The 72,089-nt window shown below is 44.9% G+C and overlaps 1 protein-coding gene across 1 annotated transcript; it reads left to right on the forward strand.

Annotated features, from left to right (window-relative positions):
- Window positions 1-28,204: 28,204 nt before the first annotated feature.
- LOC148508239 (receptor-transporting protein 3-like) lies at window positions 28,205-33,820 on the forward strand. The gene is made up of 2 exons (XM_088444697.1): window positions 28,205-28,344; window positions 33,211-33,820. The coding sequence occupies exons 1-2, from the start codon at window positions 28,205-28,207 to the stop codon at window positions 33,818-33,820; spliced, it is 750 nt and encodes a 249-aa protein (XP_088300823.1).
- Window positions 33,821-72,089: the final 38,269 nt, after the last annotated feature.

The raw sequence follows: 72,089 nt of genomic DNA on the forward strand, positions 1-72,089 counted from the left end.
GAGGAAGTAGGAACATCACTACTTTTACTAAACAATTGACCCTCCAACAGTCCCTAGCGATGAGGATGAAGTACGACAGCAGTCATCCTGAAGCAAAATGTATAACTGAGGCCTTGACTGCTATGTTGGTGTTAGACGTGCGTCCGGTATCCGACATTAGTGCAGTGGGATTTAGACAATTGATGGAGGTAGTGTGTCCTCGGTTCCAAATCCCGTCTAGATTCCACCTGCATCCTCAAAGCAGCAGCGACAAGCGTGCGTCTGTCTGTTAAAGGGTGGTGACACCCTCAAAGTGTGCTACACAAACAATTAAAATATTGTTCTTTTTTTTTCTGTCTTTGTGAAATGTGTGGGCTGTAGCCGCACCTGCATCCTTAAAGCAGCAGCGACAAGCGTGCGTCTGTCTGTTAAAGGGTGGTGACACCCTCAAAGTGTGCTACACAAACAATTAAAATATTGTTCTTTTTTTTTCTGTCTTTGTGAATTGTGTGGGCTGTAGCCGCACTTGCATCCTCAAAGCAGCAGCGACAAGCGTGCGTCTGTCTGTTAAAGGGTGTTGTAACTCTCAAAGTGCTCCAAAAAATCAAAAAAATTTTTTTAATGTGTTTGTGACTTGTGTGCGATGTAGCCACACTTGCATCCTCAAAGCAGCAGCGACAAGCGTGCATCTGTCTGTTAAAGGGTGGTGACACCCTCAAAGTGTGCTACACAAACAATAAAAATATTCTTCTTCTTTTTTCTGTCTTTGTGAATTGTGTGGGCTGTAGCCGCACCTGCATCCTTAAAGCAGCAGCGACAAGCGTGCGTCTGTCTGTTAAAGGGTGGTGTAACTCACGAAGTGCTCCAAAAAATAAAAAACTATTTTTTTAATGTGTTTGTGACTTGTGTGCGATGTAGCCGCACTTGCATCCTCAAAGCAGCAGCGACAAGCGTGCGTCTGTCTGTTAAAGGGTGGTGACACCCTCAAAGTGTGCTACACAAACAATAAAAATATTCTTCTTTTTTCTGTCTTTGTGAATTGTGTGGGCTGTAGCCGCACCTGCATCCTTAAAGCAGCAGCGACAAGCGTGCGTCTGTCTGTTAAAGGGTGGTGACACCCTCAAAGTGTGCTACACAAACAATTAAAATATTGTTCTTTTTTCTGTCTTTGTGAATTGTGTGGGCTGTAGCCGCACCTGCATCCTTAAAGCAGCTGCGACAAGCGTGCGTCTGTCTGTTAAAGGGTGGTGACACCCTCAAAGTGTTCTACACAAACAATTAAAATATTGTTCTTTTTTTTCGGTCTTTGTGAAATGTGTGGGCTGTAGCCGCACCTGCATCCTTAAAGCAGCAGCGACAAGCGTGCGTCTGTCTGTTAAAGGGTGGTGTAACTCTCAAAGTGCTCCAAAAAATAAAAAACTATTTTTTTTATGTGTTTGTGACTTGTGTGCGATGTAGCCGCACTTGCATCCTCAAAGCAGCAGCGACAAGCGTGCGTCTGTCTGTTAAAGGGTGGTGACACCCTCAAAGTGTGCTACACAAACAATAAAAATATTCTTCTTTTTTCTGTCTTTGTGAATTGTGTGGGCTGTAGCCGCACCTGCATCCTTAAAGCAGCAGCGACAAGCGTGCGTCTGTCTGTTAAAGGGTGGTGACACCCTCAAAGTGTGCTACACAAAGAATAAAAATATTCTTCTTCTTTTTTCTGTCTTTGTGAATTGTGTGGGCTGTAGCCGCACTTGCATCCTCAAAGCAGCAGCGACAAGCGTGCGTCTGTCTGTTAGAGGGTGGTGTAACCCTCAAAGTGTGCTCCACAAACAATAAAAATATTCTTTTTTTTTTTCTGTCTTTGTGAAATGTGTGGGCTGTAGCCGCACTTGAATCCTCAAAGCAGCAGCGACAAGCGTGCGTCTGTCTGTTAAAGGATTACATCGGTGACAGCATCCAAGTAGGCATGTCAGACAGTCCGTACCTGTACTGGCAGGAAAAAGAAGCAATTTGGAGGTCCCTGTCCAAACTGGCTCTATTTTACCTGAGTTGCCCCCCCTCCAGTGTGTACTCCGAAAGAGTGTTTAGTGCAGCCGGGAACCTTGTTAGCGAAAGGCGTAGGAGGTTGCTTCCACAAAATGTGGAGAAGATGATGTTCATAAAATGAATGATCAACTCTTCCAGGGAGACCAGCCTCCAGAACGTACAGAGGGACCTGTGGTTCCAGCAGGGACGAATTAATACTCTGTGAGGATGAGGATGTACATAACATTGAAGAGGGTGAGGAATCTGTGGATGAGGAGGATGAGGACGACTTCTTTCCTCCGTAGAGCCAGTTTGTGCAGGGACAGATTAATTGCCAGCTTGTTTTGTGGGGGCCCAAACGAACCAATCATTTCAGCCACAGTTGTGTGGCAGACCCTGGCGCTGAAATGATTGGTTTGTTAAAGTGTGCATGTCCTGTTTATACAACATAAGGGTGGGTGGGAGGGCCCAAGGACAATTCCATCTTGCACCTCTTTTTTTTCTTTGCATTATGTACAGTTTGGGGCCTAGTTTTTCAATGCCATCCTGTCTGCCACTGCAGTTTCACGCCTAGATGGGTCACGTGTTTGTGCCGCCCACTCGTGTCGCTTAGCATAGTCATCCAGCTACCTCGGTGCAACCTTTTGGACATAAAAACACTATTGTGAGGTGTGATGTATTCAGAATAGACTGGAAATGAGTGGAAATTAAGGTTATTGAGGTTAATAATAGCATAGGAGCAGAAAAACCTACAAATTCTGTGATTTTAGCTGTTTTTATGCTTTTTTTCAAAAAAATACAGATCCAAAACACAAAACCCAGAACCCAAAACACGGAAGGGTGGTTTTGGCAAAACCAATCCAGATCCAAAACACGAAGAAAGATCCAGATCCAAAACCAAAACACAAAACACGAAAAGTGGCCGGTGCACACCCCTAATATATATATATACATGCATACATAAACAACTTTTATTGATGGGGGCCCCCACACGTTTTTGTTGCCCAGGGGCCCCCACAGTCCTTATTCCGGCCCTGCTTCTAGGTACACTTGTACACAGTTTTGAAGGAACTTGGCAGGGAGGTTGTTCCAAACATCTTGGAGAACTAACCACAGATCTTCTGTGGATGTAGGCTTGCTCAAACCCTTCTGTCTCTTCATGTAACCCCAGACAGACTCGATGAGATCAGGACTCTGTGGGGGCCATATCATCACTTCAAGGACTCCTTGTTCTTATATACGCTGAAGATAGCTCTTAATAACATTGGCTGTATGTTTGGGGTTATTGTCCTGCTGCAGAATAAATTCGGAGCCAATCAGACACCTCCCTGATGGTATTGAATGATGGATAAGTACAGTACCTGGCTGTATTTCTCAGCAATAAGGACACCATTACCATCCAGTGGAAGGTCCAGAACAGGCTCCCTGGGTCAAAGTTCTGCCCAGCGTACACCAATGTGATATCCGACCAGGACCTCAACACCATAGTATGTCTTCTAGGATCCAATGTTACCATGATACCACTCTGTGAAGTTTTCATCCAAATCCATCCAGTGGACGGCTCAGGAAAGACTCCCTAGGTCAAAGTTCTGCCCAATGTACACCAATGGGAGGTTCGACTGGGACCCTAACCCCCTTAAAACCTGGCCATGATCCAACTGGACCACCTTGCATTGGTTTCACCCCTGTGAAGTTTTCATCCAAATCCATCCAGTGGAAGGCCCAGAACAGGCTCCCTGGGTTCTGCCCAACGTACAGTCTGACTGGGACCTAATCTTCAAGTTATTATGTTAGGCATCCCAGACTAATTGCCAGGTATCCCAGACCAATTGCCACCCATCTGTGAAGTTTTCATCCAAATCCATCCAGTGGAAGGCCCAGAACAGGCTCCCTGGGTCAAGTTCTGCCCAGCATACACCAATGGGAGGTCTGACCCGGACCTCAACCCCCCTAAAACCTGAACAGGATTCAACTGGACCACTTTTTATGGTTTCATCCCAATCGGTGCAGGGGTTATCCGAATGCACAACTGGACAGACAAACAAACAGACCAGTGAATTTTATATATATATATATATATATATATATATGTATATATATATATATATATATACATACATACATACATACGTATATATCGACGATATATTGGTATTGTGGTCGGGCACCGAAGTGGAGTTCATCAATGTCATGTCCAAGATTAATACTATGCATCAATACATCACCTTCACTTATGAGCAAAGTCACAGTAACGTGCATTTCTTGGATCTAAACATTCGGTGGACTGGAACGGATTTTGACACTTTCATTTATCATAAACCTACTGACAGCAACACTTTACTGCATGCACAGAGCCATCATCCAACGTCACTCAAAAAGAGTCTACCATACTCCCAATTTTTACGTGCACTTAGGATCACCAGTGATCCCTCACAAGCCGAACAAGAAATCGATTGCATGATATCTAAATTTGCACAACGTGGATACAGACACAAGGATCTGGCTATGGCTAAAGCCAGAGCAATAACAGCACATGGAGTTACAAGTGAAACCGACAAGTCAAGAAGCAATAAAAGGGACACAATGTTATTTGTTAACCAACACAATGCAGCCAGCAAATTTATCAATTCTACAGCCAAACGCCTCTGGCCCATAATCAACACAGACAATTCCATTAAGTCATTAAAAAACTCAAAGATCATGCTGGGCTACAAACGTGGTAAAAATCTAAAGGATTGGCTGGTACACAATGACATAAATTTTGGTTCCATCAACACTGAACAGCACTTTTTATCCAGGAGACCGGGTTGTTACCGCTGTACTGGTTGTACGACATGCAGTTTTATGGAAACTGGCCCTGACATTGTACATCCACATTCGGGGAAACGTTTCCCAATTAAGCATATATTAACATGTACATCTAAATATGTGGTATACATGATCCGATGTCCCTGTGGACTAATGTACATTGGGAAAACCACTTGTACTGCCAGGATTCGCATGGCTCAACACCGCACTGCAATTCGTCAAGCATTGGAGGGAAAAGAAATTGACCAACCCGTAGCACGCCATTTCAAGAATCTTCGACATTCACTATCCACCTTAGTGTATAAATTAATTGATCATGTCCCCATCAACAAGCGGGGTGGCGATAGGGAGAAGAAATTGTTACAACTTGAAACTTTCTGGATACATAAAATGAATACTATATCACCACTTGGTCTCAATGAACAACTTTCTTTTTCTTGCTTCCTTTAAGGGACATGTTAGATCGCGTGCTGTTGCCACACAGCGCAGCAATATACTTACAGGGTACTGTTTACCCACATCCTTTTTTTTCACTAGGGTTCTTGAACAGTATGCATTGCTGTATCATCCTGGTATTGTTGTCCTCATTACTATGTTGTGATCCACATTTGTTTTGGATCCATCTACTGTGTATTGTTACATTGTTGTCTCGGTTGTCGGCATACGCAGGCCTATCATACTTGGATACGTTTTCTCCTTTGCTACTGCCATACTACACTGGATACGCCTTATACCGTCTGATCTTTGAAGCTAAGCAGTGTAGGCCAGCCCAGTACTTGAGTGGGAGACCACCTAGGAAGACCTGGTGCTGTATCATGGAATTATCCTAACTGAGTCTTGTTCCTTCGTGTTTGTCGGCTTTTCTTGTCCACAGTTTCTATGTATCTACACGGTTGATGGATCTCAACAGTTTGTTGGACATGTCTATTTGAGCATCATGGAGGGATTTTTGATCAATTTCACCTCTGATTACAACCTAGTTATAGATCCGTTAAAGGTCTAATTGGCTATTCTGCTGTGATTACTGTCACTCCGTATCTCATTGTCATGTGTCACAACTTGTTCGCTATAGCTAGAACCACTCTTCACCATGCATTTTGGTTTGCCATGACCAGTAATAGTTATACAGTGTTTCATCAATTTATTCTATTCATCTGATTGGTTCATTGTCTCTACTTGCTTACATGATTCATTATTCATGAATATAGCTAGTACCCCCTTTTTTACTTTGTGTCGTGGACATCTAGAATTGTTATGGCCATGCAGTGGTTAATATATCTGTCGCACTTTAGGAGCTCACTGTCTACATATATGTATATATCTTGATTGAGGGCCGAAGGTTTAGTACCTTGAGATGTTGTCCATGATCGCGCCCATATGTATGATTACTATATATCTTGTCACACAATGTCATATGTATTCAGTTCATGTATTTATTGTACCTTGCTATGCTGTGGGGTATTCTTGGTCTAGTTATACACATGTATCACTTTGCCACTCTGTTTATTGTTTATTGTTGGTTTCTCACATGTATGCCGCCCATTGCACTGTTTTACTGCCTGTTTTTATTGGGCTGTGTAACATCGCTGCAACATGTCAGCATGAGCCGCATGCTCTCTCTCCAACCAGCGTTTAAGCGGTGGGGAGTGCAGCATGCCGTGGCTGTATATCTATGTTTGTATTGTTTCAGTGGGTTGCCCTGGTTACTCACCATGGCAACCACGCTCAGTGCGGCTACGTCAGTGTGTCAGCGCTTTGTCCCGCCCTGATGACGTCATCATCGGCGTGGTCAGCGCTACACAGGATCACTATGGGATGTCACTTGGTATAAAGGTATGCACTGTATCTTTTGTTCTCAGTTCTTGATAAAAGTCGCCAGACTGAAACGTTGAACTTTGACCTGCTGTGTCGTGAGTCTTCTTTATCAAAGTCCTGTGAGTGCCGCTGTTATTTTGTATACATGTTTGGTATTTTTTCCATTGGATGGCACCCGGGCAATTATTGAAGTTTTTGTGGAGTGCCGGCCAGTTTTGTACTATATATATATATATATATATACATACATACATACATACATACATACATGTGTGTGTATATATATATATATATATATATACAGTATATATATATATATACAGTATATATATATATATATATATATATATATATATATGTACGGAGAGCTGGCACTCCACTGCTTCATGCTAAATTTTGTGTCCAGTGCCCTCCATTTTACCTCCCAGGCAAGGGGGAAAAAACTAATATAATTGCATAATAATAATTGAAGAAAATGCTGTGAGCATTGAAATGTCGATTCTTATCTTCTGCGGTCTTTGTGTGTTTATTTACCAGTTGTCCTGAGTGCCGCCTGACGCAATTATATATATATATATATATATATATTAGGGGTGAGCGGGTTCGGATTTCTGAAATCCGAACCCCCCCGAGCCCCCCCGATCCGAGTCCGATCCGAGTCGGGCTCGACTTTTCCCGCCTGACTCGGATCTGAAATCGAGGCAAAACGTCATCATCCCGCCTTCCGAGTCTCGCGGGTTTTGGATCCTATATAAGGTACCCGCGTAGGCGCCATTTTCTCACTCGGCTGTGGACAGTGAAGAGGGAGGGTGGGAGTTAGGACTGGCTGGGCTGTGTAGTGTAGTGTAGTGTAGTGCTGCTGTTGTCCACTACTTCAAAGTCCATAGGGGCTGGCTGTGTTGTGTTGTGCTGCTGTTGTTAATAGGGGCTGTGTCCACTACTTCAAAGTCCATAGGGGCTGGCTGGACTGTGTTGTGCAGTCAGTTGTCCATAGGGGCTGTGTCCACTCCAAAGTCCTGTGCAGTGTCCCAGTCCTAAAGGGGTGCTGTAGTGTTGTCCAGGGGGTGCTCTGTCCATCAGGGGTGCTCCCCCCAAGTGCTAAAAAAATAATATATTTTCTGTGTTTGTGAATTGTGTGCGCAGTAGCCGCACGTGCATCAACAAAGTAGTGCCAAGCGTGCGCCTGTGTCATAAGTAAAGGGCCGGCTGGCTTGACCGTTAAAGGGTGCTGTAACCCCCAAAGTACACTCCAGTCCAAACCAAAAAAAAAATAATTTTCTGTGTTTGTGAATTGTGTGCGCAGTAGCCGCACGTGCATCAACAAAAGTAGTGCCAAGCGTGCGCCTGTGTCATAAGTAAAGGGCCGGCTGGCTTGACCGTTAAAGGGTGCTGTAACCCCCAAAGTACACTCCAGTCCAAACCAAAAAAAAAATAATTTTCTGTGTTTGTGAATTGTGTGCGCAGTAGCCGCACGTGCATCAACAAAGTAGTGCCAAGCGTGCGCCTGTGTCATAAGTAAAGGGCTGGCTGGCTTGACCGTTAAAGGGTGCTGTAACCCCCAAAGTACACTCCAGTCCAAAGCAAAAAAAAAATAATTTTCTGTGTTTGTGAATTGTGTGCGCAGTAGCCGCACGTGCATCAACAAAGTAGTGCCAAGCGTGCGCCTGTGTCATAAGTAAAGGGCCGGCTGGCTTGACCGTTAAAGGGTGCTGTAACCCCCAAAGTACACTCCAGTCCAAACCAAAAAAAAAATAATTTTCTGTGTTTGTGAATTGTGTGCGCAGTAGCCGCACGTGCATCAACAAAGTAGTGCCAAGCGTGCGCCTGTCATAAGTAAAGGGCCGGCTGGCTTGACCGTTAAAGGGTGCTGTAACCCCCAAAGTACACTCCAGTCCAAACCAAAAAAAAAATAATTTTCTGTGTTTGTGAATTGTGTGCGCAGTAGCCGCACGTGCATCAACAAAGTAGTGCCAAGCGTGCGCCTGTGTCATAAGTAAAGGGCCGGCTGGCTTGACCGTTAAAGGGTGCTGTAACCCCCAAAGTACACTCCAGTCCAAACCAAAAAAAAAATAATTTTCTGTGTTTGTGAATTGTGTGCGCAGTAGCCGCACGTGCATCAACAAAGTAGTGCCAAGCGTGCGCCTGTGTCATAAGTAAAGGGCCGGCTGGCTTGACCGTTAAAGGGTGCTGTAACCCCCAAAGTACACTCCAGTCCAAACCAAAAAAAAAATAATTTTCTGTGTTTGTGAATTGTGTGCGCAGTAGCCGCACGTGCATCAACAAAGTAGTGCCAAGCGTGCGCCTGTGTCATAAGTAAAGGGCCGGCTGGCTTAACCGTTAAAGGGTGCTGTAACCCCCAAAGTACACTCCAGTCCAAACCAAAAAAAAAATAATTTTCTGTGTTTGTGAATTGTGTGCGCAGTAGCCGCACGTGCATCAACAAAGTAGTGCCAAGCGTGCGCCTGTGTCATAAGTAAAGGGCCGGCTGGCTTGACCGTTAAAGGGTGCTGTAACCCCCAAAGTACACTCCAGTCCAAATAAAAAAAAAATTATTTTCTGTGTTTGTGAATTGTGTGCGCAGTAGCCGCACGTGCATCAACAAAGTAGTGCCAAGCGTGCGCCTGTGTCTTAAGTAAAGGGCCGGCTGGCTTGACCGTTAAAGGGTGCTGTAACCCCCAAAGTACACTCCAGTCCAAACCAAAAAAAAAATTATTTTCTGTGTTTGTGAATTGTGTGCGCAGTAGCCGCACGTGCATCAACAAAGTAGTGCCAAGCGTGCGCCTGTGTCATAAGTAAAGGGCCGGCTGGCTTGACCGTTAAAGGGTGCTGTAACCCCCAAAGTACACTCCAGTCCAAACCAAAAAAAAAATTATTTTCTGTGTTTGTGAATTGTGTGCGCAGTAGCCGCACGTGCATCAACAAAGGAGCAGCGCCAAGCGTGCGCCTGTGTCCCATAAGTAAAGAGCCGGCTGGCTCATTTCTTAAAGGCTGGTGTAACCCACAAAGTGCACTACTCTCCAGCAAAAATAAAAAAATATTTTCTGTGTTTAGCCGCACGTATATATCAAATCGATATAACATAAATGGAGGACCAAACTTTCTCCGATAAAAATAAAATAGAGAAAGATCAAGAACCACTTCCTCCTAGTGCTGAAGCTGCTGCCACTAGTCATGACATAGACGATAACATGATATCAACGTCGTCTGCCAAGGCCGATGCCCAATGTCATAATAGAGGGCACATACAATCCCAAATGACAAAGTTCAGGAAAATGACCTTGAAAATAACATTTAAATCAGCTGAAGAGAAACGTAAACTTGTCAATATGCCATTTACGACACAGAGTGGCAAGGAACGGCTAAGGTCGATCCCTAGTATGTTCATGACTAGTGGTTCAGCTTCACATGATGATGGAAGCCCTCCTCCCACTAAAAAAATCAAAAGAGTTAAGCTGGCAAAAGCACAGCGAAGAACTGTGCTTTCTAAGAAGATATCACAAATCCCCAAGGAGAGTCCAAGTGTGGTGGTGGTTGCGATGCCTGACCTTCCCAGCACTGGACGGGAAGAGGTGGCTCTTTCCACCATTTGCACGCCCCCTGCAAGTGCTGAAAGGAGCACCCACAGTCCACTTGCTGATATGCAAATTGAAGATGTCACTGTTGAAGTACAACAGGATGAGGATTCCTCCGGAGGATCCTGCATTGCTATGCCTACTGCTGCCGCTGCTGCTGTTGCTGCTGCTGGGAGTCGTTCATCATCCCAGAGAGGAAGCAGGAACACCACTACTTTTACTAAACACTTGACCCTCCAACAGTCCTTAGCGAGGAGGATGAAGTACGACAGCAGTCATCCTGAAGCAAAACGTATAACTGAGGCCTTGACTGCTATGTTGGTGTTAGATGTGCGTCCGGTATCCGCCATTAGTGCATTGGGATTTAGACAATTGATGGAGGTAGTGTGTCCCCGGTTCCAAATCCCATCTAGATTCCACTTCACTATGCAGGCGATACCGAGACTGTACAGAAACGTCAGAAAAAGTGTCCTCAGTGTCCTGAAAATGCCGTTGTACACAATGTCCACTTAACCACGGACATGTGGACAAGTGGAACAGGGCAGACTAAGGACTATATGACTGTGACAGCCCACTGGGTAGATGTATCACCTTACGCAGCAACAGCAGTGTCACGGCTTGGTGTGCGCTTGGACCCGGAGTGGAGTCGGATGAGGAATGAGGACTTGTTTGCTGGTACTTGAAGGCAGCCGGCCTTAGGGGAGTATGACTCATGAAGCAGTGGCACGCGACGGGATCAGAACCAGGCTGCGAGACACTGGCGGAACTTAGAGACCCGGGGTAGGCTGGGTATAGCAGGTAGACGGGATCAGGAGACAGGTAGTAACAGGAGCAAACTGCACCAAGGCTGAGAGGGGAGTCTGCAGAAACACACTGGTACTGACACTTTAAATGAGCAAAGGAGCACAGAGAACTAGCTCACAGCATACGCTGTGATAGACGTTGCACTGGCAACTAAAGAGCCTCTGGACAGCCCTTTAGTACCCTCAGGTAGTGCAGGATAGGTTGCTAGCCTCCCCAGCCCAGACTGAACCTGATTGGCCAGAAAAGACATGTGACCCAAATCCAAGATGGCCGCGCCCAGTGGTCACAGCATGGAAGCTCTGCCAGTCTCAGCCCCTCTCACCTGCCTCCAGATGGAAGCCCTTGGTCTGCGGAGACTCACAGCACCCAGCGCTATTCTCCAGGAACCTGCACCTCTGCTGGAAACACCATGCCACAGCGCCCGGAGCGGTAAGCGCCGCGATCTCAGCAGCCTGTCACCCCTGGTCGTGACAGTACCCCCTCCTTTAGGAGTGGCCTCTGGACACTTCTTGAGTTTACCAGGATTCTCAGAGTGAAACTTAAGCACTAGGCGAGGAGCGTAGAAACGAGGAGCAAATTTCATAGACGGCAGAGTCTTGCGAAAGCGATTCAGGATGAGAGGTTTCAGCAGGGAAATATGAAAGGAATTTGGTATTTTGAGGTAGGACGGAAGTTTTAATTTATAGGCTACTGGATTGATCACTTGAACGATGGGAAAAGGACCGATGAAACGAGGAGCAAATTTCATAGACGGCACTTTAAGGCGAAGATTCCGAGTGGATAGCCATACTAAGTCACCTGTTTTTAGGTTGGGCACCACTCTCCTTTTTTTGTCCGCTGTTAATTTATATCGAAGAGAGGCTTTTTGTAAGGAGGAATGGACCTGAGTCCAAATCTGAGACAATTTCTGTAGGGTGGAGGTCACTGCTGGTACATCGAAGACTGGCAATTCTTGAAACTCTGGTACTCTGGGATACAGTCCAAAAACTACAAAGAATGGGGTTTGCCCCGTAGATGAATGATAGGAGCTGTTATGGGCAAATTCGGCCCAGGGTAAGGTGTCCGCCCAGTTGTCTTGTGATGAAGACATGTGAATTCTTAAGAAAGTCTCAAGGTCTTGATTGACCCTCTCTGTAGACCCGTTAGACTGAGGATGGTAAGCTGTTGAAAAATTCAGTTTGATTTGAAAGATAGAACATATAGCTCTCCAAAATCTGGCTACGAACTGTACCCCTCTATCAGAAACAATCTCAGTTGGAAGTCCATGGAGACGGAAGATGTTGTCGACGAATAACTGAGCCAACTCTGGAGCAGACGGCAACTTCTTGAGGGGAACGAAATGAACCATTTTGGAGAAACGATCCACTCCTACCCAGATGGTGGTAAACCCATTAGAAACAGGTAGATCCGTTACAAAGTCCATGGAAAGGTGTGTCCAAGGATGGGTTGGTACTGACAGAGGTAGGAGTGTGCCGGCAGGAACCTGTCTGGATGTTTTATGTTGAGCACACTGTGGACAGGAGGCGATAAAAGCTTCAATTTCCGACTTCATAGCAGGCCACCAGTATGATCGTTGCAGGAATTCCAAGGTCTTGCGTATGCCCGAGTGTCCGGCAAAATGAGAGGTATGAGCCCACTTCAAAAGCTGCTTGCGCATATCTGAGGCCACAAATGTCTTCCCGGGAGGAGGTTGAATGCAAGTGGTAGTGAATACTCTGGAGTCTAGAACTGGAGTTTCCTTATGACTTTCGGAAGATGCGTCAGAGGAGAGTGATCGAGAGAGGGCATCTGCTTTTTGATTTAGTGAGCCTGGGCGAAAAGTTAAAGTAAAATTGAAACGAGAAAAAAATATTGACCATCGAGCCAGGCGGGAACTCAGGCACTGAATATTTTTTAGGTATAGGAGATTCCGATGATCTGTATAAACGGTGATGGGATACATCGCGCCCTCAAGAAGATAACGCCACTCTTCAAAAGCTAGTTTCACAGCCAATAATTCCTGCTCTCCAATGGGATAATTCTTTTCTGCTTGGGAAAATTTCTTTGAGAAGAAGCCACAGGGATGAAACTTGCTATCCTCGAGTTTCTGGGATAGTACTGCCCCTACCGCTTCAGAAGAGGCATCTACCTCAAGAAAGAATTGGTAGTTAATGTTGGGTTGTCTCAGCACGGGGGCGGAAATGAAGGCTTGCTTTAAGAGTTGAAAGGCAATTTCAGCCTCTGGAGGCCATCGGGATGGATTTGCCCGCTTGCAAGTTAGGGCGGAAATGGGTGCCATGAGAGTGGAAAATCCTTTGATAAACCTTCGATAATAATTTGCGAAGCCCAAAAATCTTTGTACTGCCTTCAAAGAATTCGGACGAGACCAATCCAATATTGCCTGAACTTTCTGGGGATCCATTTCAAGGCCGGCACCTGAAACGATGTAACCTAAAAAGGGAACTGAGGGAACTTCAAATACGCATTTTTCAGCTTTGCAGTACAGGTGGTTCTTTCGTAGGCGAGTTAACACCTCCTTGACTTGGGCTCGATGTCTGACAATGTTGGAGGAGAATATCAGAATATCGTCGAGGTATACTACCACAGAGATATATAATAAGTCCCGAAAGATCTCATTCACAAAGTTTTGGAACACAGCAGGAGCGTTACAGAGACCAAAAGGCATTACCAGGTATTCAAAATGCCCGTCTCGAGTATTGAATGCTGTTTTCCATTCGTCCCCGGCTCGTATCCTAATGAGATTGTAGGCCCCTCTTAAATCCAGCTTGGTAAAAATAGTAGCACCTTTTACTCGATCGAAAAGTTCAGTAATGAGGGGTATCGGGTAGCGATTTTTGATGGTTATATCGTTTAAGCCCCTGTAATCGATGCAAGGATGCAGGCCTCCATCCTTCTTAGACACAAAAAAGAATCCTGCCCCTGCCGGTGAGGAGGATGGTCGAATGAACCCCTTTTGCAGGTTCTCCTGGATGTATGCTGACATGGCTTCAGTCTCGGGTAGGGAGAGTGGGTAAGTACGACCTCGTGGAGGAGTTTTGCCAGGAATCAACTCAATAGGACAGTCCCACTCCCGATGAGGAGGCAGAATATCGGCTCTGGTCTTACAGAAGACATCGGAGAAGGAGCGATACTGGTAGGGAATTGGAGTAGTGGTTGCAATGTAACTACCTTTGACGGGTTTGATTTGAGGAAGGCAGGATACTTGACAAGTCTCTCCCCAGGACAAGATCTGCATGGTGCCCCAGTCAATATTGGGGGAGTGCTTGCGTAACCAGGGGTATCCAAGGATGACCTCATGGGAGGCTTTGGGAATTACTAGGAATCGGATAGTTTCAGTGTGGAGAGCTCCGATACGAACTGGCACAGGAAGGGTACATTGAGAGACAATTCCGTTGGTAATCTGAGTGCCATCTACAGCAGATAGAGTGATGGTGTGGTCGAGAGAGGAGACAGGAAGCCGGAGCCTCTGGACAAGTTCAGCGGTGATAAAATTTTCAGCGGCCCCTGAATCGAGGAGAGAAAGAACAGTTTTAGAACCAGTGGAGATCTCAAAAGTAATGGAGAGGGTAGATTAATTTTTTGACGGAGACGGAGACATCACTCCTAACCTGGTGTCTCCGGCACAGATTAGGATCGGGAGTTTCCCGGACGATGTGGGCAGGCTGCAACCATATGACCGGTCTCCCCGCAGTACATGCATAGATTTTCTCATCGCCGTCTTTGCCGTTCTTCTACCGTGAGGCGGGCCCGGTTAATCTGCATGGGTTCGTCACCCGCAGGTTCAGACGGAGGGAGGGTTGGAGTAGTGGTCGGCCGGAACCTAAAGCGATCTCCCCTAGTTTTTTCACTCTGGCGTTCTCTGTACCGCAAATCCACTTTATTGCAAAGGGATATAAGCTCATTGAGGGTAGCCGGCGGATCACAAGTGGCGAGGTCATCTTTTATGCGATCTGTCAATCCATTCCAAAAGGTGGAAGTCAGGGCTTCTTCATTCCATTTTAGTTCCGAAGCCAGCGTTTGAAATTGAATGATATACTGACTGACTGGTCGGTTCCCTTGGCGAAGTCGCAGGATTTCCGTCGCCGCGGAGGTTGTTCTGCCGGGCTCGTCGAAAATCCTCCGGAAGGACGTGAGGAATCCAGAGTAGTTGTCTAGTAACGGGTCGGACCTCTCCCAGAGAGGTGAAACCCAGTCCAGGGCAGAACCGGTCAGTAGAGACAATATATATGCCACTTTGGATTTTGGAGATGGAAAGTTCGCAGGCTGTAGTGTGAAGTGGACGTCACACTGGTTGAGAAACCCTCGGCACAACTTGGGGTTCCCGTCAAACTTATTGGGAGTCGGAAGGTGCAAATGAGATGGTGCAGGTGGAACAGGGACAGCTGGAGCTGCTGGCTGGTTGGTGGCGGCAGGCAAATTAACAGTAACCAGGGAAGCTTGCAGCGTATCCTGACGAAGAGACATTTCCTGCAGGAACTGAGCCATTTGGCGCTGAGACGCCTCTAGTCCCTCTAGGCGACTGGCGATACCCTGGAGCAAGTCGGCCCTCAGATCCTGTCCACTGGCCGGATCCATCTGGCCAGTGCAAACTGTCACGGCTTGGCGTGCGCTTGGACCCGGCGTGGAGTCGGATGAGGAATGAGGACTTGTTTGCTGGTACTTGAAGGCAGCCGGCCTTAGGGGAGTATGACTCATGAAGCAGTGGCACGCGACGGGATCAGAACCAGGCTGCGAGACACTGGCGGAACTTAGAGACCCGGGGTAGGCTGGGTATAGCAGGTAGACGGGATCAGGAGACAGGTAGTAACAGGAGCAAACTGCACCAAGGCTGAGAGGGGAGTCTGCAGAAACACACTGGTACTGACACTTTAAATGAGCAAAGGAGCACAGAGAACTAGCTCACAGCATAGGCTGTGATAGACGTTGCACTGGCAACTAAAGAGCCTCTGGACAGCCCTTTAGTACCCTCAGGTAGTGCAGGATAGGTTGCTAGCCTCCCCAGCCCAGACTGAACCTGATTGGCCAGAAAAGACACGAGACCCAAATCCAAGATGGCCGTGCCCAGTGGTCACAGCATGGAAGCTCTGCCAGTCTCAGCCCCTCTCACCTGCCTCCAGATGGAAGCCCTTGGTCTGCAGAGACTCACAGCACCCAGCGCTATTCTCCAGGAACCTGCACCTCTGCTGGAAACACCATGCCACAGCGCCCGGAGCGGTAAGCGCCGCGATCTCAGCAGCCTGTCACCCCTGGTCGTGACAAGCTACAGCGTCACCAGTAGCCGCATCTCAGAAACGCCAGCTCGTTCCAAGGCAGGCTACGCTGTGTATCACCGGTTCCAGTAAGAGGCACACTGCCGACAACCTCTTAGAGAAACTGAGGGAAATCATCGCCCAGTAGCTTACCCCACTTAGACTCTCCTGGGGATTTGTGATATCTGACAACGCCACCAATATTGTGTGGGCATTACATCTGGGCAAATTCCAGCACGTCCCATGTTTTGCTCACACAATAAACTTGGTGGTGCAGAATTTTCTGAAAAGCGACAGGGGCGTGCAGGAGACGCTTTGGGTGGCCCGAAAAATTTCTGGCCACTTTTGCCATTCAGCGACTGCGTGCCGAAGACTAGAGCGCCAGCAAACACTCTTGCACCTGCCCCGCCATCACCTGAAGCAAGAGGTTGTGACGCGGTGGAACTCAACCCTCTATATGCTTCAGAGGATGGAGGAGCAGCAAAAGGCCATACAAGCCTATACATCCACCTATGACATAGGCAAAGGAGGGGGTATGCACCTGACTCAAGCGCAGTGGAGAATGATTTCCGTGTTGTGCAAGGTTCTCCAGCCCTTCGAACTTGCCACACGTGAAGTCAGTTCAGACACTGCCAGCTTGAGTCAGGTCATTCCCCTCATCAGGCTTTTGCAGAAGCAGCTGGAGAAAGTGAAGGAGGAGCTAAGATGGAGCGATTCCGCTCGGCATGTGGGACTTGTGGATGAAGCCCTTCATTCGCTTTGCCAGGATTCCAGGGTGGTCAATCTGTTGAAATCAGACCACTACATTTTGGCCACCGTGCTCGATCCTAGGTTTAAAGCCTATGTGGTGTCTCTCTTTCCGGCCGACACAAGCCTGCAGAGGTGCAAAGACCTGCTGGTGAACACACTGTCAGCTGAAGCGGAACGTGACACGTCAACAGCTCCTTCTTCATTTTCTCCCGCAACTGGGGCTGCCAGGAAAAAACTTAGGTATCCTAAGCAACCCGCTGGCGGTGATGCAGGGCAGGCAGGACCAAGTTTGGACATCTGGTCCGGACTGAAGGACCTGGCAACAATTTCTGACATGTCTACTGTCACTGCATATGATACTGTCACCATTGACAGAATGGTGGAGGATTACATCGGTGACAGCATCCAAGTAGGCATGTCAGACAGTCCATACCTGTACTGGCAGGAAAAAGAGGCAATTTGGAGGCCCCTGTACAAAGTGGCTCTATTTTACCTGAGTTGCCCCCCCTCCAGTGTGTACTCCGAAAGAGTGTTTAGTGCAGCCGGGAACCTTGTCAGCGAAAGGCATAGGAGGTTGCTTCCACAGAATGTGGAGAAGATGATGTTCATCAAAATGAATTATCAGCTCTTCCAGGGAGACCAGCCTCCAGAACGTACAGAGGGACCTGTGGTGGTGGATTCAAGTGGGGACGAGTTAATACTTTGTGAGGATGAGGATGTACACACTGAAGAGGGTGAGGAATCGGTGGATGAGGAGGATGAGGATGACATCTTGCCTCCGTAGAGCCAGTTTGTGCAGGGACAGATTAATTGCCAGCTTGTTTTGTGGGGGCCCAAACGAACCAATCATTTCAGCCACAGTTGTGTGGCAGACCCTGGCGCTGAAATGATTGGTTTGTTAAAGTGTGCATGTCCTGTTTATACAACATAAGGGTGGGTGGGAGGGCCCAAGGACAATTCCATCTTGCACCTCTTTTTTTTCTTTGCATTATGTACAGTTTGGGGCCTAGTTTTTCAAACTGCCATCCTGTCTGCCATTGCAGTATCACGCCTAGATGGGTCACGTGTTTGTGCCGCCCACTCGTGTCGCTTAGCATAGTCATCCAGCTACCTCGGTGCAACCTTTTGGACATAAAAACACTATTGTGAGGTGTGAGGTGTTCAGAATAGACTGGAAATGAGTGGAAATTAAGGTTATTGAGGTTAATAATAGCATAGGAGCAGAAAAACCTACAAATTCTGTGATTTTAGCTGTTTTTATGCTTTTTTTCAAAAAAATACAGATCCAAAACACAAAACCCAGAACCCAAAACACGCAAGGGTGGTTTTGGCAAAACCAATCCAGATCCAAAACATGAAGAAAGATCCAGATCCAAAACCAAAACACAAAACACGAAAAGTGGCCGGTGCACACCCCTAATATATATATAGTGATATGAACACTGGTAGTGTGGTCAGTTGTAGATACATTTGTCCTAGGTTTTTGACCTATGTGTTCTAAAAAACTCCAGGAGAAAAGTCTGCAGTGAAGCAGATTTGAGTGTCGGCTTTTTGAAAAGCCGGTTTGGGACCTGGGGGTGTGGATGTGAGGAGAAGGAGGGCTCCATTCACAGGCCACTCCAGGTTTTGGCCTTTTTGGCCTGTTAGCAGGCTCATTAGGGTCTGCATCTGGAACTGACTGATGTAGACTGTGTGTGATTGTAAGCTAGTGTCTCATACCTGGGAGATCAAGCAGACTGGCTGGCTCAGAGACTCTTGGTGAAAACTACCTGTAAGTCTTGTGCATACGCTTGTGTTGATGGTGGAGACAGTAGACCCCACTATTTCTTTAGAGAGGGAACCTCTTGTCTAGTTAGCGCCCAGACAGGCTAGCGTTTACTTTTATGTTCTGTTTTCCTTTTATGTTGCACAATAAAGACTGGTACTCAAAAATGAAAAAATATCACAACATAAGGCGCTGCCTCATATAGCAGCAGACAAGGTCAGTATATAAGTCACCAACTTACAAATACAGACATGAAACGTAGAAAATGACCTTACAAATCCGCGCTAATGAGATGTTCAGGAAAATGAACCTTTTCCACAGATTCCAAATGTATCTCAATGAGTCCATATGTAGATAAAAAAAGAAGAAAAACAAAATGTTTCTTTTGTCAGACAATCAATGTTATTAGAGATGTATTACACCTCAGGTGTCAGAAATGGATGAGGAGGTGATATAGGTCCGAACCCAGGACAGCAATGAATCTTGACAGAATATCCAAAACGTCCATAAAGATACACCAACAACGTGATGAGACCAAATAATGCTTACATGTAAGCTTACATATAAAATGCAGGATACAAGTGCGTAGCGGTTTCTTTAATCGGTCCTCTTTCACAGACACAGATCCACTGTTTTTTCACATGGATCAAATCCACAGGGCCCAAAAAAATATAATAAAGGGCCCAAAAAGTCACAACAAGTAACTAAAATAATACGGTTTATTAAAGTATAAAAACATCAAAATGAACATACCCTATGTACAACACTTAAACCTAACAGCGAAAGATGGATCCCGGGAATAACGCTGAATAGGTAAGGTGGGACACACAGGGTGGTAAAACAGACACTAGTAGGACGCGTTTCAACGCTCTGCGGCGTCTTTATCAACTTTAGTGTCAAACAATGAACTTGAATACTCGTGCAGCCGCCATCTTGATTAAGGGGACTAAGTAGTCCCCTTAATCAAGATGGCGGCTGCACGAGTATTCAAGTTCATTGTTTGACACTAAAGTTGATAAAGACGCCGCAGAGCGTTGAAACGCGTCCTACTAGTGTCTGTTTTACCACCCTGTGTGTCCCACCTTACCTATTCAGCGTTATTCCCGGGATCCATCTTTCGCTGTTAGGTTTAAGTGTTGTACATAGGGTATGTTCATTTTGATGTTTTTATACTTTAATAAACCGTATTATTTTAGTTACTTGTTGTGACTTTTTGGGCCCTTTATTATATTTTTTTGGGCCCTGTGGATTTGATCCATGTGAAAAAACAGTGGATCTGTGTCTGTGAAAGAGGACCGATTAAAGAAACCGCTACGCACTTGTATCCTGCATTTTATATGTAAGCTTACATGTAAGCATTATTTGGTCTCATCACGTTGTTGGTGTATCTTTATGGACGTTTTGGATATTCTGTCAAGATTCATTGCTGTCCTGGGTTCGGACCTATATCACCTCCTCATCCATTTCTGACACCTGAGGTGTAATACATCTCTAATAACATTGATTGTCTGACAAAAGAAACATTTTGTTTTTCTTCTTTTTTTATCTACATATGGACTCATTGAGATACATTTGGAATCTGTGGAAAAGGTTCATTTTCCTGAACATCTCATTAGCGCGGATTTGTAAGGTCATTTTCTACGTTTCAAAGACTGGTACTGACCAGATAGTATGAGACCCCAGACTGGTGTACTATTTTTCCTGCTGCTGTGTATGTGAAGAGGGAGTCCATCTACCCCAGGAGAGGGACCCCTAATCCGGTCGTGTTACAATATACATATATACATACAGTGGCAGCTCCAGAGGAGGGGTACAGTGTAGTCTAAATTCAAATAGGGGAGCCACACCAACTGACTTTCCAAACACTGCTAAACATCACCGGCCACGACACACTGGCAGTTGTATATAATTTATATATGGATTGGGGGGTCTTAAAGTGTGCCAAAACAGGTTGTTTATAATAGTTCAATATCATCTTACTGTAGTTGTCCTTTTAGTTGTTGATGTTGAAGGATAAAGCTCTTCTTATTCTACAATGAGACCCTCACACCAGAGTTCACCCAAAAATGCAATAATCAATTTCTGTATACTTGATTCATAATTGTTTATTTTAAAAACTTATAAAGGTTAAATATCTTACATAGCACATGCAGAGTGGCCTATATGGGCTAGATGTTAATAACTTGATGTCCCTCCTCTTCAGGAGTATGAGCTCTTTAACAGCAAGTTAGCTCACGTGCATCAACAAAGTAGCGCCAAGTGTGCGCCTGTGTCATAAGTAAACGGCCAGCTGACTTGTCTGTTAAAGGATGGCATAACCCACAAAGTGCACTCCAAACTAAATAAAAAATTTTTTTTTTCTGTGTTTGTGAATTGTGTGTGCTGTAGCCGCATGTGCATCAACAAAGTAGCGCCAAGCGTGCGCCTGTGTCATAAATCAAGGGCTGGCTGGCTTGACCATTAGAGGGTGCTGTAACCTCCAAAGTGCACTCCAAACAAAATAAAAAATAATTTTCTGTGTTTGTGAATTGTATGCGCTGTGGTTGCACGTGCTTCAACAAAGGAGCAGCGCCAAGCGTGCGCCTGTGTCCCATAAATAAAGGGCTGGCTCATCTCTTAAAGGGTGGTGTAACCCTCAAAGTGCACTTCAACAAAAACAAAAAATTATTTTCTGTGTTTGTGAATTGTGTGCACTGTGGCGGCACGTGCATCAACAAAGGAGCAGCGCCAAGCATACGCCTGTGTCCCATAAGTAAAGGGCCGGCTGGTTCATCTCTTAAAGGGTGGTGTAACCCCCAAAGTGCACTCCAACAAAAATAAAAAATAATTTTCTGTGTTTGTGAATTGTGTGCACTGTGGTGGCACGTGCATCAACAAAGGAGCAGCGCCAAGCGTGCGCCTGTGTCCCATAAGTAAAGGGCCGGCTGGCTCATCTCTTAAAGGGTGGTGTAACCCCCAAAGTGCACTCCCCCCCAAAAAATTCTTCTTTTCTGTGTTGTGAATTGTGTGCGCTGTAGCCGCATGTCCATCAACAAAGGAGCAGCGCCAAGCGTGCGCCTGTGTCATAAGTCTGTTAAAGGGTGGTGTAACCCCCAAAGTGCACTCCAAAAAAAAAAATAAATTCTTCTTTTCTGTGTTTGTGTGTGCCATAGCCGCACATATATATCAATATAACATAAATGGAGGACCAAACTTTATCCCCTAAAAATAAAATAGGGAAAAATCAAGAACCACTTCCTCCTAGTGCTGAAGCTGCTGCCACTAGTCATGACATAGACAATAAAATGCCATCAACGTCGTCTGCCAAGGCCGATGCCCAATGTCATAGTAGAGGGCATATAAAATCCCAAATTACAAAGTTCAGGAAAATGACCTTAAAAAAACATTTAAATCATCTGAGAAGAAACGTAAACTTGCCAATATGCCATTTACGACACGGAGTGGCATGGAATGGCTAAGGTCTTTCCCTATGTTCATGACTAGTGGCTCAGCTTCACATGACGATGGAAGCCCTCCTCCCGCTACAAAAAAGTTAAGCTGGCAAAAGCACAGTGAAGAACTGTGCGTTCTAAGAAGATATCACAAATCCCCAAGGAGAGTCCAAGTGTGGTGGCGGTTGCGATGCCTGACCTTCCCAGCACTGGACGGGAAGAGGTGGCTCTTTCCACCATTTGCATGCCCTCTGCAAGTGCTGAAAGGAGCACCCACAGTCCACTTGCTGATATGCAAATTGAAGATGTCACTTTGAAGTACAACAGGATGAGGATACTGGTTTAGCTGGCGCTGAGGAAGTTGGCCAGGAAGATTCTGATGGTGATGTGGTTTGTTTAAATCAGGCTCTGGGGGAGACAGTTGTTGTCCATGGGATGAAAAAGCCCATCACGGTCATGCCTGGGCAGAAGACCAAACATTCCACCTCTTTGGTCTGGCAATATTTCTATCCAAATCCGGACAACTGTCTTGCCATATGTACCATATGTAAAGATGAAATAAGTAGGGGTAGGGACGTTAACCACCTAGGAACATCCTCTCTTATACGTCACCTGCAGCGCGTTCATAAAAAGTTACTGTCAAGTTCAGAAACTTTGGCTAAGACTGTAAGCAGTCCAGGGACACCTAAATCCCTTTGTCTTGTTGTATCCAAGCGCCTGCAAACCACACTGTCAACTCCCTCCTCATGACTGACTCTCCTATCCGGGATTCCTCCGGAGGATCCTGCATTGCTGCGCCTCCTGCTGCCGCTGCTGCTGTTGCTGCTGGGAGTCATTCATCATCCCAGAGAGGAAGTAGGAACACCACTACTTTTACTAAACAATTGACCCTCCAACAGTCTTTAGCGAGGAGGATGAAGAACAACAGCAGTCATCCCGAAGCAAAACGCATAACTGAAGCCTTGACTGCTATGTTGGTGTTAGATTGGTGTTAGACGTGCGTCCGGTGTCCGCCATTAGTGCAGTGGGATTTAGACAATTGATGGAGGTAGTGTGTCCCCGGTTCCAAATCCCATCTAGATTCCACTTCACTAGGCAGGCGATACCGAGACTGTACAGAAACGTCAGAAAAAGTGTCCTCAGTGTCCTGAAAAATGCCATTGTACACAATGTCCACTTAACCACGGACATGTGGACAAGTGGAACAGGGCAGACTAAGGACTATATGACTGTGACAGCCCACTGGGTAGATGTATCACCTTACGCAGCAACAGCAGCAGCGTCACCAGTAGCAGCATCTCAGAAACGCCAGCTCGTTACAAGGTAGGCTACGCTGTGTATCACCGGTTTCAGTAAGGGGCACACCGCCGACAACCTCTTAGAGAAACTGAGGGAAATCATCGCCCAGTGGCTTACCCCACTTAGACTCTCCTGGGGATTTGTGATATCTGACAACGCCACCAATATTGTGCGGGCAATACATCTGGGCAAATTCCAGCACGTCCCATGTTTTGCTCACACAATAAACTTGGTGGTGCAGAATTTTCTGAAAAGCGACAGGGGCGTGCAGGAGACGCTTTGGGTGGCCCGAAAAATTTCTGGCCACTTTCGCCATTCAGCGACTGCGTGCTGAAGACTGGAGCGCCAGCAAACACTCTTGAACCTGCCCCGCCATCACCTGAAGCAAGAGGTTGTGATGCGGTGGAACTCAACCCTCTATATGCTTCAGAGGATGGAGGAGCAGCAAAAGGCCATACAAGCCTATACATCCACCTATGACATAGGCAAAGAAGGGGGTATGCACCTGACTCAAGCGCAGTGGAGAATGATTTCCGTGTTGTGCAAGGTTCTCCAGCCCTTCGAACTTGCCACACGTGAAGTCAGTTCAGACACTGCCAGCTTGAGTCAGGTCATTCCCCTCATCAGGCTTTTGCAGAAGCAGCTGGAGAAAGTGAAGGAGGAGCTAAGACGGAGCGATTCCACTCGGCATGTGGGACTTGTGGATGAAGCCCTTCATTCGCTTTGCCAGGATTCCAGGGTGGTCAATCTGTTGAAATCAGACCACTACATTTTGGACACCGTGCTTGATCCTACGTTTAAAGCCTATGTGGTGTGTCTCTTTCCGGCTGACACAAGCCTGCAGAGGTGCAAAGACCTGCTGGTGAACACACTGTCAGCTGAAGCGGAACGTGACACGTCAACGACTCCTTCTTCATTTTCTCCCGCAACTGGGGCTGCCAGGAAAAAACTTGGGTATCCTAAGCAACCCACTGGCGGTGATGCAGGGCAGGCAGGACCAAGTTTGGACATCTGGTCCGGACTGAAGGACCTGGCAACAATTTCTGACATGTCTACTGTCACTGCATATGATACTGTCACCATTGACAGAATGGTGGAGGATTACATCGGTGACAGCATCCAAGTAGGCATGTCAGACAGTCCATACCTGTACTGGCAGGAAAAAGAGGCAATTTGGAGGCCCCTGTACAAGCTGGCTCTATTTTACCTGAGTTGCCCCCCCTCCAGTGTGTACTCCGAAAGAGTGTTTAGTGCAGCCAGGAACCTTGTCAGCGAAAGGCATAGGAGGTTGCTTCCACAGAATGTGGAGAAGATGATGTTCATCAAAATGAATTATCAGCTCTTCCAGGGAGACCAGCCTCCAGAAGGTACAGAGGGACCTGTGGTGGTGGATTCAAGTGGGGACGAGTTAATACTTTGTGAGGATGAGGATGTACACACTGAAGAGGGTGAGGAATCGGTGGATGAGGAGGATGAGGATGACATCTTGCCTCCGTAGAGCCAGTTTGTGCAGGGACACATTAATTGCCAGCTTGTTTTGTGGGGGCCCAAACGAACCAATAATTTCAGCCACAGTCGTGTGGTAGACCCTGGCGCTGAAATGATTGTTTGTTAAAGTGTGCATGTCCTGTTTATACAACATAAGGGTGGGTGGAGGGCCCAAGACAATTCCATCTTGCACCTCTTTGTTTCTTTGCATTATGTACTGTTTGGGGCCTAGTTTTTAAAACTGCCATCCTGTCTGCCACTGCAGTGTCACTCCTAGATGGGCCACGTGTTTGTGCCGCCCACTCGTGTCGCTTAGCATAGTCATCCAGCTACCTCGGTGCAAGCTTTTGGACATAAAAACACTATTGTGAGGTGTTCAGAATAGACTGGAAATGAGTGGAAATTAAGGTTATTGAGGTTAATAATAGCATAGGAGCAGAAAAACCCACAAATTCGGTGATTTTAGCTGTTTTTATGTTTTTTTTCCAAAAAATACAGATCAAAACACAAAATCCAGAACCCAAAACACGGAAGGGTGGTTTTGGCAAAACCAATCCAGATCCAAAACATGAAGAAAAATCCAGATCCAAAACCAAAACACGAAAAGTGGCCGCTGCACACCCCTACGTTAGATGTATGTGCAATTACCTATATATCATTTATTTTTTTATATCCAAAATCAATATGTTTTCACGCAATATATAGTTTGCAACTGTCCTTAATTTACAGGGACAGTCCATGTTTCAAAATATGCCCCTGGAATTTTTTTCTTCGTAGAAATGGCCCTATTTTACATTACAGTCCATTTAGACAGGAAAGTTTATTTATTATTGTATTATTTATTCTTAGTTGTTTGGCTTGTAAGCTAATATTTATGGAATGATTTAAAAAGGAAAAAATAACATTGGCAAAATTCAGAAATTGTATAATGATGGGTATTGTATCATAAAGTTCATTTTGAGTCACACATATAGATACAGGTATAGACATATGCAGCAACAGTTATTGTTGAATAACTTGGAGCCAGATCTTCTCGTATAAAAATAAATCACTTTATTACTCTCCTCATGCACATGACTTTAAAGAACATGAATATGGTCCCAGCAGCTTCTCCTCTCCCTCTAGCTCATATACTTGGCATGTCAGATGGTACATGACAATCTTATGGATATGGTTACATTACATCACACTCTTCTCCGCCAGCACAGTCTTTAAGCACAGTTAGAACAAATGGTTTGTATTTTTCTACGCACAGTCCACCTGGCCTACGCTGGCTGGTGCCTGTAGTTCTCCCACCTCATACATGCAGGTCCATCTGGCTCTATGTTGGCTGGTGCGTGTACTTACCTACTTCATACATGTAGGTCAACCTGGCCCTATGCTGGCTGGTGCCTGTAGTTTTCCACTTCATACATTCAGGTCTGCCTTGGCCTTTAGCTGGCTGGAGCCTGTAGCTCCACAGCTTCACACACATCTCACATAACTTCTTTTGGACTCCACCTCTTCTTTGTCTTTTCTAAGACAATATACAGAGTGTCTCATACACAGTCTGCTTCTCTCTGCTCCCCTTCTCTTTCACATGGGACAGCAGTATACAGACTTTTCCATGGCAGCTATCACACTCTCTGCTTCAGCCCATCCCTATCCTTCAGGAATGGCTCTTATAGCCACACTGCTACCACAGTGACCCCCCCCCTTTAATGGCTGCTGGGGGGCTTTTATGCATAAGGGACTTCTCTTGTCCCATAACAATAAAGCGCCCGGGAAATTCCTCTTCCCGATCTCTCCAACACATATATTGGCATCTCTTACCCCTCTCATGGGTGCTGAAAACTTCACTGGGTGGTTCACACTGCAACCTTCCAGCTCATTCTCTGTGGTCTCTCACAGACTTTATCTCAGTGGTCTCACTCCAGACCTGTCTCCTTGGGCGTTAGATGGGCATCGTGGCAGCCACCACAGCCCGCCATTCTCCCCCTGCCGGGGGAGCACCAGGGTTACATTTCTGCTTCCCAGCTCTGTCTCTCCCCAAAGATGTCTGCTGCCTTCCAACTACTCCTTCTCAATCCCATTGTTCTCTCTCCCCTCCTTTCTCTGCTCTGCCAGCAACACACCCAGTCTTCCCACCCCTGCGTGTCTATCTCTCCAGACCCTCCTTTACCTGAAAACTGATCCCCAGGGTCTCAGGAATGTAGTATCTGCAACAGGCAGTAATCTTGAACATTGAGAGGGGTGTATTTACATATTTAGTGGTGTGGGTATATGTGACCCTGGGCGCTCCCTGAATGTAAGCAGTCCTGGTGGGTAATGAGTTTTTCTAGTAGGAAAACTGAAGTAAATGGTCTTACCTACTGTAGGCGCTATTCAGTATTTAACCATATGAAAACATATGAGAGGTTCCAGTTTTTAAGTGAAACAAATATGACAATTATTCATCATGGTAAAAAAACATGTGATAATAAAAAAACATGTGAAGACGTGAAAACATGAAACATGTAGCATACAAAATCATGAATGGGGGGGTAACCAAGGGTTATGGGTTTGGTCCAAAAATTCTTGGGGTTGGGAATGGTGGGCAAACGCCCCGACAGAACGAGTAGATTCAGTCAGATTTACCAGCATGTGGATTGAAGCTGGATGGGTGAGTGGGATGGACGAGGGGAATGTCCAGAGTATTCTTGTGGTTGGTGATGGTATAAAAATGACCCACAGGATGGGTATATATATTCAATTATTCCAGTTAAAAGATAAAACTGGATACATGAAGTACTTTAGTAAAGTCGTACCGGAGGAGGGGTTGGGAGCCAGCGGGTGTTGGTTTGCAGGGATTCCGGGTGGCCCTGCAATGGCTCCACTAGTTTGTACCCAAGGCTGCCTTGAGGAAGAGACTACAAGTCTCGAAACAAGTTGGATATCTTCACCTGTGTCATCTCCTGGACCAGAAGGACAACAAACAAAGATCCCCGGACGATTTGGGTACAAACTAGTGGAACCCTTGGTTACCCCCCCATTCATGATTTTGTATGCTAAATGTTTGGTGTATTTACAAATACCTACCCCTAGAGGGTATTACATGTTTAAAGTTTCCTGCTGATCTGGTAAGAGGAAGAAAATAAACACTGTATTGCTATTGTTGCTAGCTTCACCCGAACTCTTTAGTTTCATTTCCTCAAAGCTAACTGTGAGCCATCAGGAGGACGAACAGTACAGTACACTGAGGAACTGCTGAACATGGATCAGCGGACATGGCAATTGATGTTTGAAAATGAATTAGACAATCAAGGAGTACCCAGTGTGTGGAACTTTGGTGTGGGGGATAACCTTCGGCTACCACAGGGTCATTTGCAGTACACACAGGGCACCTTTGCCAGGTAAGAGAAGAGTCTCAGGTAATGGGGCTTACATAAAAAGCCTTGTTTAGCATTCAAGTATAACTTGTATCCATGATGTAATGTCGAATTTCTTTTTTTTATTTGCACCATGTTGTACTTTAATCAGTACTGTGTGCTAAGTATTTATTACATACTTGATAAATAACACTTTTTCTCGCCATGCAATTTTATCATATAATCTAGTAACAATTATGCAGCTGTAACCAATTTAGTAAGGAACAATGGCCCTCATTCAGAGCCGTACGCTCTGAGCAGAGCACACGCTCTGAGCAGAGCGCACGCTCTGAATGAGGGCCGGGCTCCATTTTCATGGAGCGTCCTCCTGGACGCTCGTATAGCTGTGGGTCACCACCCACAGGCTATACGAGCGTGCATTGTGATGGTCGCGATGGTCGAGACCATCGCGACCATCGAATTTGCGAGCCGGAGCCTGCAGTTGAGGTTTTCAACTGCAAGCTCCGGAGTGATTTTGGCTCTATCAGAGCCAAAATCACTCCCACTGACATCACTAGTGATGTCAGTGGGCCGGCTTTTGACGGGAGGCGTTCCCGTGGAACGCCCCCGTCAGGGAGGCACGCCCCTGGCACGCCCACCAAAGGGGGCGTGCTGTCAATCAACATTGACAGCACGCCCCCTTTGATCGGACACAACGAGCGAAGGACTTTCCTTCGCTCGTCGCGTCTGGCGCATGCGCACGACGGAGCTCCCTCCGTCGTGCGCATGCTCAGTCCATAACATCGACCCACTTGCGAGCGGACAGCCGCTCGCGAGTGGGTCTGAATCAGGCCCAATGTCTGCGCCAGTCCTTTGGTTGCAGAATTTAGTAGTAGCTGTGTTGCTGCCACTAGGAGATAAAGGGGGACTAGGGGGTAGGGGGTAAAATATTAACTTTTGTGTGCAACTTTACTAGTTATTTATAGTGTTCAGATGAAAGGTCCTTAGTCACAAAGTTCTCTTTCCAATCGGACTTGGTATGTTCACAGCATAGAATAATCTTTCAAACATATTTTTGCTTTATTAGTATAAAAAGTATGAAAAATCTGAACGCAGATTCCCGATTATCGGGAATCTGTGCATGCGCAGGACCCATTCTGCTAGTGTGCAGAATGGTTCCTGTTAAAGACTCACACAAGACCTTGAATGCCTCTGCCTGATTGACAGGCAGAGGCATTTAAGAGGCGGTGCGGGAGCTGGGTCGGCCGGCGTTCCCGGAAACGGGGCATGTCCGCCCCGTTTTCCAGGAGTGGCCAGCACAGGGACTGCGTGGGTATAAGCAGTCTGCTGAGCTCACAAGCCGGCCAGCCTGAGTAAGCTGAGGCTTACTCAGCTGGCCGTCCACCCGGCGCTGTACACCATCGCAACCATCAACCATGATGGTCACGATGGTGATCCTAGTCTTCCACCTCATGCTGCATTTGCATTATTGCAAGGTGTGCAGCTGCGATCCTTGCTGAATCAGGCCCTTAGTCGTAAAAGTTCTCTTTCCAATAGGACTTGGTATGTTCACAGCGTAGATAATCTTTCAAACTTATTTTTGCTTTATTAGTATAAAAAGTATCTGGACAGACAATACAAAACAGTTCCCATTAATATTGTAGTGTTAAAATAGAACTTCATGGGTTAATGGCTAATTACAATCATACTACTGTAAGTCGTATAAAGCACAACCATATTAACCCTTGCAGAATGGTTATTATTAGATATTTTAAAATCATACTGTAGTTTACTTTGATGTGCGGAAGCACATAAGAACGTCACACACAGACTCAGGACAGTCATGTTGGACCTTTGTGCAGTATAATCCCCATCAGGTCATGTTTATAGAACTAGCTATAATCTAATTGTTTTACATGTTAAATATTCAGATTCATTAATTATGATGTTATAAAAACCACTGGATGAGAAAAACAAGTGATGTTGCCATCCAATATAGAAAATAAGTGAATTTTTTTACTGTTCTTAACAAAAAAAAAAATTGCAATCTAGTTATTGTTAAAAAAACAAAGAGACCTCCACATAGTGAACAGGCACAATTATATTGAAGGCTTCAAGACAACAATTTTTTGTCAAGTTAGCAGCCACACAGTAGCATAGCAGAAGTTCTTGATTGGTGTCACTATTAAACAAATGAACAAGGTTTAAAGAACTATGAATTATGCAATCAAGAACACTAAATAATCTGATTGAAGATGTTTAATTAAAGCAAAATGTGACACAAATTAATAATTAAAAAAAATGAACTGATGATAATTTAGATATTCTAAGGGGGAATTCAATTAGCAACAAGGATCTGCAAAATGCTCACAGCTTACAAGTTTTTATGGGTAAAGCTCTGAAAGCTATTCAGTTTCCAATAATATGCATTGTAAAACTTAAGCTGCATACACACACAATGTTGTTAGTAATCAACGATTTTATTGAACGATTTTCGTTCAGATTTTTCCTTGAAAAAGTGAAGGAAAATTGTTCACAAAATTGTTGGTTACTAAATTAATGAACGATTTTCATGAACGATGAATGATTTTTTAAACATGCATACAGTGAATGGACATCGTTCATCGTTCATTCTGTACAGCATGAACGATTTTCTGAACGAAAATCGTTTGTTGGACAATCAGAATGGACGATGAACTACAAACTACAAATGGGAACGCGCATGAACGATTATCGTTCATCGTTCACCTTAAAAAGATGAATGATTTTAGAAACGATTTAACGATAACGACATCGTTATAGTTAAATCTTTCAAAAAAACGTTGTGTGTACGCACCTTTACAGTTGAATTGAATAAAAAAAAAGAATAACATAAGTTTTAAGTTAAATTTTTAAAAGCAAACGTAGTGGATTGGAACAATATGTAGATAAAATAAACTTTCTAATTATAAATGTATAATTTGATAAATAAATCTAAATTAAAGTCTGAACTGGTGTGGATCTGCCACTTGAAAAAACTGTGGTCAGTGGCAGAACGTGGCATAGCTGGACCATATAGCAATATTTAAGGGAAGGCCCAGAGATGATTGTACTTCTGTCCTAAGGCCCCAGCTACTGTATACTCTTCTGTGTATGCATGGTGTCAGTGCATTCTTAAGTTTATATTTAATAAAGTGTGGGTTTTTAAAAGTGGAGTTGTTGCCTATAGCAACCAATCAGATTCTAGCTATTATCTTCTAGAAGGTGCTAGATAAATGATAAATAAAATCTGATGGGTTGTTCTGGGCAACAACTCCATTTCTATAAATGCACACTTTAGTAAATATACCCCTTAAGGTGCCCATACACGGTGTGATAGGCACCTTGTGCTGCGACGGCCGTTTCGACGGCCGACATATCGGGCGGTCCCCACGCACGGAGCGATCCGGTGCCCGATATAAATTTATAATTAGATAAATAAACCTAAATTAAAGTCTGAACTGGTGTGGATCTGTCACATGAAAAAACTGTGGTCAGTGGCAGAATGTGGCATAGCTGGACCATATAGCAATATTTAAGGGAAGGCCTAGAGATGATTGTTCTTCCTATCCTAAGGCCCCATCTATACTCTTCTGTGTATGCATGCTGTCAGTGCGGGTTTTTAAAAAAAATCTGATGGGTTGCTCTGGGCAACAACTCCATTTCTATAAATGCATAATTTAGTATATATACCCCATAAGGTGCCCATACATGGTGCGATAGGCACCTTGTGCTGCGACGGCCGATCCAACGGCCTACATATCATATTATACCACAAACGGAGCGATTCACTGCCCGACCGCCCCAATATTATGCCGGCACCCCCACCGCGCATAGCGCTACATCGGTTTGAACATCGCATAACCAGATCTTATGTGTAGCATATAAGATCTGGAGGTGCGATGTATGATCCCACAGGAGCGCGCACTGGGCAATATCATGCCCACACATGGTACGAAATAGCAGCGATATCGTACCAATCTGACGGATCATCTATATCGCACCGCATATGGGCAGCTTTAGTGTAGCCTGGCTTGAGCCTTCAATGCATATTTTGTCATCTGTTTATTTGTTCAGAAGAGACCCTCACTCTGCTATTGAGAATGCACAGGTTTGGGACTTTTGCTGTAAGATATTATTATCCTTTATTTATATGGCGCCACAAGGGTTCTGCAGAGCCTTACAAAGTACAGAAACAAATGAGCACACAAGACAACAGTTATTAACAGTACAGACAATGCAGGACAAGTACATGATTTATAAACAATGCTGCATAACACCTAAATAAGCAGCGGGGTGTCAGAAGATATAAAACTGTAAACCTATGGTACTATTTGGTCTGAAGTGTATGACTCTATTCTGTAGAATTATTACTAACAAAACAGTCAGTGTCGGAGTGCGGCATGAAGGGCCCACCAGGGAATGAGAGATGTGGTCAGCCACCAGAGGGGGTATAGCCAGCCACCACAGATGGCCAGCCAGCCATTAGAGAGGACATGCAAATAACAGGGCCCCTTAATAAAGGCGGGGACACGGGTGTGTCAGGACCATCCACTTTGATTGACAGGAGGGCTAATCTTAGTGTATTTTCCATAGAAACAAACCAAGCACCAAAATTCATTCATAATTATGCTCCAGCAAGTTACTGACCCCTAGATCAGGGGGTGGGCAGTGGGGCCCACCTTGGATTTTCCCTGATCACTTGTGGGCCAGTTTGACCATGAAAATAGTTCTTGGTTTATTCACCATATAGCACATTTGATGAATTTGGATTGGTCATGAAAACATCTTCAGTCATTAAAGGTTAATTGTTCACTATAGTAAAAGCATAATGAAATTAGCTGGAAAATATAATTGTATGTTTATTAACTTCTAGTCCTTTCTATATTGCAGCTTCCAGTGCTCATGTTGTAAACGGAAGTGGAACTCCGCACAGGTGCATATTCATTTCCTGATAAGGTGGGACAGATATTCTAGACATGGCATGGTGAGAATGAGGATCTTTAGGCAAAAATGTAGGAGGTGTACATCTGCTGTGTTTGAAAATGCAGAGATAACTGAAGAGAACATTAAACGGGTCATCAGCAATCTGGTCAGCAGAATCCAAAGAATGGTCTATATGGAGAACAGCGTAAATGCATTCTTATCACCTGTGGTTTACAGTAATGATGTAGAGGGGCCTCATGATAAGGAGAATTGCGAGGCTTGTAGGGAGAGAGTCTGTCCATGGACAGCAGTGGAAGTTGACACAAGACGAAACACAGTGGAAACTGACATAAGAGGATATGTCAATCAGTCACATTCAGCTCAACTACAAATAGGGCAAAGGAGAGAAATTCAAGAAAATTATGATTACTCTTGGGCAACATACAGTGCTCCATCTGGCCGCCCATCTACAGCAGCTCAGCAAACACACAATGAGGAAAATGTGATGATAATACTTGCTATCATTTTCTTTATTATCATTTTGTCCCTATTGGCTTCTTGGATTTCAAAACAATGATAATTTTGTGAAATAATGCAAAGGGGAAACGATCATAGTCATACCTGTCCCTTCAAAACTTAATTGTTGTAATATCATGCCCGTCTATCCTTTTAAACATCTTTTTGAAATACACAATGGTAACACTGCAGCCATCTTATTGGTGGGAGGGATTGGCTCTGTGCCCAGGGCCAATCCCTCCCACCAATAAGGTGGCTGGGCGGCCCTACTGGCATCATTCGTGATGTCAGTAGTGAACTTCCTGCTCTATTAGAGCAGGAAGTTCACTTGGGTTTGCGGCAGACAAGACCCTACCACAAGGGTCTCATCAAAAGCCCGATGGTCGCGATAATCGCGACCATCGCCAGGCTGCCCGCACAAGCTGTGGGTGGTCACAAATTAATGTACTGCATAATAACAGTACATGTATAAGCTGAGAGCAGACTCACCTAGAAGGTACCCCAGAAATCTACTAATGGCACTATTCAGACCAGCACATCCTCCCAATGCTGGCTCCTTTCATGCCTCACAAAACTGCAAACAAAGAGTATGGTGGTCGCTCACATCAACTTATTGACATTGCACAGGTGCTTGTAAAGGGCGGGGTTTACACTGAACTACAGAAAGAAAAGGAATTTTCCCTCCAGCACACTGCAGCAAAATCAACAAAAATACTTAAATCCTACATAATAATAGAAATTCAGAGGTATTGGTTACATACATTTGCAAATATATGAATAAGCGCTGGGCCAACATCAAGGCTCCTCTATACCAGCGTCCCTAACATTATGGGGTTCACGTCGAGATGGAGGGAACCCCAAAAGAATCCAGCCAAGAACTATCCCCAGGGCATCACACGAAACAGGGAAAAAAGGTGAAAGTGAAGTGTAAAGTATAGTTGTGTAAAGATAAATCAATAAGTGTTAATATAATGGTAAGGGGTTAAAATTACATGAATAATAGACAAACAAATAGAAAGGTGATGAAAAAATATGTGAATTAAGTGGTGATGCCCTGAAAAAAGGCCCAGCCAGAGCAACTCCGGGGGCCCCACGCCAAAACGCTCACCCCAAAATAATTGTTGCTACCTAATAGTAGCACCCACTCTGGTTCATATAATTACAAATTAATGTACTGCATAATAACAGTACATGTATAAGCTGAGAGCAGACTCACCTAGAAGGTACCCCAGAAACCTCCTAATGGCACTATTCAGACCAGCACATTCTCCCAATGCTGGCTCCTTTCATGCCTCACAAAACCGGGTGCGGTGCCCACACTGAACAGTGTCACTGAACGTCATTGAGTACAGGATCCCGACCTCCTATATGGGAACATGTGGAACTTGACGATTGTCGTCAGATTGACCAGCATGTTCCGTAGATAGTCGGAGTCATGCTGGGGTGGTTTTGGTCGGATCGTTCAAAAAGATGTGCAATGGATAGGCCCCTTAAGAAAGTACCCTTCACATCAGATTCTACAAGAATACAGAGTTGCCACATGCCCATTTGTAATTGTATGGGTTGATTTGGAACATGCTTATTAGTATCCTATTATGAATGTAATGAATGTCTATATATTTGACCATTTTCTGTGTTTTGGAACCAATAAACACTTTTGGCACTTCATTGTTTAGACTTTTTTTTAGGAATAAGTATATTGTGCGGTCTCTGCAACACTAATAGCTGACATTGATCACACACTTCACTAAGGTCCTGATTCAGATCCACACACAATGGAGATATATACGCAGTTTGAGCGATCATTAGCCATTGCGCATGAGTGAAAGCCGCACTGTGCACACTCACTGATTGTTTTGCAGTCACGCACAAACAGAAGGTTCACTCGCAAAGTGAGTGACAGGTAGTCTGCTTTTGGGGGACTTAACGAGGGGTGGTTAAACAAACGCAGGCATGTCTGACTGTTTAAACACTATTTTCAGGGTGTGCATAAATTAGCCACTTAGGCCCTCATTCAGACCCACTCGCAAGCGGGCGCACGTACGTTAGGCGTACGTACAAAAATATTTAAATTCAAGGGCTCGCTCGTATTTTCGAACGCATCTAAAAATCCTCCCCAAACTCAGACGACCCCTCCTCTAACTAACGAGCGTGCAAAATAGCGAGCGTACATCCCCGAATACAAGTATAAACCGGAAGTGGCCTTGTCAGATGTCGATTACCTGCTCCTTTATTCTGCCTACCTCCATCAATCGTATCATGCCGATCAATGTATCAATTAGCTTAATTGTTTGTTTGTTTTTCAACACAATGCAAGAAACTTTACTCTTGTCCGTGTTTGTGTTTTCCCGCAGAATACGTACGGCTTAAACATTCGCTTTTATTGCTCAAAAAACATGTTACCCACAATTAAACAATTGTTCAATTGGTTTGGATCCCCGCATATTTCCCGGGGTTCATTTCTTTATTTAAATTTGCTTACGCATGTCACTGCATCAAGCCTATCATAACTCTCCAGAGATTTCTGGCCCTGTCGAACACATGACTCATACACTAACCAATAGAATTGCTCCTGTTAATTTCCCAAATACATTAGCCAATCTGAAATTTTTTGGCCACTTTATCAAAAATGATTTTTAAGAAAAACACCATTGCCATCATGAGAGCCTCCGCATTCACCAGGCGCGAGCTGCTGGTGCTAACGGAGGTGATGGATAGGCGTATCACCAGCCAGCCTCCACCCATCACCAACCGGCAGAAGCGTTCCGCATATGCGGAGGCACGGGCCCGCCTGCGCTCCTTCGGCTCACGCCGCAACATCGGCCAGCTGGAGCGCAGGTGGTCGGACCTGCAACGGCGAACGCCCCGCTTGCTGGCATGCTTTCGCATGCAGATCTCAGAAAGTAAGTTTTATGTATTGTGGTTTTCATGTTTGTCTTTGTGGCCCAAACTGCGTGTGCATGTTTTCATGTCTGTCCTATTTATTCATTCTCCTCATATTTGCATGGCCATGTTTTCCCTCTATTTCATAATTATTCATTCGACTCATATTTGCATGGCCATGTTTTCCCTCTATTTCATATTTATTCATTCTCCTCATATTTGCATGGCCATGTTTTCCCTCTATTTCATAATTATTCATTCTACTCATATTTGCATGGCCATGTTTTCCCTCTATTTCATATTTATTCATTCTACTCATATTTGCATGGCCATGTTTTCCCTCTATTTCATATTTATTCATTCTCCTCATATTTGCATGGCCATGTTTTCCCTCTATTTCATATTTATTCATTCTACTCATATTTGCATGGCCATGTTTTCCCTCTATTTCATATTTATTCATTCTCCTCATATTTGCATGGCCATGTTTTCCCTCTATTTCATATTTATTCATTCTCCTCATATTTGCATGTTTTTTGTTGGAGGGGGGTTATTTTAAATTGTTTTTTGGCCAGGATTTGTGCTGAAACTAACCACAATTTGTTTTACATCTTTTAGGGGGACAGCCAAGACTACGCCGTCACCGTCCGGCCAGACGGCGGTCACGCCCACTCTCCCCAACCCCCAGTCAACACTCCACCCCCAATAATTCCCCTATTCCCCACTCCTCCCCAGCCTTCCAAGACCCTCTCCCGGAAATGTCAGGTCTCCTTCCCCTCCGTCCCACTTCCCCCTCTCCTCCAACCACCCCTCTTCCAATTACCCCCTCCCCGGAGTCCGTAATAACCCCGCCCCGATCTTTGGGGAATGGAGGCTCCTCCGAGGAGGACGATGGTGGGACTTCCGGAGCTGCCGTTTTGTCTACCGGTATGTTTTTCTTTAGGCTTTTTTTTAACCACAAACTGTTTGTATGTAATCATGTGTCGTTCCTTTATTCGTGGTTTTTGGGTAGACTTTTGGTGATTTAGCAGATTGCCTTTACCTGTTCCTGCTGATTTCAACATACACATATCCCACCTGTGGGAATTTGTACATAGGCCTTGTATTTTTTGCAGCCCCCATTTAATTGTTTTTTTTTTTTTTTATTTTATTTTTTTTTTGGAGTGATTTCGTTGTGTTTTTGAAATTTTAATGTGGTTTCCCTATTGTTGTATTAATCCACACACTTTTCTCACCCACAGAGGAACAGAGGCGTCGGCAAGAAGTCCAAGACTGTGTGGCCCAGATGCGCCAACATATAATTGGGGTGCTCGTGGCCCTTGACCGTCTGTCTGGCATCCTTCGTCAGTAGTTTTATTTTTGGTTTTTCTTTTTCAAAATAAATTGTTATTTTCGAACATACGTTCTGGCTCATTAGTTTTTTCAAAACCAAAGATTGTTTACCCTGACATAAGTAGACTGTTCCGGCAAGGATTTCCATTTTTTTATAGTAAGATTGTGTTTTGTATTTGTATGTAAAACAGCCACAAGAAACACATAACAGTCACAATGTCATTTCCCTTTTTGGGTGTAGTGTCAATTAGATATTTCTACATTTTACAGGTTCCTAGTTGGTGTGCAAGCTGCTTAGGCCAATCTTACAAAGCCAAATGATTGTACAGGCTTCCTTTTGGTGTGGGTTTGGAACCTGAAAACATATTTCATTTTAGCTCAACTGGCGTCAGTACTGGATTACCCCTTAGTCAAATGTAACATGTGTGAACCTGGTTACACTTGCTGGTAACGTCCAAAAAAAGGAAGAACATTTCACTCTACAAACATTTATTCACAACATAACTGATAAATCAAAGTGGTCACTCACAAAAAAAACACACAATGATAATTTCAAATACAACACATACCAAACAAAAACAAACCAAAAACAACAAATCAAGAACTGGTTGACGAAGGACCATGCCAACATGATTCCACAAACATGGCATAGCGATATCGGTTCCAGAATATATTCCCAAAATGTCCAGATCCAGGTTTGGTAAGGGTAGCAGGAAGTAGTGAGCGTTGGAGTGCCAAAGATTATGTGAACAAACAGAAGATGGTGCAAAAAACAACAAAAAATTAGATGTTCGCAAACAAACCCAAACACATTAGGTATAAACACTGTTGTTTTGTTAAAACTTACCTAAAAAATCTGGCCACCACATCATCACATATGGCCCTCCCACATACTGACCTCCGACCAACCTCGGGGGGGCCATCCTCAGGTAAGGCATCCTCTGGCTGCATTGGGACACCACTCCTTATGGCGATGTTGTGAAATATCCCACACAGGACCACAATTTTCGACACCATATCCGGCAAATACATGAGCTCGCCACCAGAGCGGTGGAGGCATCGGAATCGGCCTTTTAAAAGGCCGATACAACACTCCACCACTTGCCTGGTGACTGTAAGTGCGGAATTATACGCACTTTGTGGGCCTGGTGTGGGAGACAAATAAGGAGTGAGCAGCCAGGACATGCAAGGATATCCACTATCTCCTGTGAAAAAGAATAGACAACATCAGGAACACTGTGTATCAAGCTTAACATTGTTATGTACTAAAGGTCTCCACTTACCCAGAAGCCATGCATCACCAGCTTGTAGGTTGTTTAATTTGTGCCATATCCCTGATTGCCGGATGACGAAGGAGTCATGTGCACTTCCTGGTAATTTAGCATTCAGGGACAGGATCTGGAGGGAGGCATCACATACCACCATTACATTCAGGGAGTGATAGTGTTTCCTGTATCGAAATATGGCCTCCAGCCATGCTGGAGGCTGAAGTGGTATGTGAGTACCATCCACAACCCCTATGATGTGTGGGAAGCCAGCTATTTGGTAAAAATTGGCCTTGGCCACACTAAGGGCACCCATATCCAAAGGCATTTGAATAAAATGATGGAGGTGCTTGAAAAGTGCCTCCATCACTGCCCTCAGGATCCGGGAAAAGGAGGATTGGGAGATGCCCGCCACTATTCCCACCGTTGTTTGAAACGATCCTGAGGCACAGAAATGTAACACCGCCATAAATTGCGTAAGTGGTGGTATCATCATCGGGCATTCCAAAAAGGGTGACACGTGTTCGAAATATCTGGGGCCTTGCATGCCTACGATGCCTACGCCTGGGACGAGATTGAGGTTGGTCGGCTTCTGGGAGCATGGCCAGAACAATCCGCCCCAGATCTACCTGAAATTCAAAGATTTCAATGTAAGGCTTTTGACCCACCCCAAAAGTAAATTAAAACAACTTAGCTTGATGATACCATCCATTGCTGCTTACATGCCGGGGTATTGTCATGATACGTCCAAACTGAAATTAATAACAAAAATTATTTGACAAATTTCACTCTGTGCATTTTTGTTTATAAAATTTGTGCTAGACCAAACTTAAAATATGCGAAACACACATTTGGCAAAACAGCAAAACGACATTGCACACAGTACATCAAAATGGGTTGAAATGTTTGCACAAAAAGCGAAAGGGCAACCTCAAAAAACTTAAAATGATTAATAAGCATTTTAAAATGCGCTAATTAGTTCGCAAATACAAGTCACAATAATAAGCATTTTAAAATGCGCTAATTAGTTCGCAAATACAAGTCACAATAGTAAGTAGTAAAAATGCGCTAATTAGTTCGCAAATACAAGATAAAAAATGGACTTACCAAGAGCAAATATATAAGAGTCCAAATCAAGAGGTCTTTTGGTCCGAAATTAATCAAAAACTAAAATAGATGAAATTATGGATCCAGAATTAAAAAAAAAAAAAAAAACACAATGAAACAACAATTGATCACAAGTTAGACTTCACAAAACTTACCAAATCAAGAAACGAGGTCAAAAAAATATAAACCAACAAAGAGAACGGAAAATAAAAACGCAAATCTACCAAACAAAATAATCTACAACCGCCAACTCCTTTATACGCAATCAATAAACTCCAGCCAAGATAACCTCCAACAATCCAAAAACGCCACCTCGACTCGAGACACACCAAGCCATAAATAGTGTTTCGTTTCCCGCACAAATTAAGGAGGGATCATAGGAACGCACAATCAATGATGCGGCCGCAAAATAAGGATGCATGTATAAATACGTCACGAAAACACATTTAAATTCTGGTGTATTTCTTGTTTGGACCTCAGACATGGCGACAGACCAGGGAAACAATGCCCAAGAGTCAGGCGGTAAGTCTTTCATGCATTTTGTATCAATGATTAATTTGAAACATAAGATTGGCCAAGTTGTGATTTTGTGAAATCTGAATATTTACACAAATAGGTGGGAGGATGACATGGAAGAGGCTGCTGGGCCCAGTATTCCGGCCAAAGCTGCCAAAAAAAAAGGCAGCCACATTTCACAAGAAAGGAGATGGAGGTTTTGATACAGAAGTGTGTGGACATCCTGCCACAGGCAGACAGGAATATGAGTCTAAGCCAGAAGGGGAGAATGTGGGAAGAGGTAGCCGTTGCTGTCAATAGGGTGGGTGATTATGTCCGTCTAGCCCGGGATGTCAAACGGCGGTAAGTAAACACTTGCCCCCCCTAAAAACAAACACCATTTTATACCAAAGGATAATGGCTTCCATTTTTTCCCACAGATGGGGCGACTTCAAATATCGCCTAAAGCAAAAACTTGCGGACAGGGCTAGGCATGCAAGGGGGACAGGTGGGGGTCCCACCCCTGTGTCATTGGAGTTGACCGATTTAGAAGAGCTGGCACAGGGGTGTGTGCAGCCTGTGGAGGTGTTTGGCGTGTCCAACATGGATACGGACATGCCAGACTTTGCGGCTCCTCATGTTGTCCCAGGTAAGTCTTTTGATGTCATCAACTCAGAAATGTTATTGTGCCAATATGTAGATTCTAATGTGAGGCTTTTCTCTTTTTTCCTAACAGAGACACAGGCGGATGAGTCTGCTCCAGAGGGGAGCCTTGGCCGCCGAATTTCTGCTGGCTCGGCAGGGGAGGAACCAGTACATCCGGCTGAGGACCCTGCAGAAGCCAGTCCAGGGCAATCCCCCTCGCAGGCAGTGTCCTTCCTCACAGAACTCAATTTCAAATCGGATTTCCATACGGAGATTCTGCAGAGGATGGACGCCAGTCTGGTACGGGTGGCTGAGGCCCTGGAGCAAAATGCTGCGGCCAACGTGTCCATTGGTCAGGCCCTGGCGGAAAATACCAGGGCCAACATCCGCATCGCCAATGCCCTGGAGCAGCTCGTTTGCCAGCACATGGTGGAGCCGACCTCCCTTCCTGCCGGAACATCAGGATCCTCCACCTCGGGCACAACATCAGCCAATCCTCCAAATGTGCCTAGCCCTGTGCCTAGTCCAGAGGCCACAACATCTGCCTCTGGACAGGCCAGCCCGATGACATCCCGGACCCGGTCTGGCGCCCTCCCTCCCCCATCCAAACGGGTGAAAAAACGGTGACAGCAATGGTGACTTTTCCCACAATCCTTCTGTGCTTGGCTCATATTCCTTTCTGGTCAAAACTTCCCTCTCCTTTCTTGTGAAATGTTTTTATTTTTTTGTTGTATGTTTATGTCAACAGTTATGTTGGGCCAATTTCTTTGATTTTGGAACATATCTTTGGCCAAAAAAGATGTCCCCAATATTTTATTTTTAATTTTTTTTGTTTGAGCAATAAATTGAAACACCAAATCTGACATTGGATTGTGAAATTATTGTACAAATGGGTTACATTTAATCCTGGACCAAAAGGCAAAAACTGGCCCAAAAAAAAAAAAATAAATAAATAAAAAAATGGGCTCTTTAAGGAACGTTTAAAAATTCATATAACGAGGCAAATTCAAGAGGCACAAATAAAATGGTGCGAAAATTAAAACATGATGACATTGGGCCTGATTCAGACCCACTCGCGAGTGGCTGTCCGCTCGCAAGTGGGTCGATGGTCTGCACTGAGCATGCGCACGATGGAGGGAGCTCCGTCGTGCGCATGCGCCAGACACGACGAGCGAAGGACTTTCCTTCGCTCGTTGTGTCCGATCAAAGGGGGCGTGCTGTCAATGTTGATTGACAGCACGCCCCCTTTGGTGGGCGTGCCGGGGGCGTGCCTCCCTGACGGGGGCGTTCCCACGGGAACGCCTCCCGTCAGAAGCCGGCCCACTGACATCACTAGTGATGTCAGTGGGAGTGATTTTGGCTCTGATAGAGCCAAAATCACTCCGGAGCTTGCGGTTGAAAACCTCAACCGCAGGCTCCGGCTCGCAATTTCGATGGTCGCGATGGTCACGACCATCGCGGCCATCAAAATGCACGCTCGTATAGCCTGTGGGTGGTGACCCACAGCTATACGAGCGTCCAGGAGGACGCTCCATGAAAATGGAGCCCGGCCCTCATGCAGAGCGTGCGCTCTGCTCAGAGCGTACGGCTCTGAATGAGGGCCATTATTGTTACAATAGGCCCTAACCACCAAATTGAGGGCAAAATAAACCCCCACAAATGTACGCAAATTGATTGTGTCATCCTGACATTAGCAGCTCTGAGTTCCACCTGCGTACGGTTTTGTGCTATCCCAAAAAACTGATTTCAAAACACATACCAAGCCGGTTCTCAATCCAACACTAATTGCTTTTCTGCCCTCCCGCGATTAATCGCAACAACATCGTGGAGTCCCGGGACAGAGGAGAAGGCCATCGCCAATGTTGTCGAGTAATCCAGACCCTAAGCTGTGCGAGCATTTTGAAGTGAAAGAGGATCATCCAGTGACGTATGAGTCGGTCCGAACACATTTTACGCTCGCATCTGCTAATGTATGTACGCCCCAAAAACGCCTCGCCACGCCTGCGTTTTTCCATCTCCACCCCCGTCAACACCCAAAAACGCCCTATTCTGTCAATCACATTTGACATGTCACTTCCTGTACGCTATTTTAGGAATGAGTCAAAAAAAGCTCGCAATCTGCCGTACGCACATGCGCAGTGTAACACCGACGCATGCGCGGTTAGTCAACATCGGAACGCAACGAGCGTACTGCTGTTAACGAGCGGCTCTGAATGAGGGCCTTAGTCTGTGCTCACAGCAGGAGAGCCATCTGCGTGTCTGGAGACCCGCTATTTCTGTGACACTGTCACAAGCCGCAGCCGCGTCTTGTTGGACAACGGTGCTCCTGGCAGTTCTCTCAGGCTGGTTGCTGGGAGACAGAGATGACACACTGTCAAATCGTGAAGTCCTCCCATTCACTGTACGTCATCTCTGCCGGTACTGGTTTGGTGCTTTCTCCTTTTTCCGTCCTGCTGATGCAGTGCTCATGTAACACCCTTTAAAGAAATATCTAGTGTGGTAATGTATAGTGGGTGCCTTACCAACGTGACAGGGAAGTCACACTCTGGAACAATTCCTTTTCTTGAGATGCAACAACAGGTTTATGGACTGTCACACAATATATTAAACCAATTGGTGCTAAAAATATTTTCGTTTATTATTACTATAAACGGTTGCAAGCAAGGTTGTACCATATACTAATAACAAAGTATGACACAATACATTCCATTAGTAACATACATATTATATCATTTCACTTCAGTAAAGGGACACAGGGCCTGATTCAGACCCGCTCGCGAGCGCTGAACGCTCGCAAGCGGGTCAATGTTGGGCAAGTGTGCATGCGCACGAAGGAGGCTGCTCCTTCGTGCGCATGCGCGAGACCCGGATAGCGACGGCCAAGCCGTCGCTCCGGGTCTCACACCAAAGGGGGCGTGCTGTCGATGGTGAGTGACAACACGCCCCTTTGGTGGGCGTGCCGGGGGCGTGGCTGCCCAGACGGAGGCGTTCCCATGGGAACGCCTACCGTCTGGGGCCGGCCCCACTGACATCACTAGTGATGTCAGTGGGAGTGCTTTTGGCTCTGATAGAGCCAAAAGCACTCCAGGGCTTGCGGCCACGAGACCCTACCGCAAGGGTCTCGTTGCAAGCCCGATGGTCGCGATGGTCAAGACCATCGCGACCATCATCATGGACGCTCACATAAGCTGTGGGTGGTAACCCACAGCTATGCGAGCGTCCAAGTGGCTGCACTATTAAAAAAAAAAAACGCCCTGATTCAGAGCGGGCGCTCGTTCAGGGCGTCCGGCTCTGAATCAGGCCCACAGGCCCAACGAATAATTTATTTTTCTGGAACAGCAAAACTTCCACAGCTGTCTATCTGTGAATTAAGATGGTTAACTCAATACAACAAACATATATCTGAACCTTTGCAATACATATATCATAACTCAAATACAATAACAATAAAAATATACAGAACAATAAGTATGCAAGGTATTACACTTCCCAGATGGCTGGCCAGCTAAGTTATTAACGGTGGTGCACAATGGTTGTTCCAAAGAGTTTATAATCTTGTAGGAAATGCAGATAACTTGCATTAATTAAATGCTTAGATCCTGTCACTATCTCTGCTGCGCTGTCCTGTCTTCCTTCCTAAACCTGTTTATTTAATGAGGCACAGATTCCTTCCTGCTTTATACTGTCAGTAAAGTTTATTAAATTATAATCCTGTTCTGGGCTATTGTCACTGTTGCCAATCACTCTTCAAGTCCCTGTCCTTAGTGCACGGGTCATAGTGCTAAAGTTGTATGGAGATTAACAATGTTTGGCAGAAATATAACTTTGCAGAATGCAGTTTAAGGCTGAGGATTAATTTGCTGAACCTTAATAGGGCTGTGCTGGTACTGACTTGCGGTGTTCAATAGGGGTAAATTGGGAGTAGTATTAGTAACTGGAGTACTGTTATTATAGCTGACAGAAATTGAGGAATAAACAAAAGTTCTAGGTCAATCCCTAAAGTCTGTGGAGCCTGAAAGCTGACTGGGTAAGGCAGACAGTGTTATGGTGCTTTTAATGAGACTACAGTTCTTTCCTGTTGACTGCACTATCAGGGGACCTTTTATGACTCTGTCCTCCACTCTTGTTAAGTGTTTTTGTTGGGTACTGCAAGTCCCCGAGAGGGAGCTGTCACTCACCAGCGCTGTTCCCGACCTCTCTCCAAAGGGTCCGCCTAGTAAAGCCTTTTCCTCCACCTCCGGACTCAGTGAGGAAGCTAAGGAGGGCTCCTCCTTAACTGGTTGCTGCCACTTGCACTCCGGAGGGCGGGGAACACTCCGGAACTCAGTCTCTGCCTTCACCGCTTGAACCGCTAACTGCGCTGTCCATGTCAGGCCGCCGATCACCTCCTGACAGGCTGTATCTCCTCCTCACGATGGCTCCCTCAGGACTCCTCAACGGTCTGTCCAGCAGCCCCTTATATCAGTTCCCTCCGGGTCCTTTGCACGCGCCAGCTAAATTCCAGCCAGAGTCGGGTGCTGTTCCTCATGCAATTAACGGCAGTCCTCCATTCTCCCAACACACTGCGGTGCTCCCCTTAAAAGTTATATGGAAGCATCCTTGCCTCATGCCCCCCATATATAATGGCAGTTCAAGTCCCCATGGGAGAAACCATAACTCCCAAGGGAATAGGGTAATACCAGCCTGGGCACCAATATTAATTACAAGGCACTGTAAACATCAATAACATTTAACTAAATATTGTGAACAGCCTTTTTGGCCTCCCAATTTAAAAGTTTAAAGATAACTTTCACAAATACAGTATTATATAAACTAGGGGTGTGCACCGGCCACTTTTCGTGTTTTGTGTTTTGGTTTTGGATCTGGATCTTTCTTCGTGTTTTGGATCTGGATTGGTTTGCCAAAACCACCCTTCCGTGTTTTTGGATCTGGATTTTGTGTTTTGGATCTGTATTTTTTTGAAAAAAAGCATAAAAACAGCTAAAATCACAGAATGTGTTGGTTTTCTTGCTCCTATGCTATTATTAACCTCAATAACCTTAATTTCCACTCATTTCCAGTCTATTCTGAACACCTCACACTAGTGTTTTTATGTCCAAAAGGTTGCACTGAGGTAGCTGGATGACTATGCTAAGCGGCACGAGTGGGCGGCACAAACACGTGGCCCATCTAGGAGTGACACTGCAGTGGCAGACAGGATGGCAGTTTTAAAAACTAGGCCCCAAACAGTACATAATGCAAAGAAAAAAAAGAGGTGCAAGATGGAATTGTCCTTGGATCCTCCCACCCACCCTTATGTTGTATAAACAGGACATGCACACTTTAACAAACCAATCATTTCAGAAACAGGGTCTGCCACACGACTGTGGCTGAAATCATTGGTTCATTTGGGCCCCCACAAAACAAGCTGGCAATTACTCTGTCCCTGCACAAACTGGCTCTACGGAGGCAAGAAGTCGTCCTCATCCTCCTCATTCACCGATTCCTCACCCTCTTCAGTGTTGTATACATCCTCATCCTCACAGAGTATTAATTCATCCCCACTGGAATCCACCAACACAGGTTTCTCTGTACGTTCTGAAGGCTGGTCTCCCTGGAGGAGTTGATAATTCATTTTTATGTACATCATCTTCTCCACATTTTGTGGAAGCAACCTCCTACGCCTTTCGCTGACAAGGTTCCCGGCTGCACTAAACACTCTTTCAGAGTACACACTGGAGGGGGGGCAACTCAGGTAAAATAGAGCCAGTTTGTACAGGGGCCTCCAAATTGCCTCTTTTTCCTGCCAGTACAGGTACAGACTGTCTGACATGCCTACTTGGATGCTGTCACCGATGTAATCCTTTAACAGATAGATGCACGCTTGTCGCTGCTGCTTTAAGGATGCAGGTGCGGCTACAGCCCACAAAATTTACAAAGACAGAAAAAAAAGAAGAATTTTTTATTTTTTGTGGAGCGCACTTTGAGGGTTACACCACCCTTTAACAGACAGACGCATGCTTGTTGCTGCTGCTTTGAGGATGCAGGTGCGGCTACAGCGCATACATTTCACACACAAACACAGAAAAAAAGATTATTTTATTTTGGTTGGAGCGCACTTTGGGGGTTACACCACCCTTTAACAGACAGACACATGCTTGTCGCTGCTGCTTTGAGGATGCAGGTGCGGCTACAGCACACACAATTCACAAAGACAGAAAAAAAAGAAGAATTTTTTATGTTTTGTGGAGCGCACTTTGGTTGTTATATCACCCTTTAACAGACAGACGCACGCTTGTCGCTGCTGCTTTGAGGATGCAGGTGCGGCTATAGCCCACACAATTCACAAACACAGAAAAAAAAAGAATAATTTTTTATTCTTTGTGGAGCGCACTTTGAGGGTTACACCACCCTTTAACAGACAGACGCACGCTTGGCGCTGCTGCTTTGAGCATGCACATACAGTGGAGACAATTCACAAACACAGAAGAAAATGTTTTATTTTTGTTGGAATGCACTTTGGGGGTTACACCACCCTATAACAGACAGCAGCACACTTGTCGCTGCTGCTTTGAGGATGCAGGTGCAGCTACAGCCCACACAATTCACAAAGACAGAAAAAAAAGGAGAATTTTTTATTTTTGTGGAGCGCACTTTGGGGGTTACAGCACCCTTTAACGGACAAGCCAGCCTGCCCTTTACTTATGGGACACAGGCGCACGCTTGGCGCTGCTCCTTTGTTGATGCATGTGCAGCCACAGTGCACACAATTCACAAACACAGAAAATATTTTTTTATTTTTTGTGGAGCACACTTTGAGAGTTACACCACCCTTTAACAGACAGACGCATGCTTGTTGCTGCTGCTTTGAGGATGCAGGTGCGGCTACAGCGCATACATTTCACACACAAACACAGAAAAAAAGATTATTTTATTTTGGTTGGAGCGCACTTTGGGGGTTACACCACCCTTTAACAGACAGACACATGCTTGTCGCTGCTGCTTTGAGGATGCAGGTGCGGCTACAGCACACACAATTCACAAAGACAGAAAAAAAAGAAGAATTTTTTATGTTTTGTGGAGCGCACTTTGGTTGTTATATCACCCTTTAACAGACAGACGCACGCTTGTCGCTGCTGCTTTGAGGATGCAGGTGCGGCTATAGCCCACACAATTCACAAACACAGAAAAAAAAAGAATAATTTTTTATTCTTTGTGGAGCGCACTTTGAGGGTTACACCACCCTTTAACAGACAGACGCACGCTTGGCGCTGCTGCTTTGAGCATGCACATACAGTGGAGACAATTCACAAACACAGAAGAAAATGTTTTATTTTTGTTGGAATGCACTCTGGGGGTTACACCACCCTATAACAGACAGACGCACACTTGTCGCTGCTGCTTTGAGGATGCAGGTGCAGCTACAGCCCACACAATTCACAAAGACAGAAAAAAAAGGAGAATTTTTTATTTTTGTGGAGCGCACTTTGGGGGTTACAGCACCCTTTAACGGACAAGCCAGCCTGCCCTTTACTTATGGGACACAGGCGCACGCTTGGCGCTGCTCCTTTGTTGATGCATGTGCAGCCACAGTGCACACAATTCACAAACACAGAAAATATTTTTTTATTTTTTGTGGAGCGCACTTTGAGGGTTACACCACCCTTTAACAGACAGACGCATGCTTGTCGCTGCTGCTTTGAGGATGCAGGTGCAGCTACAGCCCACACAATTCACAAAGACAGAAAAAAAAGGAGAATTTTTTATTTTTGTGGAGCGCACTTTGGGGGTTACACCACCCTATAACAGACAGACGCACACTTGTCGCTGCTGCTTTGAGGATGCAGGTGCAGCTACAGCCCACACAATTCACAAAGACAGAAAAAAAAGGAGAATTTTTTATTTTTGTGGAGCGCACTTTGGGGGTTACAGCACCCTTTAACGGACAAGCCAGCCTGCCCTTTACTTATGGGACACAGGCGCATGCTTGGCGCTGCTCCTTTGTTGATGCATGTGCAGCCACAGTGCACACAATTCACAAACACAGAAAATATTTTTTTATTTTGTTTGGAGTGCACTTTGGGGGTTACAGCACCCTTTAACGGACAAGCCAGCCGGCCATTTACTTATGGGACACAGGCGCACACGTGGCGCTGCTCCTTTGTTGATGCACGTGCAGCCACAGTGCACACAATTCACAAACACAGAAAATATTTTTTTATTTTGTTTGGAGTGCACTTTGGGGGTTACAGCACCCTTTAATGGACAAGCCAGCCGGCCCTTCACTGATGGTACACAGGCGCATGCTTGGCGCTGCTCCTTTGTTGATGCACGTGCAGCCACAGTGCACACAATTCACAAACACAGAAAATATTTTTTTATTTTGTTTGGAGTGCACTTTGGGGGTTACAGCACCCTTTAACGGTCAAGCCAGCTGGCCCTTTACTTATGACACAGGCGCACACTTGGCACTACTTTGTTGATGCATGTGCAGCTACTGCGCACACAATTCACAAACACAGAAAAAATATTTATTTTTTTTGCACTTGGGGGGAGCACCCCTGATGGACAGAGCACCCCCTGGACAACACTACAGCACCCCTTTAGGACTGGGACACTGCACAGGACTTTGGAGTGGACACAGCCCCTATGGACAACAGCAGCACAACACAGCCAGCTCCTATGTACTTTGGAGGAGTGGACACAGCCCCTATGGACAACAGCAGCACAGCACAACACAGCCAGCCCCTATGGACTTTGGAGGAGTGGACACAGCCCCTATGGACAACAGCAGCACAGCGCAGCACAGCACAACACTACACTACACTACACTACACAGCCCAGCCATCCCTAACTCCCACTCTCCCTCTTCACTGTCCACAGCCGAGTGAGAAAATGGCGCCGACGCGGATACCTTATATAGAATCCAAAACCCGCGAGACCCGGAAGGCAGGATGATGATGTTTTGCTTCGATTTCAGATCCGAGTCAGGCGGGAAAAGTCGAGCCTGACTCGGATCGGCCTCGGATCGGGGGGGCTCGGGGGGGTTCGGATTTCAGAAATCCCAACCCGCTCACCCCTAATATAAAGATCAAGTGGTACTCCCAATACTTGGGGTACCACACTCAGGTGCCGATGATAGCGTTTCATGTGTTTCCGGTTCTGGTGTTTGCATCGTGTCCAAGTCGTGTGTCTTGTATCTCTGCCAGTCTCGAGAGTATCCTGCCGCTTGTGTCATCTCGGCGGCACAAGCCGCACTCCAGTGAATCCTGCCACTTGTGTCATCTCGGGGGCACAGGCCACAATCCAGCGTCCTGCCGCTTGTGTTATCCTGGCGGCACAGGTCGCATTCTAGTGTATCCTGCCGCTAGTGTCATCTCGGCGGCACAAACCGCACTCCAGTGTATCCTGCCGCTTGTGTCATCTTGGCGGCACAATCCGCACTCCAGTGAATCCTGCCGCTTGTGTCATCTTGGCGGCACAGGTCACAATCCAGTGTCCTGCCTCTTGTGTCATCCCGGGTGGCATAGGCCACATTCCAGTGTATCCTGCCGCTGGTGTCATCCCGGCGACACAGGCTATCATCCAACATCTCCAATCCATACCATCTAGTGTTCTGCCGCTTGTGTCATCTCGGCGGCACAAGCCGCACTCCAGTGCCACCTGCCGCTTGTGTCATCTCGGTGGCACAAGTCGCACTCCTGCGTCTTTTGCCGATGCAATTTTGTGTTCTGCTACACAGCCCAGAGACTGCTTCCTGCCACGTTCTACCAGCCCTCAAGGCTGCAACATGGCCCAAAGGCCGCACCTGGTAAGGCGCTTCCAGCCCTCAAGGCTGCTATTTGGCCAAGGCCGCACCAAGCCAAGTACCACCAGCCCTCAAGGCTGCTACACGGCCCAAACTGACTGTTTTCTATTTTTCCAGCCCTCAAGGCTGTTGCTGGACTTCATTCTAAAGGGGTACCCCAACAGCCATCCTTTCATAATCCTCAGCACTTTTGCTACTCTATGGTGAACCCACTCTAGGTTCATAGTAGACACCTTAGACTTACTCAAAAGTAGGGATGTGCAGGCTCGGTTCTACTCGGTTCCGTTAGGTTTTTTTTACTGAATCTTATTGGCTATCCAAAACTCGTGACAGCTGAAACCCAATAAGATTCGGGAAAAAAAACCGAACGGAACCAAGTAGAACCGAGCCTGCACATCCCTACTCAAAAGGCGGATGGCCACCAGATCTGTGTTCAATGTTTTCGGTTTTGTGCAATGCTTTAAGTAGGCGTTTCTATGCACTGGACAGCGGGTGAGTCATTAGCTTATTTTCGCAACTGCGATCCGTGAGATATCACAGCTGCGATTACATTTACGCATGGATCTGGATCAGGCCCTAAAAACGCATTCACTCATTTATTAACATTTTATTAACATTTATTTATATAGCGCCAACTTTATTTTCTAGTATATCTTTTAGGATTATGCAATTGTAAATTATATTATTATTATTATTATTATTATTATCGTTTATTTATATGACATTACAAGAGTTCTGCCGAGCATAACAAAATACATAACAATTGAGCAGAACAAGAAAACTGTGACTTACAGTACACAACAATGCAGGACAAATACATGGTACATAAACATTGCTGCAATATAAGTAGTACGGTAACAGTAGTCAAGGGTTAAGTGCCATAAGTAATAGTAAGGGAAGGAAAAGCACATGGGGGAAGAGGGCCTTGCTCGTGAGAGCTTACATTTTAAAGAGAAGGAGTAGACAGACAGGGGTGACACAGATGGGGTAGATAGTGAGCAAGGAACAGAGTGTTAGGATGAGAGATGGAAGTCTTGGATGAAGTAGTGGGTCTTGAGAGCCATTTTGAAGTTTTGCTGAGAGGTGCAGAGTCTGACAAGGAGTGGTAAAGAATTCCAGAGGTGGGGAGCAGCACGTGCAAAATCTTGGAGGCAGTCGTGGGGAGAAGTAATAAGTTGCCAGGAGAGGCGGCATTCAACAGCAGAATGAAGAAGACGGACAGTAGTGTGAAGGGAGATAAGGTCAAAGATGTAACTGGGAGAGGAATGGGTGAGGGCTTTGTAAGTGAGTATGAGAAGCTTAAATTGGGTTCTGAAGGGGAGAGGGAGCCAGTGGGGCTTGCAGGAGAGGGGAGACAGATGTAATATGTTTTGAGAGGAAGATGAGCTGGGCAGCAGCACTGAGGACAGATTGGAGTGGAGAGAGGTGGGAGTCAGGGAGGGCAGATAGCAGGAGACTACAGTAATCCAATCTGGAGATGACCAGTGATTGGATGAGGGTTTTAGGGGCATATTCAATTGGGTGCGAGAATAGCAAAAATCCCGCACCTGCGAGTTTTTTTCTGCAGGTGCGGGTTTTTTGCTATTCATATAGGTGCAAGTTTTTATTCTTGCACCTCTCGAGCAAGTGTGATTTTTCAGAAAAACTAAAATTTTAGGTAAAATCACCGGGATTTGCTTTGGCACCCTGGCGGTACACCCTCTGAGTACTAATTAAGCAATTGGAAGTTTCCGATTAGCTTAAATAGTCAGTAATTACTCAACTTCCGAAGTGCTGTCTTCTGCATCCAGCATCGGGACCCGGACTCCAGCAGCAGCGGTGAGTATGTAGTGTGTGTGAGTATGTGTGTGTATGAGTGTGTGTGTGTGTGATCCCCGGTGTATTTGCCCCCCCCAGTGTCCGTGCGGCCCCCCGGAATGGACGCGGGGAGAACTACATCTCCCAGCAGCCCTTGCCCTTCCCACCAGCCCCTAGAACTCCCAGCAGCCCCCGGGACTCCCAGCAGCCCCCTCTCCAGTGATAAGATAGAGGGGAGGCCACCAGGAGCCGCAGAGTCCCCTGGGCAGAGTCTCACTGGTGATGTCAGTAGGGTCGCCCACAAACGGCAGGCGTTCCTTCAGGAACGTCTCTGTTTGTCCAGCAACCCCCCCTGCCCGCAGCATTCTTTTTTTTTTATGCGGGGCGGGGTTTTTTTACCTTGCAAACTTCGCGCCTAATTGAATATGCCCCTTAGTAGCAGCCAGGGTGAGAAATGGTCTGATCCTGGAAATATTTTTGAGATGGAAATGGCAGGACTGCGAAAGTTACTGAATGCGTGATTTGAAGGTGAGGGAGGAGTCAAGGATAACTCCAAGATGGTGCACTTGGGGGCTAGAGGAGATGGTTGTGCCATCGATAAATGATGAAATTGTGGGAATTGAGGTTATGCGGGAGACTGTGAAGATGATCAGCTCAGTCTTAGACATATTAACTTTAAGAAAGTGCTGGGACATCCAGGAAGAGATAGCAGAGAGACAGTTAGAAATAGAAGTAAATAGAGAGGGGGAGAGGATCAGGGGAGTGAAGGTAGATCTGAGTATCATCAGCATAGAGATGATATTGGAGGCCAAAAGAGCTGATGAGCTCACCTAAAGAGGACATATAGAGGGAGAATAGGAGGGGTCCAAGAACAGAACCTTGGGGGACACCTACTGTTAGGCTTAATATTTGCACATTAAATAATCTAAATACATTTTTAATATTTTGTTAAAGTTAAACATTTATTATCATTAAAAATTACAAATAACTTTTGTTTGCTTTATTATTATTATTATTATTATTATTATTATTATTATTATTAGTTTCTTATATAGCGCAGCATATTTCGTTGCACTTTACAATTGGAAACAACAGTAATAGAACAAAACTGGGTAATAACAGACAGACATAGTGGTAAGAGACCCCTGCTTGCAATCTTACTATCTATAGGGAATAGGCATCGTTCAGCCACATTGCAAAAGTTCATTGTGGACTGTATGTTCCAGTCATACAGGAATGTTGGTCTAGTGTTAGAAAGTTGTGAAAGTGAAGAAAGAGAAAATATGTAATGTTATGTGTGGACTATAAGAAGGGATGCAATTATATGATAATTTAAAAACAATGCTAGCAAAACTAGAGTGACTACTAGTTACAATAAATATACAAGCAATTTTAATCACAAAAAAACACTTTATAATACATTTACAAATACAGGTCAAAATATATAATAAAACAACTTCCACATAAAGTAAAATTAGAAAAATAATTATGGCAGCTGGTTATTGGTGATGTATAGTACAATGTTTTTTTTTTAGCAGATGCACATATGTTGAAACATCTGATACTGTTGAGAGTGAATCCAAAAAAATCTATGCCGCAAAGATACTTTAATAAAGGTTGGCAGACATTTTCATGGAAGATCACAGTCCTGGAAGGAACACTGGGCCTGATTCAGAGGCGCACGCTCTTTAAGAGTGCTCGCTCTGAATCTGGGCGGCCTTTTTTTTTTTTTTTGCTCGGCCTCCTGGCCGTTCGCTAAGTTGTGGGTGACCACCTACAGCTTTTGCGAGCGGCCACATGATGGTCGCGACCATCGTGACCATCGGGCTTGCGGTAGGGTCTCGTCTGCCGCAAGCCCCAGTGAGCTTCCGGCTCTAATAGAGCCGGAAGCTCACTACTGACATCTCTGGTGATGTCAGTAGGGTCGCCCACAAACGGCAGGTGTTCCTTCAGGAACGTCTCCGTTTGTCCAGCAACCCCCCCTGCCCGCCTCCAAAACGGGGCGAGCTGTCAATCACAATCGACAGCCGCCCCATTTTGGTGCGAGACCCGTAGCGATGGAGCGCCCATCGGTGGCCAGGTCTCATGCATGCGCACGCCGGAGGCGGCGCATGTGCAGGGGGCAAACATCAACCCGCTTGTGAGCGCATAGCGCTTGCGAGCAGGTCTGAATCAGCCCCACTGTACATTGCAGAAGTGGTAAAGCTCAGAATAAGGATGGCTTTAAAAATGTCAGATATTTTATATAAAAGGTTAAAGTCTTGGAAAAATAACCATAGTAAATTATACAATGGTGTAGCTTGTGTATGGCAGATGGCTTATGATCTTGCTACACCATTTCTAAGTAGTTATTTGTGAGTGAAATGAATGTTTACTTAAGGGGTATCAATAGAAGTATATCAAATACTAGCCACTGTAGCCGCTAACTGCATTGAGCAAGGGAGCATAAGTACCTTTCCTTACAGTGAGCAACAGATTTTTACTTACCATAGTAAATGTGGAGGTTCATGACTGTTACTTGTCTCATCAGTATTTAAGTGGTCCTGCAGAGTCTGAAAACGTATAGCTGGATTTCATCTTTCAGTAATGTAGCAACTATACTATGTCATTGTAAGAGGGTATCAACAGTCTCCCTATGAAGCATGCAAAATCATTTAATGATAAATCATACAGACCTGTAGGTATGAGTGTGGGAACCTCATTTGTGTTTCCAGCTCAGGGCCGTATTCATTTAGTTTCGCACCCGCGATACTTTTTCGCCTGCTGGACTTTTCGCCTACATTGTGTGTTTTGCATGCGGAAAAGTATTGTGTGCGCTCCCGCTATTGGCCGTATTCAATTAGAAAGGACGCGAAAATGGCACCCGGCGAAACTGAAACAGGCAAAAAGTCCTGTCAAAAATGGGGAACTCAGCCTGACACCCCCCAAAAGGTGCACTAACATTGGGGATCACTATAGATGCCCCCAGTGGCGTAACTAGGGCAGGGCGAGTGGGGTACGTGCCCTGGGTACCATGGGACCAGTGGCGCGGGGCTGCGCCGCCGGCCATGGTCCGGCCTGCCCTAGCTGGCCAGTGTAGCGCCGACCGCAGTGAGTGCGGTCAGCGCTACACATTTACACAGGACTGACGCTAGGCTTCCAGCGCCAGTCCTGTGCAGCACAGCTTAGCCCGTTCCCTCCCCCTGAGCGCTTGCCCAATAGCGCCAGGAGGAGGGCTCAGGCAGTGCATAACACACGCATCGCAGCCAGCGCTGGCGGCGATGCGTGTGTTAAACAGCAGCCAATGAGAGTCAGATAGACTCTCATTGACTGCTGCAGCACCGACTGCAAGAGCCGGGCTTCCGTCCGGCTACTGCAGTAGGTAATGGGACAGACATCATGACATCATGACGTCTCTCCCATAATGCTGAGCGCGCTAGCCTGGGAGGACTGGCGGGCGGCGGAGGGAGCGGTGTCGCGGTCCGGAGCAGCAGCGTGGATTCAGGTAAGTATATTTTTTTGTATATATATATTTTTTAAACCTGTCTGCACTACTGGGGGCACAATGGGGGAGGGGGGTGGCTATTACTGGGGGGACATCTACTGCGGTTGGGGGCACAATGGGGGGGTGGCTACTACTGGGGGCACCATTACTGGGAGGACCTCTACTGGGGAGGGGACTACTACTGGGGGCACTTAATCAGGAGGGGGAACCTCTACTGGGGACTACTACTTGGGGGGGAAACTACTACTGGGGGCATTATAAAAGGGCCCTACTACTAGGGGCACTGCACTGGGGGGACCACTACTGGGGGCAGTAATAGGAAGGACCACTACAGGGTCACTGGATAGGGGGGATCACTTCTGGGGGCCTGCATAAGGGGGACCTATACTGGTGGCACTGCATGGGGGGGACTACTGCTGGGGGCACTATATAAGGGGCTTACTGCTAGGGGCACTGCACTGGGGGGACCACTACAGGGGGCACTAGATAGGGGGGATCACTACTGGGTGCCTGCATAAGGGGGACCACTACTGGGAAAACTGCATGGGGGGGACTACTGCTGGGGGCACTATATAAAGGGCACTGCATGGGGGGGATACTACTGGGGGCACTATATAAAGGGCACTGCATAAGGGGATACCACTACTGGGTGCACTGCATTGTAGTGACTGCTACTGGGGGCACTGCATAAGGGGGAACACTACTTGGGCCACTGCATTTGGGGGGACCACTACTGGGGGCACTACTGAATAAGGGGAACTAATTGGGGACTGTATAAGGGGGACCACTACTATGGGCCTGCATAAGAGGGACCACAACTGCATACTGGGGGTACTGTATAAGGGGCACTACTGGGGTTAAGGTGCATATGGATAGGAATGTTCAGCGTGAAAATAAAGGGGTGTGTCATGTTGACACGCCCCATTTTTAAGTAACAACATCCATTTTTTTTTGCAGCGCTCCCTTTTCAAATTTGCCCTGGGCTCCAAATACCCTAGTTACACCACTGGATGCCACTGGATGCCCCCGATTAGCGCTAATGAAAGTATTTGGGGTACTTAAGTTATGTCAATTGGTGCCAATTAGTGTATTAACACAAGTGGTGAAGAACAGCATTATGCAGTATTTTTTTGTGAAAATAACTACTCCCACCAAATTTGGGGTACTTGAAAATGGGGGCTAGCATATTTTAAGTTGCTAATGTGAAGTTTTAAAATACGTTAAAAATCCACCTGCCGCAAGCACCTGCAATCATAAAAACACCTGCCCCATACTTGTGGACCACCCAGAAGCCTATTTCGCTAGTTTTTAAGTTTGTCCCCCAACTTTAAACTTTTTCACCCCCAAAATGAAAGTACTTCTTTGGGGTGTTCTAAAGTTTTAAATTTTTTATATTTTTGAAACAGTTTATCTTTGGGGGACTGTCCCATGGGTGCAGGGGGTTTTCCTGAAGTTTGCACCCCAAAACCGCAATTCTGTACTTTTTTCCACCTGCTATTCATAGGCGAAACTTTTCCGCCTATTACATTGCATTTACTTTTCACATACTCGAAAAGTCTTTGGAATTGAATACGGCGGAAACTTTCCGCCTCGCAAAATGACGTCATCCACGATACTTTTCCAAGGATTCAGACTTTTCACATTTAACTCAATACGGCCCTCAGTGCAGGGGCATTTTAAGAGAGGAAGGGGCCCATGTGCAGCCTCCGTATGGGCCCTCTACTCTCCATCAGCGGCTCAGTGCGGCACTAAGCGCTGTAGATACGCTCTTCATGCCAGAATCTACAGCACATGCGCGGGTCTCCGGGAAAATGGCACCCACTCCTACTTTCCCGGGGACATCTTTTCTGCACATACGCAGAACACTGGGAGAATGGCCACCGCCATTTTCCCGGTGTGTGTTTGCTGCTCTGCAGTGCCAGTGCGGCGCTGCCGAGCAGCACTTTGGGAATCGGCGGAGGGGTAAGTATGATTACCTATGGGTGCGGGGTGTGCAGTGTGGGCCCCCCTGGACCCAGGGGCCCGTGTGCACCGCACATCTTGCACCCATTATAAAGACGCCTATGCTTCAGTGTGTCAGCACAGAAGGTAGTCAGTATACAGAAGCTGCACAAAACACAGAATGAAGACAGCACAGAGTGTTTCCAGTGCAGTGTGACAGCACAGAAGCTGATTAGTGCATAAAAGCTGCATAGATATGTCTATGGGGCATATTATATAAGCCGCAGGGTTTATCCCGCAGCTAATTGGCACGCCGGACCTATTCAATTAGCGGGGATTCCATGCGTGCGAGTCCCCGAGACCCCACCTGCAAGTCCCCGCAGTCAGACTTTACCTCTCAGCTCATGGAGGTGCGAGGTAAAATCCGTGTAAAAACCACCAAATTGGTCTTGCACGCGGGGAAAAACCCATTGACTCTGCAGTTTACACGGAATCAGTGTGCTTCTGCGTGTGAGTCCTGATTTTTCGGAGCTATTTTATTGAATAGCTTTTCCTCGCACCGCGGGGATTTTGGCCGACAAGTAGTCACGGGGTAGACCCCGCGACTACTTGAATACCTGTCTATGAGGTGCATACACACAGGAGGTTTATAAAGCTACAATAAAAGGTGCAGAAAACTGTACAACCTGGAGGTTTGGTATGGAAATGCAATTAAAGCATGAAAGGTTGTGGAAGGTCACAGTAGACCCATGTGCAGATCCAAGCCCAGACTATATAGGTTTAAGAGTAGAGCAACATGTGTACTCTGTTATACATGGAAAAAGTCAGCACTGCATGCAGCATACCAAGATGAATGTCTCCTGAGAAGAATTAATTTAAGACATTTGTAATTTCCCATTTTTACCAGGGACCAGGTCTGAATATATCAGAGGGGCAAACAATGTGTTTCCCTTTTAACAGACACAATGACAGACACGTTTAAAACGATACAACGCAATTTTATTTGGAGAGAGAAAACATTGACAGGTGATAGTAATGCAATATCTTATTGTACACATGACTCTGGCACTGTATAGAGCAATAAACCTTGAAGCATACATTACCGACACTTGGTTATGCAGCTGACAACTTTAACTTTAGCACCAGCAGGCCAATTGAATAACAGTCTTTGCTAAGCTGAAGCAGTATAGTCAATGGCAGGAATCAGTGCAGTAGAGAAGCAGATATACAATTTGAAGAAATAAATGACACTTTGGTTATGCAGCTGACAACTTTGGCCCTGATTCAGAGCCGGACGCAAGTGGCTGCTCGTTCGCTCCGAGCTATGTTTGTCCAACTGCGCATGCGTACGGATCGAAATACGCATGCGCGAACCACTCAGTGCGGCCGAAAATCGTGTGCTCGCAAAATAGCGAATGTCTGCTATTTTGAGTGACAGAATGAGGCGTATGTGGGTGGTAACAGGGGAAGGTGCTTGAAAACGGGGAGTGGAGATCCGATCGCAGGCGTGCTTAAAGGTCAAAACGGGCGTTTTATGGGTGTGCATATTTAAAACAGCAGCGTCATTGACCACGTCACTGGGTTAATTTAAAGCCAGAACTGCTCGCAAAATTGTGGTAGCAAAAACCAACCACAAGAATAGCGAGCAGCTCATACCCTGTTCAATGTACTCGATTAATCTAATAAATAGCGGACATGACGTAGGATGCGAGGAGCCAGGGGGCGTATTTTTCCAAAAAACGAACGCAAGTTTTGTTCGCTCGTTCAGACCTAGAGGCGTGAACAGACCGCAAACAGCGAACGGTTCATTTGAATAGCCACCCCTTGTTTTAGAACGAACGACCGCAAATAGCGAGTGGCTCTGAATGAGGGCCTTTGACTTTAACACCAGCAGGCCACTTGAATGACAGTCCTTGCTAAGCTGAAGCAGTATAGTCAATGGCAGGAATCAGTGCAGTAGAGAAGCAGATATACAATTTGAAGAAATAAATGTCACTTTGGTTATACAGCTGACAACTTTGACTTTAAAAATACCAAAACAATGGACAGACCCAAACTCTGCGCACTCCTAATATACTGCCAAATATAATATGTATTACACAGTAGTATATAGATACCAAACTGGAAATCATTATCTTACTGAAAAGAACCTTAACACATTGGAGGTAAGATACTACAGTACATAATAAAAAGGAAATACCAAACTGGAAATCGATGTCCTGTTGTAGATGGAGCAAAGTTCAATATGGCACATAAGGTTGTAATTCTTCTCATATATAGTCTTGCAAAAAAAAGAAGAAAAAGACAAAAAAAGCACAATAATGTAGTAGTTCATAAAAGAGTCTTTCATACACTGGGCTAGAACACAATTTCTTCCCCAAAGCAGTGGAAGTGATCGTACCGCACTCACGTGAAGGTATAATAGATTCCTCGTGTAAAGGTATCTTTAACTGGCGGGGCTATTCACCACTGTGTATTAATTCCGATAATAGTGCTCAACCGTGCAGAGTGTCGAATACGGTATAAAAGGATGGGCGTACCCCAACTCACACTGATGATGGTTTCATATGCTCATAAAGATATCTTTAACACTGGTGGTCCCATTCCTCTGTAATGTCTAGTATCTCGTCCTCCTATCCCACACGGGTAGAGAATGATAGCAGTATAGAGTGAAATGGAAACTGACCGTCATAAACCATTAAAAAAATATTTTATTCCTTAAAAAATGGGTAACCATGAAAATAGCACAGATGGAATAACAAACAATGACCTGAAGTGGATAATAGATCTGAACTAGTCCACCACAGGTCAATGATCCCTAGATCCAAAAGGTCCCCTTAAGTCCTGCTGCCACCAACGCGTTTCAATGGTAAGTCTTTCTCAAGGTGAGTGTGGCAGGGCAACTAAAACAGCTCTATATACCCCTAATACATCCCTCCTCCTTGGAGGGGGCGGGGGTCTCAATTAGTCCTCAATACAATATTAAAATACAGTATTAACATACAAACAATGTAAATAGTATACACAACATTATGCCTCCAAATGGGGATTTCATACTGGTACCGACAGGATAATTCACATACCTTAAGTCAAAAAAGTCCGATATAGCATTCCATGGCGTGGAGCACATCGAACAGGAAGTCCGGCGAGGGAACGAGTGAGTTCCGCCCTCGTGACCTCCAACAGCCAACCGTGTAGGAATCTCAGAGCGAGGTTTGACCCGCATACACTACCTCGTGTATGCCCGAGGTGACGGCACGTCAGTGGGCATGTCCAACGCCTCGTTGTATGACCAGAGTCAATACCACGGAGGCTTGCGTTTCAAATGTCCGGAAGTGGCGCATACTTATGCATTCCAAATACCCGGACCAAAAGAATATAAAGTGATGATGATATACTGTGATAAGATGATCGATATACAGACCCCCATAGTGTATCAAAAAAGCAATTTCAATACATACGTAAAAATGCAAATAAAAATATAAATACTTATAAGAGCTCTAATAATATCAAAAATATAAAAAATACATCACTTATTCCACACAGAACTTTGACTTTAACACCAGCAGGCCACTTGAATGACAGTCCTTGCTAAGCTGAAGCAGTATAGTCAATGGCGAGAAACAGAGTGCAGTAGAGAAGCAGATATACACTTTGCAGAAATAATTGTCACTTTGGTTATACAGCTGACGACTTTGACTTTAACACCTGCAGGCCACTTGAATGACAGTCTTTGCTAAGCTGAAGAAACCCAGCAATTTAAATGAAACTCCAGTAACACATTGCATTAAAATAAACTGACTCTGAAGTAGATACCAGCAAACAAGCAGTGCATTAAAGATAATTGCATTTCCAACACTACAAGCGAGTACATGTACATTAGATTAAAGAGAAAGCCAACACTTTAAAACTTAATTCATATAACAATTGCAGCAGGCAGGAGCTGGTGCAATAGAGGAACACAGGTTACCCCCCAGCATGAGCTGGTGGTCAAAACACAACACATTGCATTAAAACCCCTCCGAGGGCAAAGGACAGGGGTGATCTATCCCTACATCCCTCCTCCTCAATACTGTCATGGGGAGTACAGACAATTGCCGGCTAAGAACTATTAAACAACATGTGTGGGCCTAAGGATAGTTTCCAAGCTCCAACTGCACAACGGCAGCAACACGGGAGGGAACAAGGGACCCACTAAAGGGCTTTGGGAAAGGGGTGAGGGGGTACCCACAGTCTCACCACCTGCAGCAGCGCTTCTGCCACCCACGATCTTCAGCATTGCCGGGAATACACGGCTCTGCTGGGGCATCGAGATCCTGCTGAGATTAGGCTAGCATTGGGGTTTTAGTGATACCCGCAGTAATTTGTAACCCTGGGCTGCATTCCTGTATTTCTCTCCTGGCTGGAAGTGTGCACTTCTCCTCAGGCAAGCCTTCTCCTCCAGCTATGGGGACATTTTAGGCTGGCGGGGTTGCTGTCTTCTTCCTCTGGGACCCGGAGCAAGGTCCTCTCTTCAGCAGAACATCCTCTTCACAGTAGCAGCACTGGGGTCCTTACCGGCTGGCAGTGGGGAAACCTTCCACACTGCCCGCGCTGCTCCTGGCACTTCTGCAGGGGCTGTCTTCTTATGCCTGGGTCCCCTCTTCCCGTGCAAAGCTCCTTTGCGGGATCTTCGGGCTCTCTCCTCCCAGCAGCCAGTGACAGTGCAGAAATATTCCTCTGGTCACAGAGGGGGCAGTGGCAGCATGCTCCTCTCTGCGGTGCATTCCTCTCTCTCCCTGGTGAGGTCTTCTGGTACACAGGCACTCCTCCGGCAGCAGTGCGGCTGCCTCAGTGGATTTTGTCTTTTTCCTGGCAGCAGCTGGAGCAGATACAGGGCAGATCCACAGCTCATGGAGTCCGGTCACTTCTTGGCTGGTGCAGCTCCTCTGTTGGACAGTCCGGCAGCAGGCAAGTAGACAATCTCTGGGGTCCTCTCAGCTTCTTTCCTCCAGCAGTGATGTGATCAATGTGGTCAGATCTTCTGACCAGTAACTGGAATGGGCAGGCACCTCTCTGGGGCAAGCACCTCTCCACTCATACAGAATGCATCCCATAACAGCCATGGTCTGGGCACTTTTCCAGCCGGATATCAGCAGTAACATCCAGAGAATCAGGGTCCTGCAGGGGGGCCTTGTGCCGGCATACCGCAACCAGGATTCCCTCCACTGAGGCATCTCTCTGTGTCCTCAGCTGCTCCCCCTTCTGAATGATTTCTAAAACCTATACTAGCTACATGGCAGCACCTGCTGCCCAGCTCCTTCCCATCACGGCTCCTCTCTGCCCTCCTGGATCTGTCCCTACTCTTCTCAGTGGAAAAGGGGCCCAGGTAACATACTGCCCCTGGGCTCCTCTGCCCGGAAACCCAGGCCACCAATAAATGAAGGGGCTTTTTCCTGTATAAAGGGGTTGCTGGCCAGAGGGTAAACTCTTCCCCTGGGCTACACATGCTCCACATGCAACAGGGAGAGCAGGGGTCAGCAAAAGTTCAATGTAGCCTACATATATTGTCTATAAGGCTACCTAATACTGCATTTCTAAAAATAAAAATAAACTGGGGCTATGGGGCAAAGCAGCAATAATCTTTTTCAAATAAATAGATCCCATGTACAAGTTGAGGTGCAAAAAGGGGCCCTAATAAGCAAATGGGAGACCCCAAACTTAGGGGTATCACACATGTATTGTACAATATCAAGTTATGTGAATGCAGCAGTGTGAGTGATACAATTGAAAAAAATTATGTCTGTTTCTTAACAATTGTCTGTTGAAGTGAAAGTAGATGATGAAGAGATTGTTATGGCAATGCTACAGAATTTAACCTCTAGGTTTGACTTCCTCAGTGTGGCATTGAAGGCAAACACAGAAAAGTTAACCACAGACATAGTTAGAGCAAAGTTATTACAGTTTCAAGAACATATGCCATGTGAGTCAAATGCAGAGAGTACTGCATTATAAACAAAAAGTGGAAAATTCAGAAAATTCAAGTTTATGTGCGACAATTGTTACAAGATAGGTCACAAAGCATTTGAGTGCAAGCAAAGAAGAGTGTGAATCTTATAAAAAGCAAGAAAAGCAATGGAAAAATGATTCAGCCCAAAGTGTTACAGATAACCAGAGAAAAAAATGTTTGTACATTGATTCAGCTGCAATAAGGCATTTCAGCTGCAATGAGGAATGGTTCATCAAGTTAACCAAATGTGACCCTATCACAATTAAAGGGATTGGCAATCAAGTGCTTACAGCTACAAAAGTAGGAACATTTAAAGCCAGCTTGAAAATTGGGACTAGAAGAAGAGTCATATAAACACAAGTCGTGCTTTATGTACCAGAAATGGGAACAAATATTATCGCCAACAGTGTCCAAGAACAGAGAAGCCACAGAGTTCACTCCACTAAAGGAAGTGAATTGTGCAATACAGAAGAAGGACCATTATAGCTATAGGCACAAGGTGCCAGCAATTATGCATCCTAGATACACAGTACTGTTAATGCAATGATAATCACTGAGTCACAGTCACTGGAACTCTGGCACAGAAGATTTGTTTAACTTGGATTCAAAAACTACTGAATGGGAAGATCATAGTAAAATCAGTGAGTGACACAGAGAAACCCATATGAGAGAGCTTTATATCAGTTGTCAGCCATTTCCCAAGTTAGGAGCAGAGCTACAGCACCACTTCCAATAGTGCATACAGATGTGTGTGGTCCAATGTAAGTAAAATCATTAAGTAAGTGGATATAGATCCTTTGTGACATTCATAGATGATTTCATAAGAATGACACACATGTATTTCCTCATAGAGATATCTGAAGTAGCAAAGAAGATTGCAGACTCCAAGAGATTTGTAGAAAATCAAACGGGTCACAGACTCAAGACCCTGAGATCTGATAATAGTGGAAAATATCTCAACAGAGAGGTGGAGCAATTCTTAAGAAAACTTGGAATAGAACATAAATTGATCATTGTCTATACTCCCAAGCAAAATGGTGTAAGTGAACGGGCAAACCATAAACTGGTGGAGAAAGCAAGATGCATGATACATGATGCAGGCCTAGACAAACAGTTTTAGGCAGAAGCTGTGTCCACAGAAGATTATCTCAAAACCATTCTCCTAAAGTTGCCCTAAAGGACATTGCACCTATTGAAGCATGGTCAAAGAAAAAACTAAGTGTAAAGCATCTCAGAACTTTTGGAAGTACAGCCTATGCACAACATACCAAGAGAAAGAAGATGCAAGCTGGATTCAAAATCAGTAAAGTACATCATGCTTGTCTACTGCCATGAATTATAGGCTACATATTATGGAATCCAAGTACGAGAAAGCTTGCCAAATCAAGAGATGTTATATCCAAAGAAACATCGCAAGTTATAGAAAAGCTGGAAGTTGATATGCAGAACAATCAGATGTCACAATATTTGGCGCTACCCAGTAAACCAAAATTTCTAAACACTGGAGCATAAAAAATATAGGTTTAATACACAATATTCATAAAGTAAATGTGGATCAATGAAAATAATTCTGAACTGTCACGTGATATGTAAGTGCATAGAAATCACGAATGTGATAGGACAGTAATATATAGCATTTTTATGAGTATAAAGGGGATATTGATACTGCTAATGGAGAAAATGCAGCAACAGACATATGAAACATAATACAGGTTGAGTCTCCCATATCCAAATATTCCTTTGCTTTTTGATGGTTCAATGTACACATACTTTGTTTAAGGTACAAAATTATTAAAACTGTTGTATAAAATGACCTTCAGGCTGTGTGTATGAGCTTTATATGAAACATAAATTAATTTCATATATGTACACAAACTTTGTTTGAGCCACAAAAGTATTGAAAATATTGTATAAAATGACCTGCAGGGTGTGTGTATACAGTGTATATAAAACATAAATGCTTTCTGTGTTTAGATTTGGGGCCCATTCCCAAGATATTTCATTATGATATGTAAATATTCCTGTATAGAAATCACAAGTGTGATAGAACAGTCATAATAAAACAACTAGAAAATGAATTAATTAACTAAAATGTTGCAGAGCAAATGCAGTAACATACATTAAAACACATACATATATGAACTCATGTATGCTGTCACTGGTGAGAAAGATGAAAGATTAATATACGGCAAGTACAACAGTAGGCAATAAAATGAACTGGTTTCCCAGACAAAATTGTAGGTGGAAAAACTTCATAAATCAGGCAATGAAAGTGTCCACATATACAAATAAAGGGTTCTAACGCCTGGCTGAGAGGATGCCGCAGGCGATGACATTTACAGCATGCAGAGTAACCAGTTTACCCTGCATGAGGCTCCAGAAGGCTTTTACCAGTTGCAGTGGAGAAGGTGGCTAGCCAGCATTTCCGGATTGCACAGGGAGTCCGCTGACACGTTTCGAGACACTGCTGGTCTCTTTGTCAAGGCATATACTCCCCTGTGCTAGTGTTTGTCTTTTTATATGGGTCCCAAAGATCCGTACTGTCGGTCTTGGCTTCCGTTCATCCCGCACTTCCAGGGTGCGAATACTGGAAGTGATGTCACTGGGGAGTAGCGGTTACTAGAGGATAGTAGATGGCTATTCTGTTAGTTGCTTTGAGGTCCGCATAGATAGTGGCGGCCATTTTCTTGTTTTTTTGTGTCCTTATGTCATTTTGAAACAGATAAAATTTGATCATGGAATGATAAATCTGCGTCCCTTTAAAGCAGGGGTCTTCAAACTTGGCCCTCCAGATGCTGTGGAACTACACATCCCAGCATGCACTGCACATAGTTTTAGCATGCTGCTATATCAAAAAGGTGGCAGTGCATGCTGGGATGTGTAGTTCCACAGCAGCTGGAGGGCCAAGTTTGAAGACCCCTGCTTTAAAGCAATGCTTTTTGAAGATAATAGGTCCTCCAGGATATGTGGAGGAAATAAGAAAGTACAAAAAATTAGAAAAAGTAATGCTATAGAATACAGGGATGCTATAGAAAAATGGTGGTTATAGAAGAGGTTTACAGAAAGAAATAATAAAAAATGGATTTACAAGAACCATTTGATCTCAAAATCTTGGTTCAACCCGGTTGGTGCTAGGGTTTGGAGTTTGAAGATGGTTTGCATTTTGGTGCAAGCTAATTTGTTTTCAATATTTCTAGCTCTCCATGTGGGTTTCACATTTGAGAGTCCCATAAATATTTTGATATCAGATGGGGAGCATTGGTGTTGAGCCCTAAAATGTTCAGACAGGCTATGTGTGGTCAAACCTTTTTTGATATTTCTTATATGCTCTCCCAAACGGGTTTTGAGAGATCTCAATGTTCTCCCTATATATGCCTTATCACAATAGCAGATGATCAAATATACCACATAGGTGGTATTACAGGTCAGGAAGTCCTTCATCTTAAAATTAACCCCATTCACCAGGATGTCTGTATATTTAGAGATCCCAGTTTTTATTTGTTGGCATGCTTGGCACATGCCACATCTATGAAAACCCTTTGTTTGAATGGGATTTGAAGATTTGGTGGTCAAGGCACTTGTTACTAAGTTATTTTTTAGATTGGCCGCCCTTTTATAGATGAATTTAGGATTGCTCGGGATGATCTCTTTAAGAACAGGGTCTTTGCATAATATGTACCAGTGTTGTTTAATTATAGATTCAAACTGTTTATGGCTAGAGTTAAATCTTGTCAAGAAGTACCATTGGTGCTCTGTGTTACTTGAGGGTGGGTCTTTATTTTTTATTGTAAGTAGAGTAGATCTTTCCATATTTAAAGAAGAGGTGGCTGCTGAATTTAGGTCTTGTTCTTTGTATCCTTTTTTAAGAAAATTTTTCTTCAGATCATTTATGTGTTCAGAACATACGGTATCTTTGCTACAGTTACGCCTGATTCTGATGAATTGGCTTTTAGGAACACCCTGAAGCCAATTTTTATGGTGTTCACTGTCAATAGGTATATAATTCTGAGTATCCGTGGGTTTTTGGTACATCATAGTGTGTATCATCTGATCTTTGATGTAAATTTTCAAATCTAAAAAATGGATCTCTTTATTGCTTTTGTTAACCTGTTAAACATGAGTTTTATGTTCTTTTTATTGTTGTTGATTTTTTCACAGAAGGCATCTAGTGTATCTTCCGTTCCTTTCCATATAAACACTATGTCGTCGATATACCGATTCCATTGGAATAAATTTGTTTTGAATACTTCATCGGAGTAGATTTCTTGTGACTCCCAGTATGCCATAAAAAGGTTCACGTAGCTGTGAGCAAAATGAGTTCCCATTGCTGTACATCTCCTTTGTAAGTAATAATTACCATCAAAGAAAGATAACTTATTTTTTAAGATGAATTGGATGGAATCCTTGATGACATTTTTTACCTCATTTGTGTAATCATTTTGTTCTAGGAACCAAGAGATGAACTCTGCTCCATGGTTATGCTCTATTACAGTGTATAATGATGTCATGTCTGCAGTAACTAAAAACATGTCAGGTTTCCAAATAATGTCTTGAAGTTTCTTTATGGTGTCACCAGTGTCTTTGAGATAAGGCATATATAGGGAGAACATCGAGATCTCTCAAACCCATTTGGGAGAGAATATAAGAAATATCAAAAAAGATTTGACCATACATAGCCTGTCTGAACATTTTAGGGTTCAAAACCAATGCTCCCCATCTGATATCAAAATATTTATGGGACTCTCAAACGTGAAACCCACATGAAGAGATAGAAATATTGAAAACAAATTAGCTTGCACTGAAATGCAAACCATCTTCAAACTCCAAACCCTAGCACCAACCAGGTTGAACCAAGATTTTGAGATCAATTGGTTCTTGTAAATCCATTTTTTATTATTTCTTTCTTTAACCCTCTTCTATAACCACCATTTTTCTATAGCATCCCTGTATTCTATAGGATTACTTTTTCTAATTTTTATACTTTCTTATTTCCCCCACAAATCCTGGAGGACCTATTATCTTCAAAAAGCGTTGCTTTAAAGGGACCTGGATTTATCATTCCACAATCAAATTTTATCTGTTTCAAAATGACATAAGGACACAAAAAAAGCAACAAGAAAATGGCCACCACTATCTATGCGGACCTCAAAGCAACTAACAGAACAGCCATCTACTATCCTCTAGTAACCGCTACTCCCCAGTGACATCTCTTCCGGTATTCGCAACCCAGAAGTGCGGGACGAACGGAATCCAAGACCGACAGTACAGATCTTTGGGACCTATATAAAAAGATAAACACTAGCACAGGTGAGTATATGCCTTGACAAAGAGACAAGCAGTGTCTCTAAATGTGTCAGCGGACTCCCTGTGCAATCCAGAAATGCTGGCTAGCCACCTTCTCCACCGCAACTGGTAACAGCCTTCTGGAGCCTCATGCAGGGAAAACCAGTTATTCTGCATGCTGTATATGTCATCACTTGCAGTTCCCTCTCAGCCAGGCAGTAGGACTCTTTATTTGTTTACGTGGACACTTTTATTGCCTGATTTATGAAGTCTTTCCACCTACAATTTTGTCTGGGAAACCAGTTCAGTTTATTGCCTACTGTTGTACTTGCCGTATATTAATATTTCATCTTTCTCACCAGTGAGAGCATACATGAGTTCTCTTATGTGTATATATATATATATATATATATATATGTGTTTTAACGTATGTTACTGCATTTACTCTGTAACATTTTTGTTAATTAATTCATTTTCTAGTTGTTTTATTATGACTGTTCTATCACACTTGTGATTTCTATATTATGTTTCATATGTCTGTTGCTGCATTTTCTCCATTAGCAGTATCAATATCCCCTTTATACTCATAAAGCTGCTATATATTACTGTCCTATCACATCCGTGATTTTTATGCACTGACATACGTGACAGTTCAGTATTATTTTCATTGATCCAGATTTACTTATGAATATTGTGTATTTAACCTATATTTTTTATGCTCCAGTGTTTAGAAATTTTGGTTTATTGAGTAGCGCCAAATATTGTGACATCCAATTGTTTTGCTATTCATTGTACCCGGTTTTACTAGGGAAACTTTTTGTCACAAAGGCTTGCTGTACCCAGAGAAGTGCCCCACTTTTCCCTATACCTTTCACACATCCGATGTGCAGAACAAATTTGTGTCAATGGACATGCAATCAGCTGGAGATGTACCTGAACCAGAGCTACCAGCATGTAAATGTAACAACAGAAAAGGTCTTCCGTAAGATTAAATATCGGTAAGCCACCTAAGAGGTATGATGAAGAATTCGCAAATATTGCATTCAGTAAGACTAAAGACATTCAGAAGACAAAGTTAAGGTCTAATTTGTGTAAATGGAAATCCACGATAGGCAAAAAGACTTTGCAAAATGTAAAGGGCACAAGTTAGGAAGACATCAAAAATCATGAGAGTGACAGCAGTTCTGAGTTTGTGGGTCAAAAGAATGTTGTTATGGCCCATGCTGTCAGTGAGGAGACTCTCACTGATGTATCTCCCAAGCAGATTGGATCAGAGTCACATATTATGTTGATGTTTTCTTATGTACTTAGCCCTTTTTCTTTTATAAGTTGCTACAGAAAAGCTTTTATTGGATGTTTGTGTTACATAGAGGAGCTGGTTACAAGGTGAGGTGCTGAAAATGGATAGCATCCCTGCACACACTCCAATCTCTTCCTCCAGGGAATTTTCATTCTCTGCTCCAATATGCTGTCTGGACTTAGCTACTGTACATGTCTAGTGCCACCTTGTCACTGTATTGAGTGTCACAGTGGGAGGCAGTAGTCTCCCACTTAGCTCCAGAGAGTCCCCGGTATTACTGCCATCCACAATGCCTTCCATCATTCCTGTATCACTACCCTGTCAGCAGATACACTCACTGGCTGGTGAGTTGTATATAGCTCTGCTCCACACATGTTCTGCTCCATCAACACGGTGTATAAAACTTAATACGGCTATATCTCATATAACACCAAAATATAGCTGTAATAGAGTGAGGCTGTCAGTCTGTCTTCTAGACCCAGTGTAAGGTAATCAAACCCCAAATTTGTCAGTCAGGCTACCAGGTATATTTTGATATGGGCCGATCAAAGCTCGTTCATTTTTCATCTGGTTATGAAGTAAAATTTAAATTTCAATGATAGCTGGAAGGTTGAAACTGTCACATTTCACATTTAGGGTTTTTAGATCCGTGTCATGACCTGTGGACTGAGTGTGACGAACTGTAGCAGAATGATGGTGGTGGAATCAAAGGTCTACTCATGGGTGAGACCCTTGTGGTAAATGCCAGGGGCCTTCAGAGGTCAGTGACACCTGAAAGGCTCCCAGTCTGCCCCTGGAACCAATTGAGTGGAACTAATCCCCTTACCATGCATATAGGGATAAGGGGCTGGAACAAGTGTTTGAGAACTCAGGAGACAGCACAGCGAGTAATTCAGGTAATCAGTAACCCACCTGGAATCTGAAAACAGATGCTGCAGACCGACTATCAGAGTTGGGTCACTGGAGCCTAGATACTCAAAGAGGAGCCTAAGTCCAGCACCTAGTCCCCAACAACCAGATTG

The sequence above is a fragment of the Taudactylus pleione genome, unplaced genomic scaffold (genome assembly GCF_031769625.1).
Source record: "Taudactylus pleione unplaced genomic scaffold, aTauple2 ptg000372l, whole genome shotgun sequence".
Lineage (NCBI taxonomy): Eukaryota > Metazoa > Chordata > Amphibia > Anura > Myobatrachidae > Taudactylus > Taudactylus pleione.

Excerpts from the sequence above, each read along its gene's own strand:
- LOC148508239 (XM_088444697.1), top strand. The coding sequence starts at position 28,205 with ATGGATCAGCGGACATGGCAATTGATGTTTGAAAATGAATTAGACAAT. Across the intron at positions 28,345-33,210 it reads ACACAGGGCACCTTTGCCAG|CTTCCAGTGCTCATGTTGTA; the intron begins GTAAGAGAAGAG and ends TCTATATTGCAG.